At 46.1% G+C, this 71,938-nt stretch overlaps 5 non-coding genes across 5 annotated transcripts; 3 read left to right on the plus strand and 2 right to left on the minus strand.

Moving 5' to 3' along the window:
* Positions 1 to 10,202: 10,202 nt before the first annotated feature.
* On the minus strand, positions 10,203 to 10,276 carry TRNAN-GUU (transfer RNA asparagine (anticodon GUU)). The gene has a single exon. It is a non-coding gene; the product is annotated as a tRNA-Asn (tRNA).
* Positions 10,277 to 13,427: 3,151 nt separating this feature from the next.
* On the plus strand, positions 13,428 to 13,499 carry TRNAM-CAU (transfer RNA methionine (anticodon CAU)). Its single transcript has one exon. It is a non-coding gene; the product is annotated as a tRNA-Met (tRNA).
* A 17,153-nt stretch (positions 13,500 to 30,652) lies between these two features.
* Positions 30,653 to 30,734, minus strand: TRNAS-AGA (transfer RNA serine (anticodon AGA)). Its single transcript has one exon. It is a non-coding gene; the product is annotated as a tRNA-Ser (tRNA).
* A 659-nt stretch (positions 30,735 to 31,393) lies between these two features.
* Positions 31,394 to 31,467, plus strand: TRNAI-AAU (transfer RNA isoleucine (anticodon AAU)). Its single transcript has one exon. It is a non-coding gene; the product is annotated as a tRNA-Ile (tRNA).
* Positions 31,468 to 32,069: 602 nt separating this feature from the next.
* On the plus strand, positions 32,070 to 32,143 carry TRNAT-AGU (transfer RNA threonine (anticodon AGU)). The gene has a single exon. It is a non-coding gene; the product is annotated as a tRNA-Thr (tRNA).
* The last annotated feature ends 39,795 nt before the right edge of the window (positions 32,144 to 71,938 follow it).

Raw genomic sequence — 71,938 nt, forward strand, 5'->3', positions numbered from 1 at the left:
GAGCAAAATGACCAGCTGGAGTTGGAGTTCCCTTACCAGGATTATATTGCAAGCAAATCATACAATGTTTCACCACGTTCTCTGCACATTTTGGGATTCCAGCATTCTGCCAAACTGGAGCCAACAACTTACATATTCCTTTCGAACTTATGTGAGCCAATCCATGAGCCATTGTAACTACTGGGAGCACATACGATTCTGGCAATAACCATCGCTGGTGTTCTGACAACTCAATCCAACAACCTGTAGAATCCAACATACCCGTACTCTCTCTCCAAACATTAATTTCCTTTTCTATAGCGTCAGCCTGAATCATCTTCACACTTTCTATAGTGTCTTCACACATTCCACCAACCATAACCCATCTCGCTGGGCCTGCAACATACACACGGCTCATCATGTCTTTCGCTGTTTCCTTCGCAACTTCATCCGCAAACGCATTCCCTCGACCAACATCATCAACAACTTTTTATGCGCACTACATTTCACAATTGCAATCTGCTTTGGGAGAGTGAGAGATTCCAAAAGTTCATTCACTAACTGCCCATGCTGAATTTTAGTTCCATGGGAAGTAAAGAACCCACGCTCTCTCCACAAACGCCCAAAACTGTGCGCAACACCAAACGCATACTGACTATCGGTATAAACATTCACTCGCTTTCCTTCCGACAACACACACGCTCTAGTCAGTGCAATCAACTCTGCTGCTTGCGCAGAATTCTGTGGTATGCGTGCTTTATCAACAATTGTATTTAAAGATGTGATAGCATACGCTGCGGTCGTTTCACCATTCGGAAGCTTAAAACACGAACCATCAACCCACAGCGTACCATCAACATTCTCAAAAGGAGTGTCCCTAAGATCCACTCTAGCTTTTGTTTCTTCCTCTGTACGAAGAAAACAATCAGGCTGTTCTTGAGCATCCGTCTCTGTAGAGATCGGAAACAACGTAGCTGGATTCAACACATTACACCTTTTAATGTGAACATGGCTAGCCAACAGTGTCAACTCGTAGCCTGAAAGACGTGCACTAGTAAGGTGCTGTGTCTTAGTCCTGTTTAACAAAGTATCCACTGCATGCGGAACCATCACAATCAGCGTATTATCCAATACCAAACCAGCAGACTGTCGAATAGAAACGGCAGCTGCGGCTGTAGCTCTCAAACAACTCGGCAATGCTTTAGCAACTGGGTCTAACGTTGCTGAGAAATACGCGCATGGACGCTGCTTGTCCCCAAAAGATTGTGTCAACACTGACAACGCACATCCTTCTCTCTCGTGCACATATAACGTAAAAGGCTTGCTATAGTCTGGAGTACCCAACACAGGAGCCGAACACAATGCATCACGTAATTCAGAAAAACTTTTCTGGCATTCATCAGACCAAGGAAGAGGATACGGAGTATCTTTCAGATTCAATGCTAACAGAGGTTTTGCTAACAATGAGAAATTAGGGATCCATTGTCTACAATACGACGTAATACCCAAAAAAGCACAAACTTCTCTCTGTGTCGATTGCACACTCATTTGCGCAATCGCTTGAATTCTTTCTGGGGTCAATTTCCTTCCCTCCTTCGACAAGAGATGACCTAAGTACGTTACCTCTTGGCGGCAATATTGCAACTTCGAAGGCGACACTTTATGATGAAGGTCAGACAAATATTGCAACAACGAAAGAGTAGCCTCTTTACAAATCTCTTCGTCATCAGCAGTAATCAACAAATCATCGACATACTGAATAAGAGTAGAACCAACTGGTAACACAAACCCGTCAAGCTGAGTTTTCAAAGCCTGACTATAGATAGAAGGACTTTCACAATAGCCTTGAGGAGCTCTCTTAAACCGGAAGCTTCGTCCTCCTAATGAGAAGCCAAAAATATCCCTACTCTCCTCAGCAATAGGAATACTGAAGAAAGCATTCTTCAAGTCGATGACAGAAAACCAAGCTGCCGAAGCAGGAATCAGAGTCAACAATGCAGTGATATCAGGTACCACAGGGGACTGTGGCACGACAATCTTGTTGACCTCTCTAAGGTCGATCACAAACCGGTACACAGGTGGTTGAGAAGCATCAGTACGCTTAAGAACAGGCAAAAACGGGCTATTGCACACGTTACCTCTCGTTTCCTCAACCACACCCTTCTCAACCAAATCATAAACAATCGCTAAAAGAGCTCTCTCACCATCACTCAAAATCTTGTATTGTGGTATACGAGGCAACTTAACATTCGATTTTAGCGTAACAACATATGGTGGAATCTGCAAAAGACCAACATCATTTGGACCTGTAGCCCAAAGTGTCTTAGGAAGGGAACTCAATTCCAGTGGCAAACAATCTTTAGACAAATACATTGGAGAAATCACTTTCTTATCGAGAGTAAGTTGTACTCCCGAAGGACAACAATACAATGTCGCATACAATCTTTTCAGCAAGTCCAAACCCAACAGATTCTCACCACAACCAGTCGTTAGGATAAGTGGAGCTTCCAATTCACAAGGGCCAATAGAAAGGGACAAAGGACTAGAAACCGGATTACGAACTGGTGCGCCTGAAAATCCTACGGAAACATTGGTCAAGCCAGACAAAGGTGCGCCAGGGAGTTTAGAATGCATAATAGAACTCTTTGTCGCACCAGTATCCAAAAGAAAAGGTTCTACTACACCTGATGTAATCACTTCAACATACGGTCCACTCTGGTCTACTGGAACTGACACTACTCCCTTACTTTGTCCATGGCTGTCCTAGTTGTCATTATAACCAATGCTCTCACCTTCAACATAATAATCCTCAACATAGTACTGAGGAGACTGACCATTTGGAATATTCTGTCTGTCAAAATAATACGCAGAATCCTGTAGGGAAGAGGAACGCTCATTTTGGGGAATCACACCATGACCTCTTCCTCTAGGCGCTTGCTGAAAACCACCACGACCTCTCTGACCTGGAGCACCATTCGCACGCTGTAACAAAGTCAGACAATTATTCTTGAAATGACCTTCCTCTCTACAGTAAGCACACTGATTAAGTCCTGGAAAGAATCGCTGAACATAAGGCTCAGGCTTCTGTAACAATCTCTGAAATTGCAGGGGTTGCTGAAACTGAGGCTGATTCTGACGAGGCGGATAAGCTTGCTGCAAAAGAACTTTTGTCTTTAAATCTTTCGTTTTCTTCTCTACTTTATCCTTCTCATCTTTATCCCTGTTCTCGTAATATTGGGCAGTAGCCAATATCTGGGCCGACGAAGAAACAGCCAATGAACTCTCAGAGTCCTTCAACTTATTAGAAAGTTCGGGAAGCAAATTAAAGACAAATTTATCCACAAACAACCTTTGACCACCTTCCGTACTCATATCCTGACCACTGTGATCGATAAACGTCTCTTCAAACCTAGTGAAGAAGTCGGACACACTCTCGTCTTTCTTCTGCTTGCATGCTGCTAACTTGTCACAATTTACTCGTAACGCTGGCATCATTGTTTTCATAAGATTTATAATTCTACCTGGCAATTCCGTAACCAAAGGTTCAGGTTTAGCACCTCCCTGTTGTCTACCATCTGCAGCAACAATATTCGCCTAAGTATCTCCTAACTCTGCTGCATGGTTCTCATGACGAATCTTCGCCCACAAAGTTGCGGAACTACATTACCCATCAACATGTCAACGTCAGCTAAATTCATTATACACGCATCTACTGTCTGAGACAACTCTTTGTAGTAACCAGCAGGATTCTTACGAGGATCAGGTAAGGTCTGCTTAAGAGCCAAGACCTCTGCTCTCTTCCAAGGGACATGTACCCATACTCGTTGAAAATGAGCCGGTGCGGCAACAATACCCTGATTTACATTAGCCTGAACAGCTTCCTTCCATACAGGAGGAACTTCTCTCATCGGATACTGTCTCGCTTTTCTACTAACAGAGGAATCAGGTTCGTACAATGTCTGAGGCGGAAGGCTAGATCTAAAAGCCAGTATTGTCTCTACGGCATCCGTAACATCAGTGTACACTATCATCCCTTTAGCAAAATCTGACTGAACATCGAGCACATCCTGCGGAATCGGACCCAACTCATTATCTTCCCATTCCTGACGCAGGAACATACACATCACATTAAAAACATACCTTTGCTTAGGCGGTTCCCACTGAAAGAAAACATCCATAATCGCTGGCAAACTATACCTTGAGGCATTTATAATCCATTTACAAGCCAACAAATCCAACACTGTCCGTTCCTTCGGAACTAGGAAGCTGACTACGACTCTGCTTATGTTCCGAAACAGGGGTCATATTCAGTGACCCAAACAATGGAGACAATAAATTAGCAACAGTCTCAGTCATTCGTTTTCGAGCAGAAGGAGAAGACGTAGACATAAGAACAGGAGAACAAGTATTCTGAGGCAAAGAAGGTGTAGGCATAAGAACAGTCGAAGTCGGAGAAGCAGAAGTAGAAGGCAAAGGAGTTTGAGGCAAAGCTGGTAGCAAAGATGGCAACCCTAGAGCGGGTTGCACAGGAGGAGGCAAAACCATCTGTGGAGCACCAGGTGGCTGAACAACAGCAGGAGGTTGAACAACAAAGGGTGGAACAACCAGTGGTAATGGAGGCGCAGTAGCACCCTGTACATAAGGAGGTGGCAATCTCAGCAAATGAGAGATCAAAGAATCTTTTTCAAGATCCTCAGACACTTTCGGAGGAGAAGACGGCAAGGCCGGATAACATTTATCCATGGCCATGCAATGCTGTCTATCTAAAATTTCATTAGCTCGCTCCTCTCCATCATCCCTATACTGTCTAGCAGCTTGTAATACTGACATATTCTTCTCTTTTCTATCTCTTTTAGCTAGCTTAATTTCTCTCTGTTTGGCTTCCTTTCGCCAAAGGCGGAAAGAGTCAAACATTGCCGGCCGGGCTTTCTTCTTAAATAGCGCTACTTCCAGATTATCTAAAATATTTAATTCGAAACTACCATATTGGGGCCATCTTAAGACACCATCCTTCCTAGTGTAGTGGATCCATACTTCATTATAAGTAATAGGACCCACTCCGTGTTTTGAATAGAGCTCATAAGTTGGAGTTCCAACAGGAGGTATCGGACACGAGTCCTCCAATCGGGAATCCCTGTTGCAACTACAACTAAACCATTTCCTAATTTTGCTAAGACCAGGCATCTTCGCTCACTAATCTAGCTTCAACTTCAAGGGGTTATCGACTAACGATATACTCGCAAATATATGAGCCCCTCGGCTTCGATTGCTGCAGCAGCCGAATTAACCAAGAACCAAGAACCAAACAAAGAACCAAACCAAGAACCAAACCTAGAACCAAACAAATTTGTGGGAGCGACCCACTTATACTTAACCAAATATCTGTCACGCCACCAGAAGACCGTCTATCGTCTCGCTCTACAAATCATCTATCGAGGGTCCAAGACAGGGCGACAGTCAGGGCAGCAGTCCTTCGTAGCCGTTGGGAAGCGGAAAGCCTCGCAGAAAACACCTTTGGTCCACGTCGATATACAGGGGTCGATGAAGTGGCGGCCTTCCTCCAGAATTTCCTCTCGTGGCTCCTCACGAACCTCAGGCTTGGACCGGTACCGCTGAAGTCGCCCCATGTTGGGCACCAACTGAAGAACCGGGTTATTTAATACCCAGCGGCGACAGGGGCACGCCCAAAGTCTTCGGGTTCCACCTGTCTTAGAATACAGAGACACGGAAACTTCTTGGTGGCGTCAAAGATCAAATTTATTGGCTGCAGCCAGTAACAGAAGTCCTAGAAATCATCACGGTATGAGTTCTCAGGAGACTGCTCAATTTTACAAAGCAAGTCATCTCTTTTTATGCCAAAAATCACATTCCAGACAAATACCTAACATTTACAAACTGTCCAATCACATGTATCCACACCAGAGGTATCGCATGACGGTAAAACCCACTTTTCAGTTGCCCAGCCCATGATCAATCATCGGTCAAACCCAACATTCTTCTTTAGACAGGTCGAACGAACCCATAATAAAAAAGACCACAACCCAATCATAAATAGACCATAAAGAAAGGAGCAGAAACAGGTGAGAGTAGGATAAGGCATATTTGTGTGCAGTAAAACTTTACGATATCCTGTGCTCTGATCCTTAATCTTGATCAGCTAAAGGGCAGGAACTGGTTTAACAAGGTCAGCTTCAGGCAACAGGGTCAGTTCACTGGTCAAACAGAAGTCAGCACGAACTGGAGCCAAGGTGTACATGTACTAAGGACTTGCTCGGCCATCGTCGACGGCCTATGTGAGGGCAACCACAAAATGGCTGCCATACACAAAATGGAACCCAAGGGTTCAGAACGAAATCCCTAAATACGTAGTGAATCCATCGGTCTAACATGACGAAAACGCTCATACTTGCCGCACTAACTAGTTACGGTTCGCTAATATCAAATTCGTAACGAAACCATGATCTTTATGGAACGGGTTCAGAATTCACAGAACCACACTGTCCATTTAGAGTTAATGTCACCATCTGCTGTGTTTAGTTGGAGAAGACCATTCTTTAGAAAACATAGCCAAAACCTGTCTTCAATAGGGTGCAGAAACGAGCAATCCACCCTGTCAAACACCTTTTCAGCATCCAAAGACAAAAGAGCTGCCAGGATTCAGTTTAAGTAGGCTTTTCCAGCCAGGTGGACTGTGCCAGGGATATTACCTTGAGTATGGCACACCCAAACTAAGCCAATATGACCAGGATGTACCAAGGGTGAGAGCATATCTATGAGGTGAGTAGCTAGAAGTTTTAGAATACAATTTAGCATCTATATTAAGGGATGTGATGTGGCAATAAGATGGGCATAGCTTAGGGTCTTTCCCCCCGTCTACAGGAGGACTACAATAAGGGCTTCACTCATAGTAGGTGTAATTGCGCCAGCTCCAACACAATGATTGAAAAGGGAGACTAATTTTGGGGGCAACTGAGAGGCAATATTTTATAAAAATGGAGATGTGAGCCTGTCTACTCCAGGGGCGTTTCCCAACTTCAAAGATTGTATGGCCTGTTTTAGTTCTTTAAGTTGGATTGGCTGTTCCAGAGAATCACACTGGGAACACATCATCTTGGGTAGCCTAAACATTTCTAAAAGCTCCCCTGCCCTTCCAAAGAGGTCAACCCTCCTGCATAGAGTGCGGAGTAGAAGCATCAAAATTCTTCATATTTGTCAAATCATTAGTAATTGCCACAAGAGATGGCTTTAATATATTCCTTCTTGTGTCTGTCCATTAATATTATAGTGAGCTGAGTAACTACTTTGTCCCCATGGATACTGGAAAAAATGTTAGGCTGGGGAAGAGCAAGCTCTGCCATGTTCATGTAGTGTATACGAAGTTGTCCCCTGGCAATGATGAGTTTTCATGTGAGCTGACAGTAGGGATTATGTGGTCTGTCGCATTCCAAATCTTTAATCCCCTGTTCTAGTTTGTCTTCCTCCAACTTGTAAAGGTGTTGCATTTCCACAGCAGTAGCTATTAAATGATCCGTGACCACTGCCTTGAAGGCTTCCAAAACACCATTGAACGGAAACTCCCCACTCCCCCATTAATTTCAATGTTTTCATCAATCTGTTGATCAATTTCTTGCTGAAGGAGATGGCCACATACTTGTGACGGAAGAAGATACCAAACACCCTCTGCCGTGCTGAGCCCTAGTCTACCTGGACCATAACCGGTGCATGATTAGCAGCTGCAATCATTCCGACCTCCATCTCCCTAGTTTTGGCCTTGACCGCACTGATCAAAAAAACATAATGAATGCAATTGTGTGAGTGCCGAAAATGGAAGTAGAAAGTATTGCCTGGATTGGAGTAGGGCCATTAGCACTATGTATCGCTAAGGCCAAGATTCAGTAGAGATGACTTCAGATGCTTAGAAAGGGCCCTCAATCTTGAACACCCCCTTCTCTATCCTGACATAGTTCCCAAATGGCATCGAAGTCTCCCACTAAGATTATATCACAATGTGAGATGTTCTGCAGAACTTCTCGAAGTTGCAGTAGAAGGGAATCCTGGGCCACATTAGGAGCATAGACTGTAGCCAAGGTGACAAGGCATCCCTGCAGTGTTCCCACCAGAGTTAGAGACCTGCCATCTTTATCAGTCCTATGTGTGCCAGTGAAGGGTGTGTTTTGCCTGATAGAAATCGCAATGCCTCACTGTTTAGTAAGTGTGGATGGGTGGTGTATAGTTGGGCATGCGTTGTTTTTTAGTTTCCCCTGGACCTTCAGCAAAAGATGTGTTTCATGGAATCATATTATGTCTGGGCCCATATCTCTAATGCATTTCGAAATAGCCCCTTGTACATTATGAACTTTTATATTGACAGTAACTGTCAAACCAGCTTGTCCGTTTGAGATAAAGTGCAGACATGTTGGTATAGAGATATGGAGCTGAAATCTGTAGGACCCATTGGTTCCCTAAAACCTCTGAGTAGCAAAGCCCACGCTAATTCATAAGAAAATCAAAGAAAGTTGACAACAAACCAAAACAATAAAGGTGAGAAGGGGAGATTCAGGACCTCCACCCCAGTTCCCCCCGCCAATCCCTGTATCCGGAGACGAAGAGAGGTCTAAGACGTCTCTAAAAATGGGGTAAAAATACCCCCCTCGCTAACCCCAGCGATTACTGGATGGGAACCATTTCCTTTCGGCATCACCAGCTCATACAGTGTTACCACTAAGGTCCCTATACCGCCTTCAAAAGTGTAAAATGCAATTGAAGTGCTTCATTTCGTCTTTGATAACCTTCTAACTTTGTCCCTTCCAAAAATCCCACAAAGTGAGCAAGGCAAAAAGAGAAGAGAGGTTCATCAAGCAGGAGCTGTTCAATGTACAGATAAGCAGCATCTCTTTACAGATTCAGGAAGCATGCCAAATCAAGGAGAGAGCAGGAATTGATCCTCTTGGCACCGTGACGAAACATTGCTCTGATTTGGGTGGTTCCAACCCACCGAATCAACCCCCACAGATCTTGATCTACTGTTCTGTTCGCACTTTTAAGATTCAGCATAAGCTTCCGGGACGGGCAGGCTCAGCAGGTGATCCGCCTTTGTGACCTCAGTGACCACATGCCATTTGACACCCAATTCAAAGGAGATGCTGAAAGGGTAAGTTGGTCTGTGTCTGTATCTGACCCCACCCTCATGGAGCTTTTCCCAAATTATTTTTACAGAAAGGTAGGTGGCCGTTTCAGCATGTTTGCCTCTTCCCAAGATGGCAGGGAGCTACAAATGTTGTTCACCTCATGAAGATGTACAAGGTTTTATAAAGTATTGTGATAGAAGGGAGGATGTGGCGCTATGGCTAGAGCTGACAACTTTGGAACTGAGGAATCCATCTCAATGTCAGCTCAACATCATGCGATTCTGGGCAAATAATTTAATCTCGTCATGCTGAAAAGAATTTGTGTGCCCTTGTGTATAAGCAGTCCATCACCACCCCCTTTTGTACCGCCGTGTGTATAAGCAGGCCATTGGAATTATGCGGCAGGAGAACGTCGAATTATGCGGCAGGGTTGAGTAAATTCTGCAGCAAGAAAATGCTAATTATGTGGAATAATGCAGCACATTTTTTAATAGTATTACTTCTTTTTTTGTCATTTTAAAACTTAGTAACATTGTCTGGGCATTGGTTACACCCTTTTAGTGCCAATTTAGCACCCAAATTTAGCAATAAGCTGCAGCAAGTTGACCATTCCAGCTTTGCAAAGGTCTTCCAATATGCAGCAACACGACCGGCAGATCTACAAGGATTATTACATAATCCTATGCACTATACTGTAACTGGTCTCATAACGAGCTCTAATATCTTCAGGTCGAGTTTGCTCTATACAAAACAGCTTAAAAGCTTGACTGTGGTCGCCACCCAGACTCTCACCGATTGGAACGGGCTGGTCACATCTCGTTGTTATGGCGCATGCTCCTTCCTTTGATCGTGCAGTGCTTCAGCTTCAGTAGTATGGCATGACGCGTCTTTTTGCAGCTGTGTGCTGGGCTCGCTGCCAGCAGCATCTGGGACAGGCTCGCTGATCTCAAACCTGAGCACAGAAACACTGCAAGGGTTTCCCGTGACTAAAAATGTTCACAAAGCTGGCAGTTAAAATGAGTGAGAAACTTCCCGTGCAACCATTTCTTATGCTAACTGGTAATTTTAGCAGATCAGTCAATAAATACAACTGTGCGTCCCTGGGTGGGCTCGAACCACCAACCTTTCGGTTAACAGCCCAACGCGCTAACCGATTGCGCCACAAAGACGGATGCGTCGGGTGCTTGTACATATTCAATATGTAGACTGTGAGTCACTGAATGGTGGAAGCTATATCAGATGAGATTTGAGGGCCGTATTTGTAATACAATGTAAGATGAGCGCAGATGTCACATTTTCCATCCTATTTCGGCCCCTCCCCATTGACCTCCCCTCACCTCTGCTGCCTCCTTGCTGTGTTGCTCATTGGCTTCCTCTCGTGCCGCTCGGATCACCTTTCACTCGCTCTCTTTATAGCAACGCAGCGTTTTAAATATCTTCCGGATAAAGTCTATTGGTTCGTCGAAGAGCAAGACTTGGACAAGGGAAACGTGTAGCAGTGACAAACTTAAGAGAACACTTCAACAACGAGTCTGGGCGGAAGAAACCGCAACAGCATCTCAGACAACAGGAAAATGTAAGATATACTCACACAACAGGAAACTGCAACAAAGTGTCGGAGATTTAAAAGCTGCAACACTGTTTCAGCTAAAGGGAACTGTAACACGTGGGCGCACAAGAAACTGTATCAAAATTTAAGATGAGAGGAAACTGTATCAAAAGCTCGCGATGCCAGGGCACTAATAGCCTTACTTATTTTCAATAAACAATATGACCATTAAAAGTCCATGCCTAGGAAAACTGACGACTCAATGAGGCGATCTTGAGTGTCACTGTTTTATCTCTCTTATCCCATTTTCCTTCACCAGGTCAACTTCCAGCTAAAATATTGTCGCTGTGTCGGGTTGGGAGTGGATATGGTGTGTAACCATACATTGATTTTGTTACTGAATACAACTGGCATAACATGTGCACACAAATGAACTAAAATATGAATGCTACGAGGGGCACATAGGAAAAACACCCAGTGCACATCGCCCCCTGGCTGAGGGCCAACAGTTCTAGTGAATATATATGTAGATACATCTATGTGCATTTATAAAGGACAAATTTAAGCAAAAGCCTTAAGCAAAATCCTACCATGCCGCATAGTTAAAAAATGATTTTACAAATCCAAATGAGATTATAAAGTAAAAATGATGGCATCAGATAACTGCACATGGACCAATCACTGATCTCCCTACTCAATGTTTACTCATTTTATTTAATTCTGAAACCGACATGTTTAGGCAATGTAAAGGTAACATAAAACAATATAAACATGTAAAGGTGAATGTCCCCATGTCAGCAAGGCATCAAGATAGGATTCAAAAGTGGGGGCAAAGATTCAGCCGCCCTATCAATATTGACATGTGAAGTGACACTCAACACAAGAATGGGGAGTACTGATGCCTACACCATAGGTTGTGCCACATGTCAGTACCACTGGTGACTCAAACCAGTCATCTTAGATGATGGGCAATTTCATTGCATTGCAGCATACCTGATGTTTGAATGGTTGAATAAAGTTTCAACTAGCTACATTGAGCACAGGGTGATGTTCCAATGGAAAATGACAAGATCACAGTTTGAAAACAGTTCAAGCATTGAAACGCAGGCCTCACTTAAAGAGGTTGAAGTTTAAGAAAGTTGGAAAGCAGGGCTTTTCCCAAATAGAAGTGATAGCTTGTCGACAGTGCTGATGGGTTGGATATGTTATGTTATTCATGTTTATTGTCTTTGAAGGACGATTACGCTGACAAAACCCACAATAAACAGTTCTTGATTTATCACCAAACCACCTCGAAAATAAAGCACTGAAAAAAGGCAGGAATAGCTCCAAAAACAGTGTTGAAATAGATTGGCCAATAAAATTGGGGGGAGTGTGAGCTTCAGATTTTCTGACAATCATGCATGGCTTATAATGTCAAAATATATTATAGGACACGCTTTACACATGAGAGATGATAAACTGGCAGTGGAAGAGGAGACAAATGCGGATTGGCAGGGGTAGCAAATGAGAGACAACACACTATTTGGCAAAATAAGCAACATTTTTTAAGACTTTCAAAGTAGAGAGGGAGAAAGTGTGTGTGCTTTTTTGTCTGCGTTTATGTAAAAATTCCTTGTGGAATCCAAAATACACCACAACATACCTGACTGAAAGAACCTGTACCTTACGGTTTGTCTTAAAATATATATTTATTGGGGGTATAACACCCGAAACACCGCCTCTGAAGCTATGCCCCTGGTTGAAGCAAGTTAACAAGCCTGAGGTAGCATTTTTAAAAACATGCACCATACATGTGGTGTTTGAGGTATAGTGATTACATGTCAATCTCGTCCACTTCTATCACTCCCCACTCGCATGCCCCGAAATTCAGAATTTGGCTCCTCTGGACTTAGATTTTGTGATGTAAGTTACATCTATAATAACTCGTAACTGTGGTCAAGCAATTCATGTTGTCATTAGAAGGGGAGTACGAGCTTTAGTCCAGGAAGTCTGTCTGAAGAAATCACATGAACTGAGTTTCAAAGTCAGGTCAGCGTAGCTCTTTAAAAAATAGACACAATGTAATTGCAATGTTAAAGGGAGAACTGCATTATGAAACAAGATGCAAGCAAACTAGCCCTACAGTCTGAATGGTTCTTTGGGTCAGACAACTCAATGGGTTCAGGCTCCTGCCACCAAACACAAGTTAACAATATTCCAGTTAGGTTGGTTGGCTGGGAAATTCACTAGAAGTATGTGGACTGCCTGTGCGTTTTTCTTTTATAATAATGTGGGTTGAAGAAAATCATTTTTCTGTACCTTTTCTCAGTGCCACAGAGCTTCATGTGGCTCTTGCCAATGATCGTGGGCTATCAGGACATATTCAAGGGCCAGCATCTCTGATCTCTGGGTGATCAGAAAAGGAAGGGGAGGGAGTGGGGGGGCGTTGTATTTTTGAACTTGGCAACGGTCTGGCGAGTGATGGCTGGAGTCGGCAGAACATTTCTCAAAAGTGTAAAATGGAAGTAAGCGAGGGAATACGCCTTCCCCCTCCTATTTCTCATACTCATGGGTTCTCCCTGTTGACAACAAAGATAAATTGATCTCCTACGAGAATGAAGGGAGCCGATAAGTCAGTCTGGCAGTTGGAGCTGTAATGAGAACTCCGCCCACGCACCCGTTCAACGTGATTGCAATACTCTCTCCTCATTGGCCCATTTCTCAAAAGCTATTGACGTCAGCTCTGCAGAACACAATCCTATAGCAGTCATGGGCGATTATTAAACACCAGCAGAGTGGCGCAGCGGAAGCGTGCTGGGCCCATAACCCAGAGGTCGATGGATCGAAACCATCCTCTGCTATATTATTTTTACAATATGTTTTGTCATTTTAATTAATCAGTGTTCATATTTAAATATTTGCCCCTTCAGTTGTATTTTTTCTGCGTGTATATTTTCAAGTTGCTTTTATTTTGCCCATAAAAACATTTCTTTTTTTTTTTTTTATTTAGAATTTTTTTTATTGATATACAAAGAAGGTCGTACAAAAACAAAGAAGGTCGTACAAAAATATATATATACAGTACAGATAGAGGTACACAGGCGTCGATCATATATATCCATTGTCTATTGTTCTCCCTCCACTGGAGAAGAAAAAAAGAGAAAAGAGAGGGGGGGGGGGGGGGGTTGATTGTCCTTTATTGGGTCGTCCTCAGGAGCTCATCAAGCGGGTCCCACATGTGCAGCTTGGCTTTGTGTTCTTTCGAGAACGTGCCTGTGATGTTGTCAGCCCCCCTCAGGAAGGTAATCCAGTTGATCCATGTTTTAAAGTTTGCTTTGGCTGTGTTTTTCCAGTTCGTTAGGATCATTTTGAGGGCTGCTGTGAGGAGTAGGTCTAAGAGTTCTCTCTCTTCTTTACTTTTTAGGTCCGCTGTTAGGTGCTCAGTCGCCAGGCTGACGAAGCTGATCTCCAGATTTGTTTTGAGCATATCGTTCAGGAAGGTGTTGATTTGTGCCCAGAACTTCTTAACTTTCACGCAGGTGAAGACAAGGTGTGCGAGGGTCCCTTCCTCTTTCAGACAGTTCCAGCATTTGTCTGAGTCTGCTATGCCGACCTTGTGGAGTCTGGATGGTGTCCAGTATGCGTTGTGGAGCAGCCAGTATTTTGTTTGCGCTAGTTGTGGGGTGATTTTGTTTGTTGTCGCTGAACTCCACATTATTGCTCGCTCCTTTTCATTTAATTGCCTGCCCAGGCGCATCTCCCAAGTGTTGGTTGCTTTTTTGTTCTGCGCCAACTTAGATGGGCTGAGTAGTTTATAGATTTTTGCCGTTTGATGACCTGCTGAGTCGATGAGCTGCATATACTTGATGATCCCCGGCTCTCCTCCGCACAGGTTAGCCTTTGTTATCGCTGTTTTAATTTTTAAGAAGTTATAGAACTCTTGGTTCGGGAGGTCATGTAGCTGCTGCACGTTTTGGAACGTCAGCGGTTTTTTCTTTGTTTCCAATTGGCTGGGCGTGCTGATGCCTTCGCCAATCCACGTGTCATTGTGCAGTATCGCCCCTTGGTAGGTCACTTTAGAGTTAAACCAGATGGATTCCCAAGCCGTGCCCTTCAGCTTCTGCGCCATGAGCCTGTCAACTTTCAGCAGGGCATCTCTGGTGTGTTTTAGTATGGCGCTTGTTTTCAGTGGGTGCCGGTTCGCTGTTAGGAGTGCTATTGGCTTGAGTCCTCCTAGGATGTCTTGTTCGACCTCCAGCCATACCGGCCTGTACGTTTGTGTGGCGTCTACCCAGGCGATACCCTGCCTTGCCAGACAAGCCGTCTGGTATGTCTTGAAGTTCGCCAGGTTAAGGCCTCCGAGGTCTCTTGACAGTCTTAGCTTTTGTAGGCTTATCCTTGGCTTCTTGTTTTTTCACAGGAAGATGTTTATCAGCTGGTCCAATTTTTTGTGAAATGTCTCTGTCATTGGGAGGGGTAGCATTGATAGCGTGTAGTTTATTACCGGTGTAATCATCATTTTGATCGTTTCAATGCGTCCCCACCAGCTGATGAACTTTGGTGACCATAACTCCAGTCTCTCCTTAATCTTCTTCAGCGTGAGATCCTCGTTGTGTTGGAGAGTTGACGTGAGATCTCTCCCAAAGTGGAGCCCTAGGTACTTCAGAGGTTTCGTTTGCCATGCTAGGCCGGAATCGCCTAGGACTTCTCTTGTGGTGTGGACATTCATCGGTTTACACTCCGATTTCTCCTTATTGAGTTTGTAGCCCGAGGCTTCTGCGTATTCACCTATTGTGGCCATCAGAGCTTTTATCGACGTGGAGGGGTTCGCTGTTGTGATTAGGATGTCGTCGGCGTATGCCGCTAGTTTGACGGTCTTTCTCTTGAGCTTTACGCCTGTTATCTCGGTGTTGTCCCTGATTCGGGCTAGCAGGGGCTCTAGTGCGAGCAGGAATAGTCCGGGGGAGAGGGGGCATCCTTGTCTGGTTCCTCTGCCCAGCGTGAGTGTTTCGGATGCGCTCCCGTTCACCACTATTTTCGCCTTCGGTTTGTTGTAGAGGGCCATGACCATCGCCGTGTACTTCCTGCCTAGGCCAAACGCTCCCAGACAGTTACCCAGGAAGGGCCACGAGACTCTGTCAAACGCCTTCTCCGCATCCAGCGCTATCATGACTGCCTGCTCGTTGCTGCTTGCTGTGTGGTTGATCAGGTGGCACAGTAACCTTGTGTTGTCCTGCGACAGTCTGTTCTTTATATATCCCACTTGTGAGGGGTGGATGATGTTCGGCAGGATCCTGTTTAGTCTGTTGGCTAAGACTTTTGCGTAGATCTTGCAGTCGACGTTTATTAGCGATATTGGTCTGTAGTTCTGGGGGTATTGTGGGTCTTTCCCCTCCTTGGGGATTATGGTGATGTTGGCCTCGCACATGGACTCCGTCATCCTCCCTTTCTGGATGCAGGTCGAGTATGTTTGTGCCATCAGTGTTTTGATGTGTTCGCTGAAGGTTTTATAGAATGTCGCCGAGTACCCATCTGGTCCTGGCGCCTTGTTCCGTTTCAACTGGCTAATGGCGCTTCCAATCTCTTCCTCCGAGATATCAGCTTCGAGCGATTCCCTCTCCGCCTCGTCTAGCTTCGGCAGATTGGTCTTACTGAGTAGGTCACGTCCTGCATCTTTGCTCAAGTTTTGATCCTCGGTGTACAGCTCTTGGTAAAATTGTCTGAAAACCTCTAGTATTCCTTTGTTCGTTGTTTGGGATTTGTTCGTGCGGTCTGTTATCGCTGCTATCGTGTGTTGCCTTTGTTTTGCCTTCAGATAGGACGCTAGCTGTTTCCCCGCTTTGTTTGCGGCACATAGGTTGACCGACTTGAACTTCGTCAGCCAGGAGCCCGCTCTTTCACTTAGGATCTTGTTCAGCTCGTATTTCTTTTTCGTGAGCAAAGTGAGCGTGTTTCTGTCCGTTATGTTGGCGCAGTGACCTCTCTCCAGTGCTGTTATTTCCTCCTCGAGCTCCCGGAGTTTTTTGTTCCGCCCTCTGTTCATCTTGGCCTTGATGTTTATCAAAGTTCCCCTTATTGTCGCTTTGAGGGCATCCCATACAGTGTCTTTCCCTACTTCGCCATTGTCGTTGTGCTCGAGGTACTCTTTGATTGTGGCTTCAATTTCTCTGACGTTCTCTCTGTTCTGGAGGATGTCATTGTTCAGTCTCCACCTCCTCGTTGGGTTCTCATTGTGTTTCCCACTTAGAGTGAGTGTTATGTGAGCGTGGTCTGAGACGGTGATTGTGGCTATCTCCGTATCTTCTATGAGGTGGGTATGTGTGTTGGACATGAGTATGTAGTCGATCCTGCTGTAAGAGTTGTGTGGGTGTGAGTAGAAGGTATATTCTCGCGCTGTCGGGTGTTGGAGCCTCCACGGGTCTGCCAGTTGATGTTTGGTGCATAGGTCTTTGAGGGTGTTGTTGTTGTTGTTGGAGTTATGACTCGGTCTGCTCGGGTGCCTGTCTGTTGCCTGGTCCATCGTCTTGTTCATGTCCCCCGCTGTGATCAGGAGGTCCTCTTGGGGGAGATCTGCTAGCTTGCTGTCCACTCCCAGCCAGAATTGCTTGTCTTCCGAGTTCGGACCGTAGATATTGACCATGTGGATTGTGTCGCTTCCTCTCTGGACGCTTGCTATGAGCATGCGGCCATCATCATCAGTGTCTACTGCTAGTGTTGTCATGGTGGCCTTTTTGCTCAGGATGGTTATTACTCCTCTTTTTTTCCCTTTTGCCGGCGAGCAGAGTACCTCCCCTATCCATCTCGCTTTGAGTGAGTTCGCCTCCTCTTTGGAGAGCTTGGTTTCTTGGAGCATGTACACATCTCCCTTTAGTTTGGACAAGTAGTCTAGGATTTTCCTGCGTTTGACTGGGTGGTTCAGTCCTTTAACATTCATGGACACTACCTTCAGGTCAGTGGCCAGGCCCGCTCTAGTTGGGTTTGTCATGGTGGTTTTGCTTCGTCGCTTGTGCTTTGCGTTCTGCGGCCCCCCCCGGGGTGGTGGATGGGAAAAAAGAGATAGGAAAAGTATAGAATGCCTGTGGAGAAAGGCAAGATTCTAGGTCCTTTGTTCATGATGCGACTGGCGGCTCTGCCGTGTACCGTCATATTCGCCGACTTCACTCCCCCCCCTGGCCCGACCCCCTCCCTCCCTCCCCCCTCCCCCCCGTCAGTAGTAAAACGGGTGTGCGGCAGCAAGGGTCCTCCCACTCCCCCCCCCCAAGTTCTTCCTAAGTCTTTTTGTCCTTAGCATGCTGGCCAAAACCAAAACGAGAAGAAAAACAGTTAGAAAGACTCTGCCCCTCCTGGTCGATTTCAACAGAAAAGGATATGGTAGGTGCATTGCCCGTTCTTTCCCTGGCCGCCGTGGCCATGCAGCGGTAGGTTCGGATTGTTCTTGCAGTTTGGTAGCTTACGTCTTGTGGCCTTCTGAGGTAGTGTTTTGATATCGTATGAGGTATATTCTCTTTTCCTTGAGGTAGATTGTTGTTACTGTCATAGTCTACTTGCATGGTTGCTCATGCTTGGTCCTCCGGGCCCTTGTTCGTAGCAGTCAAGAGTCTCGATGGCTGCTATTGCTCCTGTGTCTGGTTGACTGCGATACACGTGTTCCTTCAAAAGCACTCCTTCTTATTCACCTCCTTCCTGTGTTTCATCAGAGGATGCCCTTCTCTTTGCCCCTGGGCTCGGCAGCTCCATCTCCTCTGGTTCCGGGTCCCGTAGGTATCGGTGCAGGTCGTTGGGGTCATCGAAAATTCTGCTTCCGTGTCTGTCTGTCACTCTCATCCTGGACGGCCCCGCAAATGTAAAGGCAATGTTCTTTTTCCGCAAATGTTCCCTTTGGGCTAGGAAACCCTTCCTCACTTCGACTGTTAGTTTGGAGAAGTCTTGGGTGATGGTTACTTTGCTCCCGTTTATCACCATCGGGCGGCCTTTCCTAGCTACCGCAAATATCGCCTCTGTTTGGTTCTCTCTTAGGGGTTTGCATATAATGGGCCTCGGGGCATTACTGTTCATCTGCTTCCTGGCCGGTATGCGGTAGGCTTTGGTAATCTCCAGCGGTTTGTCGAAACTGAGTCCCGTTATTTTAGGTATTAAGGCCTCCAGCATCAGGGCGCATGCCCCCGGTGTGTCTTCTTCCTCCTCGGGAACCCCTAGGAGTCTTATGTTCCCCTTGCGGGTCCTGTCCTCCTGCTCTGCCATGGCCTTTTGTAGCGCCGTTGTTCTCTTTATCACGAGGCCCATGTCCTTATGCGTTATGTTTGCGCTGTCCTCCAGCGTGCCTACTCTCTTCTCTACTTCGTCTATTCTGCCATTGGCTCTGCTCTGCTCAGCTCTGATTGCTATTAGCTCCATTTGGATGCTGTCTACTGTCTTTTTCGTGGCTTTCGCCAGCTCATTCCCTTCGGTTACCTTCTTTAGGAGCGTATCCAGCGTGATTGTGCCTTCCCCGTGGTTGTTTCGCTCCTTTCCTGGGGACGGTGGGATTTCATTCTTACTCTTCTTCGGGTCGTTTGTGCCTTGTTTCCCATCTCTGCCCGCCATGGCCTCGGTCCCTCTTTTGACCTGGTTGTTCTTGGGCTTCCCTTCTGTTGGTTGGCGTCCTCTTGCGGCTCTGTCTCCCCCTCTACCCTCTCTGAGCCTCAGGGCGTTTATCAGCGTTGTGGTGTCGTCTCTAAACCTGGGTGGCCACTTGACCACTCTGGTTTTCGTTCTGTACTCCGCCAGCCTCCTGCACCGTGGTCTCTGGTCCTTTTTCCCTTTTCCGGTGGTTTGTGAGGGCACGTTGTTTTCTGCGCCCCTTGCTTGACTGGTGCTGCTTGCCTGGCGCTGCTTGAGTAGCGCTCGATTGACTGCCCCTTAGGACCCGGCCTTAGTTCTGAGTGGCGCTCATCTGTTTGCGCTGTTTGTTGGGTTGTGGTGCGCCGCTCTGGCGCTTTTTGGTGGGGTCGCTCCCTTCTGCTTCCCCCCTCTCCCAAGATGACCACTTTGTTTTGGCTTCACCGCTGCCTTGGTTCCTCTTTGGTTCCGCTTTGTAAATGTCAGTCTTAGATCTGAGTTGCAGGTTGCAGGTTGAGGGGTGTACCGCTGTGTGTTTCTCCTCACCAAGGATGGCTGCCTGGCGCTGCTTGGGCTGTACTTGGTGATTGCCCCTTCCCAGCCTTAGTTCTGAGCTGTGGGTTATAGGAAATACCAAGGTCTTTTGCCTTATTTCCGAGTGTCGGGTTGTGAGAGATATGGCCAGCGTGCTTGTCGGTCTATTTCGTGCTGGCTGCTGTGGGCTGTGCTTTTTTTGAAGTTTACACCTCCTGAGCTTTGCTCGCTGGTTGGGAGAGTGCAGCCAGTGCGTTCTCTGCGGAGATACTTCCGCGTGTTTCTTGCGCTGGTTACTTTTGCGCTATCGCTATTCTTTGCCTTGTGTTTGCGCTGTTCGTTGGGCGCGCGCGGGGCGTGTTACTGTAGGGAGCTTTAGCAAGATGGCCGCCTCCGTGCTTCTTTCGCACTTCCCCAAGATGGCCGCCTTGTTGTTGTCGGCTTCCGCTGCTTGGCTTTGCTTGAAATGACTGTCCCCCCTCTTTTTTTAAGTTTTAAATTCCCAGCCTTAGTTTTCTGGGTTGCGGGTTATAGTCAGCAAGGGGGCGACTAGCTCACTTGTTGCACTGTCCTGCTCGCGCTATCTCGCTTTGTTGGGGCTTGCCTGCTTACTTGGTTGACCCTCCGGCTGTTGCTTCCGCTGCGCCGCTCGCCTCTACTGCCTCTCTCTTCCGCCGGGGCGGTGTTTGCGCTGTTCGTTGGGTGCGCGGGACATATTACTGTACGGAGCTTTAGGAAGATGGCCGCCCCCGTGCTTCTTTGCACCTCATCAAGATGGCCGTCCTGTTGTTGTTGGCTTCCGTTGCCTTGATGGCCGCCTTGTTGTTGTCGGCTTGTGCGTTCTCTGCGGAGATGCTTCCGCGTGTTTCTTGCGCTGGTTACTTTTGCGCTATCGTTATTCTTTGCCTTGTGTTTGCGCTGTTAGTTGGGCGCGCGCGGGGCGTGTTACTGTAGGGAGCTTTAGCAAGATGGCCGCCTCCGTGCTTCTTTCGCACCTCCCCAAAATGGCTGCCTTGTTGTTGTCGGCTTCCGCTGCTTGGCTTTGCCTGAAATGACTGTCCCCCCTCTTTTTTTAAAAAGTTTTAAAATCCCAGCCCTAGTTTCTGGGTTGCGGGTTATAGTCAGCAAGGGGGTGACTAGCTCACTTGTTGCGCTGTTCTGCTCGCGCTGTCTCGCTCTGTTGGCGTTAGCCTGCTTACTTGGTTAACCCTCCAGCTGTTGCTTCCGCTGCACCGCTCGCCTCTACTGCCTCTCTCTTCTGCCGGGGCGGTAGGATTGGGGCAGTCGTTTGTTGTGTCTCTGGGCTAGCTTGTTATCTTTCCCCCGGATCTGCTTGGTTAAGCCGCCATCTTGGGGTCGCTCCTCTTTTCCCCCTGGCAGCTCGTCTTCTCCTCCGTCCTCGCCTCGTTCCTGGACTTTCCCTCTCGCTGAGCCTCGCGCTGGGTACCTGACCGGTTCCCACACACTTCCCTGGCTTTTGGGACCGTTTCTCACGGGTTGAACAATGATGCGCGCCGCTCGTTGGACTTGGGGGTCGGGAGCTCCGGACTTAGGTCTCTAGCCTCCTTGCCATCCAAGCCACGCCCCCCCATAAAAACATTTCTAACCACAGAGATGGCTGCGGGAGCCTCTGTGCTCACAGACTACCACTGTATGGGGCAAGAGTAGCGACTTTTCTTTACAATGCTTAGAAACACTAGTAGGATGTCGTAAACGAAATGTAAAGCATGTTACATTTACAGAAGAGGTAGTGTAATGTGCTCTAGCGGTTCTGTCAATAGCTGAACGACTGTTGGACGTCAGTTCTTAGGTAATGTAGGGTTATAAGACACCCTACAGTTCTTTTAAGCAAGGAGCCCCCCAATGTTACCAGTGCAAGAATGTGAAGTCCAAAGAAGGGTACTTTACCATACATTACCAGGTGTGGAAAAAAATAAAACGAGCCGCCAGTAATGTCTGACTAGTTGAGTGTAAGGGTCGCTTGGGGCTGTAAGGGGTCAACAGATACTTTGGTCAGGTTGTTTTTGGCTGTAGAATGTCCTTTGTGCAAACACGGGGCTTAAGCCTCTCCCATTGTTCTATTGAGAGACTATGTCGTGAGAGGCGATAGTTGGAAACATGTAACATGCACACAGCCCGAACTGCAACAACTGGAATGAGTTGAAGTTTGTTCAGTAGGAAGATCGGAAGCCCACATACATGCTGACACCGGAATGGAGTCGTCACAAGATTAAGGCACACACTACAATCAGTGGTACCCAATATTTTAGCTTTAGTGAGTCTGTGGGTGAAGCCCTTGTTCCAAGGGACAAAGAATGTTTGCCTGAAATAAGTTTTATCAAGTTGAAATTCATTAAATAGCCTTCATTGTTTCAGCTATTAAATCCATACAATAAATAAAACAATTTTACTGTTAAAATCGGAAATAAAAGAGAAATTTAGAATATGGACATAGTAAGAGCAATTCAATAGCTTCTTGTGTAATAGAGCAATCACGGCTTCTGTGAGCAAGCAACACCCAGGACAATAATAGCACGCATTGGTAATGCATGCTTTCTCCTTATATAATGAATACAGAGCTGTTTTCATCAATCATCGCCCGGGAAAAGGAAAGAGCTCCCTGACAGAGACCACTGTAGTGAAGAGAATGTGGTACAGCGGCCAGAGCTGCTGACTCAAGAGCTGGGGATCCCAAGTCTTTTGCTGCACAGCGCAATATCCTGTGATTTCATGCAAATCACTTAGGGGCAGATTTACAACAAACACCCGTGGAATACTTTTACACCACTGTTGCGCCACTTTTGTGAAGCAGTGGCAGCCACAAACAATGCAGCCAATTTACAATGTGACGCATCAAGGGAGATGCGTCATGTTGTAAAGCCCTGCGTCACATTATACCTGCGTCAGGTATAATGTATGCAGGGCGGCATTCCCATGCAGGAAAGCCTTTCAGAAGTGACACAATGAAATCTATAAGATTTCAGTGTGCCAGCTTCTAGGAATCCACTGCATCACAAGCCTACTCCTGCTTGAAGTAGGTGTAAGGAGTGACGCAATGTATTGAGAATAGGCCTATCCGTGCTTTGCTGGAGATGTGTCATGCTTCCCACATGGCTCCAGCAAAGCATGACTTTTGCGCCAATAGTTGCGTCAGAATTTCGGACACATCTGTCAATCCTTGCGCCATGGTGCGCCGTATTGTACATAGGGCCCATCCATGGTGGCATAAGGGTTTTGTATGCTGGTGCAGGGAAACTGATGCATCCCTACAGATGCGTCAGTTTCTTGTCAATCTGCCCCATTATCTTTTCGGGTGATAAATTGTTATATATATATGTTGCAATAGTAAAAGGCAAAACTTTATGGCAATATAGTTCTACCAATGGGAATGTAAACAGTATTTCGGCAGCGGAAAACTGACAAGAGAAGCAGAGGAGGAACAAACTTTGGTCAATGCAAGAAAATATACTGTAGCCAATAGAAATGGAGGAAAGGTAAGCGGCACGCACAGGAACCAATGAGAAAACGGGAAAAAGAGGAGGCAGGATGTAAATCCTTCTTAACTTTATATTAAAAACAGGAGATTTCTCAAGCACAGCACAAGCACTGTGCAGGCTAAACCTAAAAATTTCAGCAAGACTAATTAAGTATGGCTATTGTGACATTGTTGGCTCTAGCCATATGCAAATATTTACTCAAATGAAAATGAATATTAGAAACAACTGATCAACTTCTTTTATCAGAAAGGAATTTTAAGCATTTAAAAACATGCGGTGCCCCAGCATAAATAACAGTATTGTGACAAATTTCATCAGTCATGTGCATTTGGTCTTTACATAAGGTATATTAATTGGCAGGGCCGGCTCTAGTGCGGTGCGGTCAGTGCCACCGCACTGGGCGCTGACTTAGGGTGGGGGCGTCATTGTTTTAAAAGCACCTAATGTCACATCCATTGTCCCAGCAATTTTCAGGCATCAATAAAAATGACAATTCTGGTGATTAATGTTCTTCCCGGAGAGAGACCGAAGAGTTGTCTAGTGAAGGTTCTGACTCATCATGGCGCAGAGGGTTAATATGCCTGCTGCAAAAAACGTGTCCCATTTACAATGTTTTGGGGGCAGCTGTTGTTCCTGCGCACTCATAAGTAGGAGTGTGTGGGGGGGGAGGGGGGATCAAGCTTTCGTGTGCTGAAGTGTGCCATCATTTTTGTTGCTTTATTTTTTGTGAATAATAAATAATAACATAATTTTTACATGATTCAATATGTATCAATTGGTAGCCCTGACATGATACAAAACAATGCCCTTTCCGCACAGAATGTGTTGAGGGGCCCTGAGAGAATTCGACGTCACAAATAATCATAGCTTTCGGGCTGAATGGGGGCCCTGGGAAGGGTGGGCGCATTATTGCACCACAGGGGATGCAGGGGTCTGCATTGCACCCCTGCTTTGTAGTTGCACTACGCATAGGTCCGTTTTTTAGGGCCACTACACTTAGGTCCTATCAGCTTGCGGACATTTGAAAACTTGTATAGTGCCACAAAGACAAGCAAGTACCATTTAACTGGCTTAACAAATTAGGTTCAGTGAATGCAAAAGTTGGGTAAATTAACATAATTAACAATCATATTGAGTAATTAATATCCTCGTCTGATTTTACCACTCAAAAATTAAACGTTTGAAATGTAGGCATAACTTGGCATTCAGTCACGTCATTACATGCCATTAGGACTACCATCAAAGAGCTGCATGCAAACTTCAAGAAACATATTAGAGCTATATATTTTTTGCCCAGTCTTTCGTTGTCCTAATATTGCAAAAGGGGTACATTTGGGTAGAAATCACCTATTATTATTATTAAAGAAAACCCCTAACAGAAGCTTTAAGTTGACGTTAGTCGTGCTAACAAAATAGAGAACTGACATTTTGCCCTCTATGAAATGCTGCAGAACTATGTGCAATGATTACTTGCAGTTTATAAGTTAAAATCTTAATATAGAGGAGTGAGCCATTGACTACCATCAAAGAGCTGCATGCAAACTACAAGGAACATATTAGAGCTATATATTTTTTGCCCTGTCTTGTGTTGTTCTAATATTGCAAAAGGGGTTCATTTGGGTAGAAATCAATTCTTATTATTATTAAAGATAACCCCTAACAATGGTGTCACATTTGAATTTCTGAATTTATGATTTTCCAATCCAAGGACTCTTAAACTGTATTGCCTACCACTATGAATAAAATGTGACTCCTACACCATGTAGGCCTCTGTCTTATGTAACATCTCCTGTATACTGATTTACACAAGTATGATTGTCTCTGTGCAATGCGCATGTGATGTAGTGTTCTGACATTTTAAACTGGTATGAGTGGCACTATAAAACTAAATGAATCTAAGAGACAGTGGTTATGGAGACTTGAGGGACACTGTCAAATGGTGGTAGTGAGCGAATCTGTGGCAAAGGTGGTATTGGGGAGGAGGGTGCCAACAAACATTGTCACACAGGGTGCCACCAGTGCTAAAGCCGGCCTGTCAATTGGCATTTAAGAAAGAGGGCCTGGGTTATACATTTCACCATGTACCAAAACAGCTGGGTCCTCATGGACATGTGGAGAGTAAAGTCTCATGAGAGTAAGGTCTTGCTGCATTTCAGGTTTCATAAATACAGTTAAACAATCATTGTGAATACATCAGGATTCACTCACAGATTTAATGACAAACTACTTTGCATTGTCTGACATTAAATCTGATAAAAAAGGGTCATAGATACTGTCACATTGTATTCAGGGACAAAGCACAAAGAAGCATTAAATGCAATAAAGTTTCCTCACCATCTTGATTGCAAGTGCATGATGGTGAGTCCTAGGTTTTTTTGTGCCAGTTTTTAGTGAAATGTTCACTGATAACGAGCCCCGCCTAAATCTTACATGATGTGACCTTTTTAGGTTAGGATAGAGCTGATGTGTGTACTGTTCCAACTTACTGGATGGTTTATATTCCAAAATGGCATCAAAAGTTCTCCTCCCTGCTTTACTTTCAAATTGGACCAGTATGTATCTCTGATGTAGGGTGGGCTTGAAGGTGTCATTTCCTTGGGGTTTGTCCAGAAAGGCTCGCACCCAGGGCCAATAAGGTGCTTGCAACATGGCTATACAGGGCCGTTCCCTGAACAGGAACACAAGCAACCCAGGACCGGTTTCACCCTCATTTTGTGTGTTTCATGTACCGCAGTGAGTGGCATGGGTATGCTGAGTTTTGTATCCCATGCTCACTGTGTCACTGGAACCAAGCTGTACCTGGCTGATGAGACCATAACTTGGGTAAAACTGGTCCTGGGTTGCTTATGTTCTCGTTTAGGGAGGACCTGGCTTGGAATTTCGAACTGGACTGTTCCCATGAGGAGTAGAATCAAGACTTATTTATTTATGGCTGGGTTCAAATTCAGGTGGCATGGTGAGCAAAAGATAGATCGATGAGTTGGGATGCAACCCGAGCGAAAGAACAATGGACTGAGATGCAATCCTGAGCAATTATTAGTGGTTAAACAAATTAGAAGCATTCCTCCCATCACCTTTTTTTGTGTGTTTCAGCGTTTTGAAACCCACAGGTGCCACCCATATGAGCAGGCTACCAATGCTTTCATTTGGTTAGCTTGGAGAACTGGGTTGAATAATATGTTACAAAGTTTCCCTGAAAATCTCCCTATGGCGTTAGCATACTGGGAAAAGATGGCTTTAGTTTTTGTGAGCTGCTTAGCTCTGAGCAACTTATCGTCAAACTTCCTTCCAAAATAGAAGGGGTGAGCGGTAATAGCAGAGCTTTACTCTATGGAGTTACATAAAAACTTTTCGAAATTCCACAGTTCCATCCACCCATTTTGTACGTCAAGGATAGACTACCTGATACACTTGTACGTGGGTCCGCAAGAGACTTACAAGTTACGCGAGTTTGGAACTGTATGTCTTTTGTGTGTCTCTAATGAGAGACATGTGTCTTATTAGCACAAGGTCTTTACATGTACAGTGCCTGTGTTTATCAGCAAGGTCAACTGTTTGTGTACAGTGCACATGTTCATCAGTGAGGCATTTGTGAACAGTATACACTAGTGTACGAACGAGGGTCTGTCTTACTGTACATGTGTCATTGATGAACTTAAAGCTGTGAGTGTCTGCAGAAGTGTTTGTCCTGCACGCATATTTATTGTACCATCTCTCTGTGCACTCCACAACCTTAGAGTATAAAATGCTGTATTTACAGCTCCCTCCACTCTCATTTGAACCTGAGCTTTGCCCATGATCCATTTGCCCTTGCACTTCATTGCATTCCCTCCCTGCATCTGCATAGTAACCTCTGCTTGGCTGCTTCACCTCACTCATGTGCATGTACAAGACTGCAGACTCCTGTTGCTTCCACACCAGCCTCTACTTCTCATTCCCATCCATGCTTTTCGCCCACCCTACCATGCCGATGCGCCTCTTGGAATCTTGGCGGAGAGCAGGGCACTTCCCCAAGCATCCACTCCACATCTCAGGGACATGGGAAGAAGGGTGCAGAGAAAACCCCCAAGATATATGAAGGCAGCTTTTCATTGCTCATACCAAGTTTAAAGAAAGCTCAACAGTCTTTAGAAAGAAGCCATAGAAATCTATTTACACCTAATGACAACAACTGCTTTAAAAAGAATACCAATTTGAAAACAAAAACTGCTCAACAACTCATGCCGCCCACTTGTATGTATCTGGTGCTTTCCTTATTATTGTAGCCACCTTGGATATCGACAACTACTATAAATGCTGCTCAAACTGTCATATCATCCAACAGCACCATTGTTTTACAAAGCTTGAAATTCATTGGGGTCTAAGGGTCTAAATGCTGTATTAAAAATGATAAATATTTATATTTCTTGGAAGTGGGACCTCTGTTAGCGAGGGTAAAACAGGGCAAGGGTGAACTTAAGGCCAGCAGTAAAAGTTACATATCAATAGTCTACTTTATGAGCAGTCGGCCACTTCATAGTTGTGTACTCAACCTATTAGTATGTGAAAAAACACGACATTACATGGGAGGAGCTGTCCAACCCACTCTGGTTCAAGACAAGAGCATTAATGTCCCTCTGCCACACATGGTGAACTTGTGTAATTAACAGTTGCAATACTGACAGGCCTAGGATTCACAAAACTGTTGGATCAGGGATAGGGACTGGGGTGTGGTAAAAAGGTGTGCTAATTTGCCTAAGTGCTTAGTCATTTTCTTCTGGCTCGAAGGCTTCTGAGTTAAGTTTTATGTATGCCACCGGGTGGGCGGGAAAGCTCAAGAACAATGTTGGGGTTTGCAGAGCGAGAGAATTTACTGATTGCATCAGAAATGCAGGGCATGCAGAGAGAGCTAGATGGCATTTTTTTATGGTCATTAGTTACAGGGACAGGTAAACTCCACCATGCAGCAGTTGGTGGAGTTTTTGCCAAACTACGCACTCCAAGCGGAGTGTTGAGTGGTAAAACTCCATGAACTCCACTGGCAGAGCAGAGTTTATGACCCACCCCAGCAAAAATAGTCTAAACAGCTCACCCTGCTTATGGTTTTGTCATGGATCTTAAAAGTTCTTTTTGGATTACTCCATTTGCTATTTGACTTCATTCATTTTTACATTGTGATTACACATCTTTCAGTCTGATTGATGAATTTGAGGCAATCTGGTCTAGTCTAGTATTTATTTGATTATCTCCAGTATATTACCAACTTTTAACACTAATAGATCTGATCCAGTGTGATTGATGGCAGACCTAGTTATTAAAACAGGATAGAGACAGCAAAGACCCCTGGAGAGCTTGCTGCTAAGAGGGGCTTTCTCTGAGAGATATGCTCTAAGTGATAAAGGTTGAGCATGGTTAGATGGAAAGCATTGAAATAAAACAAGGATTAGGTGTGTGCAAAATGTGCTTAGTTTGCTTTTTTATAATTATGAGAACATTTTTGGAAAATGATGCAAAATTATACGTAGTTACACAAAATGAAAAACTGCAATGAAGGGCTATATGAGGTAGAAGCCCATCTAGTAAAAAAAAATGTGTTGCCTTTTGGAACTTGTGGTCCTGATTTTATGTTTGATGTTAACAAAACTGCGGACATCAGAATGTAAACAAAAAGCCTTCAATGTGTGGGGTACAGACCCACCCTGAAGTGGGAAATCTGAGAGCTCTGTTTATGCCCCAAGTCGAAAGCATAGAGGCAAAGACAGAGCTGGAGCAGATTGTGGAAATACAGCATAGGTAACCAGCAGACCTTTAAAGGTTCATCCTGATCAGAACCACATATATTGGCCACAACCTGAGCCAGATCCTCACACCAATAGTTACACCCTTCTCCTAATGCCCGGCAACATTTAAGGCAGCACAGAAATCATTGAATGCATTCAGGCAGCCACTCTTCAGGTGATGGAACTCATCATCAGTGGTCCAAACCTTATCAGATAGTTCCTGCAGATATCAGCCAGTATTTTTTGTCTTGACATTGTTCCCGCCGTGTTCCCATTGTAAAAACTGCTTTCAATGTTATTGATATGAAATAAATTTGTCTCTCCATATTTCCAGACTCACAAACTGCCTCCATCAGACTCATTCTCCCAAGGAGGCTATAACCTTTCATTCCGCCCTCAGCTTTTAGAACAGTTGTTCACGCTAAGATTCTTTCCATCTCGATAGGACAACTTGGACCAATCGAATCACCCACAGCGCTTCTTAATCCATCATCTGCTGCATAATCTGCAGATTTTAGCAAAAATAATTGGTCCTAGGTCACATGGATACAAATTTTCCAAAAATACAGCAATATGTTGCTGCTCAGTAGTAGGCCCTTGGGAGAGGTTTACAGGTCAACTTTCTGTTGTGTGTTGCTGTATCTGAGAGTTAAATTGATACTAAAGAGGTGAACTATTTGTCCAAGCAGTGTTAGCATATTTAAACATAACAATATAAATAAGAAATACCATTGCTAAAAATGAAGCATTAGGCTGCATAATTTGCCTTTACTTGCTGTATAGTTTAGTCATAATTTGGTCCTCCCTGTTACTTAATTGCAATGGCTCTGAACATTGAAAATCGAACAATTCCTGTGGCTCTGAATATCGACAAGTCCTTCGAGCTAGCCCAGAACTGGAATTATGGGGTGAAAGTGAGCCAAATTGTGCAGCAAGAAATAGCAAATGATACCTTAAAATGCAGCTTATTCTGTGGGAGTAGCATTTAATTTTTAAGACATTTTACTATACTATGTGGGAAAAAGGTTCACCTCATTAGTACCAGGTTAGTAATGCACCACACAATGTGACCAGTTAACCTTTCTCAAAGGATCTACCACATGCAGCACTTTCCAAGGTATCTTTGAGCCTTTGGAGCTAGATTGTCGTTTTTTTTAATTATGCAGTTATGCCCCAGAGGGTGGATTATATGGCAAGAGTTGTCAAGCCACAATTATGCAGAAAATGCATCAGCTTCTGAAACACATAATTCCATTGTCTTTGACCTTGATCTCCTAACCAATTTGAATGATAAATTACAATTAAAGGGAGTTCAACCCAGCATAGTCCTGGAAAATTCCAAAAAGAAGTCTGAGACAATTAATTAATCAATGAATCAGCCCTTAATCCATGATGAAAATGAAAGCAACCTATTTTTGGTTGAACCTGTTCTGCTTTAAACCCCCACAGAAATATTGTCACTGACTCCTTCACCCTGTGATATGATAAACATTTGGGTCACATGGGGACCCAGGAACCATATAATTCGTGGCCACAAAATGGGGGAGAGCAAAAAATCTATTTAGGTGTGAGAGAGTACTGGAGCTCACTCACCAATGATCAAAAGTGTTAAGTGTAAAAATAACTCGTAGTCGGCAGGATTTGAACCTGCGCGGGGAGACCCCAATGGATTTCTAGTCCATCGCCTTAACCACTCGGCCACGACTACTTCCTGTAAGCTCAATAGTTCTTTACTACTCTAGAGGTTATATGATCGTGTACTCACATGTTTGGAAAAATTCGACAATCTATGAAGGGGTACAGAATAAAATAATGGGTTAACAGCCCTCTCTCTATCCGTTTGGAAAGTACAAGCTGTGTACTCGAGGGGATCATAGAAAAAACTATATGAAGTGAGCGAGATATTTGAAAGTGTGAGGGGCGGGGAGGGATTGGGAAAGTGGTACCGAAAAAAGGGTACAGAAAGTGAAGGGTTAGGGACGTAGAGGCCAGTTTGTGGTAGTGTGTGGTATGTTTTCGGTGGGAGGAGGACTCGAAGAACATTGAGCATGCGCGGTGCTGCTGAGCAGAGACCAGTCCTTTTCTAAAGTACGTGGGAGGGGGCGGGGAGCTGTGGAGTGATGCTGCTCTTCGGTCTATCTTTCCCTGGAGTTGCTCATCGTGTCAGTCTTATTAATGAAGCGCCTTCAGTACCATTCGTGATTTAATGTACGTGCTCTTTGCTGATCTTTCCTTGTATGCGCAAATGAGTCAACCCAGGATTGTAGGAGCGGCTCAATGTGTTAGTCATGAACCTATCATGACATGGCAATCCTCTATGTGTGCACTTCTCTATCACAAAAACATTCCATTATTATTCATCAAGATGGCCGGTTAGCTCAGTTGGTTAGAGCGTGGTGCTAATAACGCCAAGGTCGCGGGTTCGATCCCCGTACTGGCCACTATATATTTTTTTCTTCTTCTAAAGAGAAAACATGCATTAAAGATATACAAGGTTGTCTATTAAGGTACTTTACTATTTGTACCAGGGTGTGTGTTGCTACTGCTATGTAACTCCTCCCCCCTTCGCAATACCAACCTCCTCCATGTTTTCAAGGGTCTCTGAAACTTCACTTTATGAAGCACTATTTGAACCGGGTACGCCTCTGAAGAGCACACTTTCTCTCTGAGAGGAGCGGTTTCTCGCGTTCTCGGTGGGAATTATAGAAGTCAAGAGAGATGAAGGGAAAAGCACATGGGTTATGTAGCCATCATTAAATCATATTGCATAATATATTGGTGCCCTTTATAATTGTTGCAGTCTCGTATTGTGTGGTTTACTGCATGTTTTGAGCACTTTGTCAACCAATTCTATGGTGTGGTGTACATACTTGAAAACATTACAAAATAAAAACAAATAATTACTTATAGTGATATGCAGTTCTTTATTACCTATTTTTTCAATGTTTCTATTCATATTGCAAGTGTTATCCACCTACAAAATGTGTGTCACTGGCCAGTTATCGGTGGACAGTAGGCGAAGGGCATACGCTTGAGCACATCTGGCGCTGTGGCTTAGTTGGTTAAAGCGCCTGTCTAGTAAACAGGAGATCCTGAGTTCGAATCTCAGCAGTGCCTTGGTGTTTTTTTAAAGCTTATTTCCGACAGACTAAAGAAGACTTGCTGTTTTGTAAATTAACAACGATATACTGCCTGCAAAGCCCGTTTCTGTTGTTATTATAATTTTCAAGAGTGAACGCTAATACGCCTCAAAAGCTATGACATGGTTTTGGTGTTTAAAATGCCAACGTAATTTGTGCCACCAACTCCGAGTATCTTTGATTTTCAACGCCCCGCATGTTGGCTTTGGGAAGTAAAAACATTTCTCCTGTCTTCGCTGGCATCAATGTACAGTATGGGAAGCAGTAATGCCCGCTTCAAACAACTGGAACAACACATGCAGCATATGTGTCAGCTTCCATTACTGACCCTGTTACAATACATGCAGAATCATTGCAGGTTATGCATCTCAAGATATTTAAAAGCCGAGGCAGCAGTGCAAGTTTAGCTTTAGAAAACAGCAGTGCTTAATTTGTAAAAAAAAAAATAAGTGCTGCTGCCCAAAGTTTGAGGCCTCTGCATTGCAATTAAAGGCTGGTGCGCCAAATTCCATGGCTGCCTAGTTTTTGACTCGACTCTATGCCTCTTTCTTTCACTACAGACTCTCTTTTCCCCTTTTTCTAACTGATCCAGGTTCCTGCTTTCTCCCTTTGTGACATATTTTTCTGTTTATATCTTCACCCGTCCTACTGCTTTATGTGTTTATCCCGTCTTGCTCTCGCTAAATGTCTTGTTGCAGAAACACACAATAAGGTCCACAGAAATGAGGGTGGTGGCCCCCATCGGTTCAAATTAAGCAGTAGCACAGAAAGGTCTACAGCATAGGTAGCGGCTTTTCAACTTTACCCTATATGATAAGACTGAGCATGACACAACTGATGTTGGAATGCAGAGGGAGCGGTAATAAAACCAGCAGAAAACAGAGGTACTTTTACAACTGGACAATGTACACATCACAAGCAAGGCCTTGCGTTGAGTGTTTTGTAAATTTCTGAAGGGTTCTTTTGGAATAATATGTCTAGACCTAGCTGGGCCCCTGGGCAGATGATATCCACTTTACAGGCCAGTATAGCAGATTGTGGCCCAAACCTGGAGTCACACCTGAAGTGTTGTGTTTAGTTCTGAAGAGTCTACTTAGGGTATTGTGCCAAGTACACACAGATCCATCTGGAGGCCATGTAATGATACAAAACAATCAGTTTAGGAATGATTTAAATGATAATGATACATATTGTGCTTAGGATGATGCCACTAGCTAACCCAAAAACTGAAAGTGGCTTATAAAGTGCAATCAGTAGTTCTGATGTGGAAGGTAACCCCATATATGACCCGGGTTTGTTACATAATTTAGATCTTTGGATATTTTGACAATGCATTTCTCTCCAGTGGGGATCAATTTTATCATTACAAGGCTTACGAAGATTTATTTTACCTCTATAGAGTTTCCTTCATTCTCCGTGAATCCTGAGTTTTGCATGGAGAGGTGCATTAAGCATTATGTGAAGGTGAGTGAGGCCCTTAGAACCTCTGCATACGCACCCGCACTTTAACCTTAATGAAAAGTGATTAATGAACAGTATTATGTTTTTAGCTGGTCTTATTATCTGTGATCTAGGTACAATGACTTTGTACTTTTAGCCGTAAAATTCTTTTTAAAAACATGAATTCGCCAGCATTTTGTATTTAATGTGTATTTTAATTGTTGTAACTTAGTATAGTATTTATTCATGTTTAGATTAGGGTGAAAATGCTTTTATGACAATGCTGTCGAATAAAGCTTTGAAACTTGACTTGAACTTGAACCTCTGCTCCCAGTTATTGATGATGGCAATACATGCAGATATGGTACACCAACCCTATCTTGCACAGTTGGGAGTATTGTGACAACATTAGCGATAGGGCCAAGAAACTAAACAACTGTACCAATGGCTATTTTATCAATGACATTGCTTTCCAGTTCTATGTTTTCTTTCAGCAACCTACTGTGTTGTGGGAGATGCAGTCCAATATCGCTTTCGTTGACTAAAATTAACAAATTGGCTTATGAAACTTGCATTTCAGCGCAAACTTTGCTGAGCTCTAGTTCCAGATTCAGCCAAGCTGTCTAGTTTTCCATGTTGCTGTTGTTTCAACTCCACAGAATTTCACCAGACTTGGTCTTTTTAAACTGTCAGTGTGAGTTGCACGGTTAATCTTACTTTCAAATATTGTAAACCTTTTTTAACCTCTGATTTTACTTTTAACCAGGATGGGTTTTTAATCATCCCTTTGCACTTTCTTTCACCTGCTTTCCATCCTGAATCTTCATATTTGCACTTTCCATTTACCTCTTTTTCTGAGCTACGGCAGATGTATTTCTTTGCTCGCTTTGTTACCCTGATTGCTGGGCAGTTGAGGCTTTTCCTGAGCCTTTAGGGAGGTAAGCTACAGTTTTTGCTACATTTATTACAGTGAGCCCCATTTTGAGTGGGCGGGATACCTTTTTGGGTAATTTAGTGTTGGTGCTTTTTAGCTTTAAAAGGGCAGATTAATGAATCGCGGCTATGTGTTAGTCTTTAAAGATGAGGACCCTAATGATTAAGTATGGGCGGTGAACTCTGCTCAGCTCGCCGAGTTTGCAGAGTTTTCCGCACTCGGCTTTACGCGGAGCTTGCGAAGTTCCGGAAAACTCTGCTCAGCTTTTTTTCCTTGCTCGTGCTCGTCAACATCACGTTGGTAAGCACAAGCGAGGAAAATCCACCTCCTGGCAAGATTTTTCCTCATTCGCGATCGTCAATGTCAAGTTGGCAAGTGCGAACATGGAAAATCAAACTCCCAACAAGATTTTTCAATGCAGGCGGTCAAATTCCTCAGTGCGAGTGGCTACGTAAGCTTGCGACTGCTCGCATTGAGAAACCTTCAGTTTGCATTGAGAAAGCTGCTGCTCAAGTAAAAAGTCTACTCGAGCGGCAAAAAGGAAGGAGCACCCGCTTGCACTGTGCATGGTGCCATTCATGATGATTTAACAGTTTGGGCAAACACCCAGTGGTAAAAATAACCACAAAGGGCCTTTATCTAACGCACTCTGCCATTTGTGGAGCTCCACATAGCGCAGCGGAGTGTTTTTTGCACTACGCGGAGTTCCACGGGGGGACCCAGGGAGAGCCAGGCGCGAGCCGGTCTCTCCCTGGGTAGGTTCGCGCGAGAAGCAGGAAAGCAGGTGTGGGCTGAGTAGGGAAGTGATATAAGGGGGTTAGGCTGGCAGTGGCGTAACTGCGTAGCGGGAGGCTAGTAGGGAGGTTTGTTTTGTGGCGCTCGTGTTTTTACCTTGTGTCCTGGGGCATGGAGGAAGCGGCGGAGGTCCGGAGGGCTGTGAGGATCCTTTGTGAGGCGGGGCGCGAAGACCTGCTACGGTCGGGTGTTCCGGCGGAGGCGTGGGTCGGGTTGTCCCGCCCCCCTCGCAGGGCGTCTGAGGGCGTCTCCAGGGCGGTTGAGGCCTGCCTCTCGCAGGGCCTGGAGGAGGAGCAAGACGGAGACGCGGCTATGCCGGAAGACGGGCCTGGGCCGGTGTCGCCCGCCGTCGATGTGGAGCCCCCACTGGATGCCCCGGGTGCCCCTCAGCAGATATGTGCTCTGCCATTTATTCTTGCTGACACGCGCGGGGCGCCCGGGGGGAGGAGGGGTCGCTCGGTGGGCCGGCAGGCACCGAGCCCCAGCGGGCTGGTGCGGGGGAAGTCGGGGAAGCCTCCGGCGGGCCCAAAGCCCAAGCGTGGGAGGAGCCTGGATGTGCCTGGGCATGTGCAACCCCCCCCCCTTGCAGCGGTGCCCCCTGCCCCCCCCCCTGCGGTTCCTCTAATGCCGGCCGGGGCCTCGCCTTACCTGTGGCTGAACGGGCAATGTTTCCTGCTCTCCCCCGCTGTGCCGGGGCCTGGTACGGCCCCTCACCTCTCTTTTGGTTCCCCACCCCAAGGTGGGGCTGATGTACGGCCCTTGCCGGACGCGTTACCTGTCTGCCCCCCCCCTGAAGCCCCGCCACCTGCTGCTGTTCTTCCCTCTGCGGGTGCTGCACCCAGTGGGCTGCCACCCCCGCCTGCACAGTCTACGGACGCTGGTGTGCCTGGCCTGGGAACTGCCACCCCCCCTCATTTGGCTACGGGTGGGAGGGGTTTGCTCCATGGGGGGACGCACGTGGGCCCTGGTCCTTCCCTGTTCCCGGTCCCCAGGGGTCGGCCGGGTGGCCGTTTTGGGTGTCCTGAGCCTGGGGCGGTGGGTGGCCATGGTTTGGCGTCGGCGACCAGTTCCTTGGGGGGTGATGGCGTTTTCGTTTCCAGGGAGCCTGTTCTGGGGTCCTCTTCCTTTTCTGGCTCGAGCGGCCGCAGTTTTCGTCCGGCGCCTTCGGCTGGGCGGCTGCCGGCTGTTTCTACGGGCCCGGGAACTGTCCACACGGCTGTTTCCAGTGGTGGGCTTCACGGGGGGCTATCTGGAGCGGATAGCTCGTCTACAGCTTTCAATGTACACAGTTTTCAGCCTATTGATTGGCAGTTTTATGATGGGGGTATTGGTGATGGGGCTATGCCCAGTGGCAGTGACCAAGTTTTATTTTCTGATGAAGCTTTCTGTGGTAATTTTCGTGAGGAGGATTTGGAGGAAGGGGAATTGAGAGACACCAATGTTGGGCTTTTGGCTGCACGGGCCCAGGGGGGTGGGTTGGGGCAACCCCCTGTCTCTCGTGTTTCGCAGGAGTCTCGAGCGGACCATGCCGGTGTACGAGGGGCAGTGAGTTCTGGACCTTCGCAGAAGGAGCGTGGGGCTGTCACACTGCAGTCGGAGCAGTTGCCCAGAGGTAAGGATGGGTGGTGGTCTGTGTGGCAACCTAGGGAGAGTCTCCCTGTGAAGAGTACAAGGTCTATTGGTACGGGTGATGGGGTTGTGGTTGAGCGAGTCGCTCTGGCACCAAGGCTTGAGCGGCCTGTACTTTCGAATGTTTCTACGGGGGATGGGGTTGTGGTTGAGCGAGTCGCTCTGGCACCGAGGCTTGAGCGGCCTGTACTTTCGCATGTTTCTACGAGGGATGGGGTTGTGGTTGAGCGAGTCGCTCTGGGACCGAGGCTTGAGCGGCCGGTATTTTCGAATGTTTCTACGGGGCAAGTTGCCAAAGAGGTTTCTACTGCTGGGAATGGTGGAATGGTTGCCCCACAGGTGGCGGAGGATAGTATCCTGCCGAAAAAGTTGCCTTATTCCGGGGTGGGAATGCCTTTGGGGTCTCATTTGTCCGAGAAAACGAAGAATCTGATATGGTCTGGGGCATTTGTGGATGTTTTTCGACTTCTTCATAGAGATATTCAGGCAAAGGAGGGGTCGAAGGAGGAGGAACTAGAACTGGCGCGGCGGCCCCGTGTTCCGAAGTCTATAGAGAATTGGACTTCGGCCTTTCTGATTTATGCCAGTGTTTATTGTCAACGTCATCCTGAGAAGGCAATTGCTATGTTTAAATATGCAGATATCGTCCGCAAGGCTCACAGTTATTTTGGTGGCTTTGCATGGTTGTCATATGATGACGAATTTCGGGCCCGCATGAGCGCTTTCCCCGAGCGTTCGTGGGGTGAGGTTGACTCCGAATTATGGTTACAGTGGATGGCATCGGCAAATCCGCCTGCTACGACCCACACGGCTAGTGGTCAGCCGGTGCATTATCGGCCCTTTTCAGCTCGCCCCGCTCAGTCTGGGGCGGGGGTTTGGGGCAGAGGTCAAGCAGCCGCCACTGGCACTTGCTGGCACTTTAACCGGGGTTCCTGTAACAGGCCAGCTTGTAGGTACAAGCATGAGTGTTCCCAGTGTGGGGGAAAGCACTCCCTCACCCACTGTTTTCCTGGACAACGTTTGGGCGATCAGGGACGAGGTTCCGGGGGTAGGGGACAGCACCAACAGCCTGTTTACAAGGGCTCCTACTCCTATTAGGCAGACGGTTCTCGATCTCTGGCTGGTGGATTATCCAGATTTTGATGCCGCTAAGATTTTGTCTTGGGGTTTCAAAATTGGTTTTCGGATTGGATATCAGGGACCCAGGGTGGGCAGGTGGTCGGACAATTTGAAGTCGGCGAAGGAGAGTCCCCATGTGGTGCGGAAAAAACTGGATGCCGAGCTGGCGGCTGGTAGGATTGCTGGTCCTTTTGTATCTTGTCCTCTGCCTGACTTGATTGTTTCACCCCTGGGCGTGGTGCCCAAGAAGGCGGCAGGAGAGTTTCGTCTTATCCATCACCTGTCCTGGCCCGAGGGTACCTCCATTAATGACTTCATCGATCCGGCCGACTCGAGTGTTGCTTATGCCTCGGTGGACGATGCCTTACGGCTCGTGCGCCTGGCAGGTGTTGGGGCATTGCTGGCGAAGAGCGATATTCAGTCGGCTTTCCGGCTTTTGCCCATCCATCCTTGGGATTTCAGTCTGTTAGGAATGCAGTTTGATGGTTGTTTCTATGTGGATCGTGTGTTGCCTATGGGCTGTTCAGTGTCCTGCTCCCTGTTTGAAACTTTCAGTACCTTCCTGCAGTGGAGATTCACTTTTGTTACTGGCCACGTCCTGGTCTGTCATTACCTTGATGATTTTCTTTTCATTGGGGAAGGTCGCTCCGGGCAGTGTCAGTCGGCTTTGAACAGCTTTCAGGCCCTGGCGGAGGAATTGGGTGTTCCTTTAGCGCCGGACAAGACTGAGGGCCCATGTACGTCCCTGACTTTCTTGGGGATTGAAATTGACACGCTGTCTATGGTGGCGCGATTGCCTGCAGCTAAAGTGACGGAAATGTCTGACTTCATCCAACTGGTTTTGAGGGAGCGGAAAGTAGTTTTGAGAACTGTCCAGAAGCTGTTGGGGTACCTCAATTTTGCTTGTCGGGTTGTTCGGGCGGGCAGGACGTTCTGTAGACGTCTGGGTCTGTCCATGTCCGGTGCGAGCCTTCCCCATCATCGGGTACGAATTACCACCGCTGTCCGTGCTGATCTGACAGTCTGGCTTAGTTTTCTGCAGGAGTTCAATGGCGTGTCCTTGTTTTTTGCGGATGAGGACATGGTGTGGCAAGTACAGTTGTTCACTGATGCTTCTGGGGCTCATGGCTTCGGAATCTTTTGGGACGGTCGGTGGTGCGCGGCCGGCTGGCCGGCGCTCTGGCGGGACCAAGGTCGTAGCATAGCATTTCTGGAGCTCTTCCCACTGCTGGTTGCTTTGTATCTGTGGGGGGATGAGTTTCGGAATCGATCAATTTTGTTTCATGTGGACAATTTGGCAGTTGTACATCTTGTCAATCACCAGAAGGCTCGTGATTTGCGGGTGTTGCGACTCCTGCGCGCATTCATGCTGCGGTGTCTGCAATTAAATATTGTCTTTAAAGCACGGCATGTTCCTGGCACTTCTAACTGCATCGCTGACTCTTTGTCTCGATTTCAGTGGGCCGAGTTCCGCAAGTTAGCTCCTGGGGCGGACCTGGAACCAACAGCGATCCCACAGTACGTATGGGCCATGGGGGATTGAGGGTTCACCAATTAGTCGAACATTCGGTGGCCGCCTCAACGAGGCGGGGGTATGTGAAGGCTTGGAGCGAGTTTCTGCAGTTCGGTAAGGAGTTGGTGGGCCCGGCTGGGGCTGGTTGGTCTGATGAACGTGTTATCTTACAGTTTGTGTTGCATTTGGCAGATAAAGGTCTATCGCCCACTACCATTTCGGGCAAGTTGGCTGGGATTTCTTTTTATGGGCTACTTTGGTGGGGGAGGGATCCGGTTGGGGGGGTGTTGGTTCGTAAAATGTTGAAAGGTTTGGCTAGGCTTCGGGCTGGTGGTCCGCAGCTACGGCAGCCAGTGACTTTTGAGTTGCTTCAGTTGTTGTTACCAGAGTTGGAGTTGTGTTGTCATGATGCTTTTGAGTGTGCCAAGTTTCGTTTGTGTTTCATTTGGTTGTTCTTTGGGGCATTTCGGGCTTCGGAATTGTTGGGGTTACGGGGTAGGGTAGGCATGACTAGCAGTGAGGTAGTGTTGGAGAGTGACAGGGTGCGGATGTGGCTGCGGGCATCCAAAACCGACCAGTTGGGGAGGGGTAAGTGGGTGTTCCTTGGCAGGAGTGGTGTTTCTGCTTGTTGTCCGGTTGGGGAATGGGAAGTGTTTGTATCATCTCCACATTTTCTCCAGGGGTCTATATTTTGTCATGTGGATGGTAGTCCCATTGTGGCTTCCCAATTGCTGGCTGTCTTGCGCAAAGTTTTGTTGCGCTTGGGGAAGGATCCGGTTCAGTTTGGTACCCATTCCTTCAGAATTGGTGCGGCGACGGAGGCCGCTCGTTTGGGGTGGGACTGGTCCCAGATCAGACGCATTGGTCGTTGGCGTTCCAAGTGCTGTGAGAAATATGTGAGGAAATAGTGAATTGTTTGGATTGTCTAACATTTCTTTCTCTCCTAGGTCCTTGGCCGTCGGCCCCCGGAGGCAAACGGAGGGTTTGGATACTAGGGCACTCTTTTATTAAACGTGCAGCTTGCGCCGCTGCCACTCAGCTCTGTGGGAGATCGCTGGGTCTCAACAGCGCGGAACATGAAGTCTCCTGGCATGGAACAGGGGGCATGCGGTGGGGTGGGCTTTTTCCCGCCTTAGCTGCCTTGGTTTCCCAGTGTTTGGGGGGCCCTCCGGATCTCTTGGTGCTCCATCTTGGCGAGAATGACTTGGTTTCTCTCTCTGGGTTATCTTTGTTGAAACTCATGAAGCAAGATCTGGAAATTATCAAAACCACATGGGTGAGCACCATGCTGATATGGACTGAGTTTGTGCCTCGTCTGCAGTGGCGTGGAGCAAGGAACCATTCCGCCCTTGAAAAGGCCAGGAGAAAAGTGAACAGGACAATGCGACCTTTTTGTCATAATTTGGGTATCTACTGTTTGAATCATTATCATTTACAGGTCTCGGAACATCATTTATTTTGTGAGGACGGTGTGCATCTCTCGGCTTTGGGTATTTCTTTTTACCTTTTAGAACTCAGGGATTTGATTAGTAAGGTTCTTCAGGTACAGTTATGGTGTGCTCCTTCCTGTCCTTTTGGTGGGGCAGGAAAACACTAAAGGTTTTCCTGGGTGGCGGGTTTTTGGTAGTGGGGGTGGGCAGCCTGGAGCGGGTTGGCCATCCTGAAGGGTAGCGTGGGTAGGTTAGGGGTAGTAGATAGGAGTTTCGTTCTGGGTTTTGGGATTCAGGTTTTCTAAGATCATTGTAGAGTTGGTTTTTGTAAATAAATAAATAATGAAATGTGTTTCGTGAAAATTATGATGCACCTGTCCTAAAATAAAGTGGCCTTTTTTGCTCCTAAAAGAGAGATGTGGACAATGATTTCTTGCGCGAGGGGGGACCCAGGGAGAGCCAGGCGCGAGCCGGTCTCTCCCTGGGTAGGTTCGCGCGAGAAGCAGGAAAGCAGGTGTGGGCTGATTAGGGAAGTGATATAAGGGGGTTAGGCTGGCAGTGGCGTAACTGCGTAGCGGGTGGCTAGTAGGGAGGTTTGTTTTGCCCCACCCACCCTCCCTCTTTTTCTTTTCCATTTGGGTGGGGGGTGTGTTTTTTCTTCTGTGGTACCCTAGGTGCTGCTCCTTTCTTGGCCTGCCACGGTTAGGATGGGTGCCTTTGTTCTACTTATAGGCGGGTTTTTGGTAGTGGGGGTGGGCAGCCTGGAGCGGGTTGGCCATCCTGAAGGGTAGCGTGGGTAGGTTAGGGGTAGTAGATAGGAGTTTCGTTCTGGGTTTTGGGATTCAGGTTTTCTAAGATCATTGTAGAGTTGGTTTTTGTAAATAAATAAATAATGAAATGTGTTTCGTGAAAATTATGATGCACCTGTCCTAAAATAAAGTGGCCTTTTTTGCTCCTAAAAGAGAGATGTGGACAATGATTTCTTGCGCGAAGAGCGGAACTCTGCAAACTCTGCCTAGGCTTACTAATGATCTAAGTAAGACCAGAGAATTCACATTAGAAAATGTACCCAACAAAATGTTCAAAATGCAAACCATAAAGGTTTATATAGAAGAATCATTACAGAAGGCAAAAAAATAATGGTTGGTCAATCAATTCAAAATATTCAAAATGTAAATAAATTGTAAATCTGTAATGGTAGTGGAAGCTGAGCCCTAATCTAGTCAGTAGCCAAAACAAAATACCATTTAACACAAAAGAAATAATTAATCAACAAGCTTCCTGTCATAAGGACTGCTCAGTTTAGCAGCAGATGAGAAACATTAAAAATATTCTAAGTACAGATCAATACAAGTCATGATTGATGTCTGTTTCTTAGGAGAGCAAGAGAACATCCTTTACATGGTTTCAGACGGAGAAATTGTACAGTAATGTGGCATGATGAAAATGGTGTATTGAGTAGTCTCGCGCAGTAAACTTTGCTCTGCCTCGGAGTTGGCAGAATTCGGGCACTCCGTGCTCCGTGGAGGAGCTCGGAGTCGCTAAATTACGCCTTTCAGGTGTGAAGCAGAGGTTTTTTTCAGTTCACACCCTCAAGTTTTGTTTTGGCACTCGACCTCAACTGCCAAGAGTCTCGAGCCGTTGCAAGCGACCCTCGACCCTGCTCCAGGGCCGGGTCGCTCCCCTGCCGCCTCAGCAACACCTGTGAGTGCTCTCCCCTGCGACTGCCGTCATGACTGGGGTTCGAGCCTGTGCCCAGATCAGCCGTAGTCTGTGTCACGTTTTTGGTATTATTGTTTTGACTGTTGCTATTTCTGCTTTTTCCTTTCCCCTTACTCCGCTCCATAGCTGCACCCTCGACCCCCCCACCCCCCAACTTTTGCCTTCTATGGCCAGCTGTTCCCGCCATTCCCATACAGCCACGCCCCCCTCGCCACCCTGGTCCCGCCTCCCAGCTGCTCCTCCCTCCCTCCTCGCCTCTTATGGCGACCACCGCCAGCACGCGCAGTGGACGCATGCAGCGGGCGCGCCGATTGCGCGTCGAAGGTGCGCCAAAGGCAAGCCCCTCTGTGCCTGTCTGCGCCTGGACCGCGCCCAGCGCCAGAACTACTGGACCCCGGGGTCTCCAAAACACTGGACTGCACTACGACGCCAGCCTGAAGCATACCCAAGGATCCTTCACCTACCGGAATTGCAGCTTCACCAGCATCCGGCCCACCAATCCATCATCCAGAGAACGCAATCAACTCTGATGCATCCTCCTCAACACCCGCTCTGCTCGCAAGCACGCCATCGAACTCTGGGACCTCCTCGACTCAACCGCCCCCGACATCGCCTTCCTGACGGAGACCTGGCAGAACACTACCTCGGCACTAGACATCACCATAGCCATCCCAGAAGGCTACAAGATTTCCCGCAGAGACAGCACTAATGGAGTGGGAGGGGGAATCGCCATCATCCACAAGAACACCCTCAGAGTCTCGACCAACACCGACGACACCCTCACCACTGCTGAGTACATGCACTTCCAGATCCACATCGACCCCAAACCAATCCTCAGAGGAACACTCATCTACAGACCACCCGGACCCCGACCACAGTTCGGCGACACCATCGCCGACCTCATCAACACCCCGCCCTCGATTCCGTGGACTACATCCTCCTGGGGGACCTGAATTTCCACCTCGAGAACAACAACAACACCAACTCCATCGCCCTGATCGACAACCTCGCCAACCTCGGACTCCAACAGCTCGTGACGACTCCCACCCACGCTGCTGGACACACACTGGACCCCATCTTCTCCTCAAGTCCCCACATCTCCTTCAACCACACCACCGAACCCCACTGGGCCAACCACAGATGCATCCACTTCACCTTTAGGAAACCCACCACACACCACCGCACCCAACAGATGCCACGCCGCTGCTGGGGCAAGGTCACCAAGGACCAACTGACCACCACCCTTGCCTTGGGACCACCCGCCGACCTCACCGACGTCAACCCCTCCGCCATCAACCTCAAACAGTGGATCAACGACTCCGCCGACACCCTCGCCCCACTCAGGACACCCGCTGCCAGCCACATCAACAAGAAAGCCAAATGGTTCACAAATGACCTCCGGACATCCAAGCACGCCTTCCGGAAGCTGGAGAAGAGCTGGCTCCACGACCGAACACCAGACAGCTACACAGCCCACAAGAGCGCCACCCGCAGACATCACCAACTCATCAGGACCGCCAAGAAGACTGCCTTCAAGGACCGCCTAGACAGCAATGCACACAACAGCAAAGAGCTCTTCAACGTCCTGAAAGAACTCTCCAACCCCAGCTCCAACACCAACGACATTCCCCCATCGCAAGACCTGTGCGACTCACCAGCCACCTTCTTTCACTACAGGATCACCAACATCCACAACAGCTTCAACACTGCCACCACCTCCCCCGCCGCAGAGTCCAACACCCCTGCAACCACTACCCGCACCAGCCGCCTGACCGTCTGGTCCAACGTCAGCGACAAAGATACCACCATGACCATGAACTCCATCCACTCCGTATACCCTTCTGACCCATGCCCACACCACGTTTTCAACAAAGCCAGCACAGCCATCGCACCCCTTCTCCGGAAAACAATCAACATCTCCTTCGAGACAGCAACCTTCCCGGAGAGCTGGAAGCACGCAGAGATCAACGCACTACTGAAGAACCCAAGGCGGACCCCCAAGGACCTCAAGAACTTCTGACCCATCTCCCTGCTCCCTTTCCCAGCGAAAGTCACAGAGAAGATCGTTAACAGCCAGCTGACCCGCTACCTCGAAGATAACAACATACTGGACCCTTCCCAATCTGGCCTCCGCAGCAACCACAGCACTGAGACCACCCTCATCGCCGCCACTGACGACATCAGGATCCTCATGGACAAAGGAGAAATAGCCGCCCTCATCCTTCTGGGCTTATCAGCCGCCTTCGACACAGTCTGCCACCGCACCCTAACAGCACGCCTCGACAACACCGGAATCCAAGAGAAGGCCCTGGCCTGGACCACATCCTTCCTCTCCGGCAGAACCCAGAGAGTCCGCCTCCCACCCTTCCGCTCCAAGACCACAAGATCATCTGCGGCGTTCCACAGGGATTATCCCTCAGCCCGACACTGTTCAATATCTACATGGCACCACTTGCCCACGTCGTCCGACAGCACAGCCTCAACATCATCTCCTACGCCGACGACACACAGCTGATCATCTCCCTCACCGAAGTCCCCCGCACCGCCAAAACCAACCTCCACAGAGGAATGAAGGCTGTCACCGAATGGAGACCGCTTAGTGTGTCTCCTCCGCAGCCTGTCCTGTGGTCCGACCATTTTTTTAAATAACTTTGCGCTGCTTTCCACTGCTACAACACGGACGAGGCCTCTAAGAGACACCACGAGGGCCTCTCGGCCTTTTCACCTGATCTCTGTTGACATGTTATCCGAAGCCCTCCATAGTTTCCCTTGTCAACTTTCTGGCAACCTAGAGGAGAATCTTACTCTCTTCCAGAAATGGCTTACGGCCAGACTGGAGGTGTTGGCTCCTGAGAGGAGGGCTAAATCGACTGACAGGCGTAGCTCCGCCCCATGGTTTACTCCACATCTGAGGGCCTTACGTCAGGAGTGCAAGAAGGTGGAAAGGGCCTGGCGACGAGCCTATGATCCAGCTGAGAGACTGCAATATAGAGTGGTGACGAGATCATACCACAGGCAGATCTGGGTTGGGAAAAAAGCTTATCTGGAGCTCAGAATAGATGAGGCCGAAAACGCCAGTAAAGAGATTTTTAGAATTGTAAAGGATTTTATCTCCCCTCCCTAAATACTCCTTCTCACATGCACTCTGAGATCTGGATAAATCAACTAGCTGAGTTTTTTGTTCATAAAATCAAATCCATTCAGGATTCCTTTCCTCCTACCTGCTCCTTGCCGGACGTCAGCTGTCTGTCTTCCCTGCCTTCTCTGGATGGGAATGGTCCCTTTCTTTGCGAATTTCCCCCTATGTCCCCTACCATCTCTTTAGACCTCTTGTCTCGTTTGAAGTCTGGCTCGCCGCTGGATCCTTGTCCGGCGAAGTGTCTGGGGAGAGTGGCGCCAGTTCTTAACACCTTACTGAACCCACTTCTTAATTCCTCTTTGTCCATTGGTGTGGTCCCTCAGGCCTGGAAATGTGCCTTGATTTTACCGCTGATTAAAAAGCCTAACCATGATCCCCTCATTCATGCGAACTACAGGCCGATCTCTCTCCTCCCTGCGCTGGCGAAAGTGACCGAGAAGCATGTGCATCGGTCGATCTCCAATTTCATCGAGGAGAACGACCTCCTACACATGTCTCAATCTGGCTTCCGTGCTAATTTTAGCACGGAGACTACCCTTCTCGAGGTCACCGACGCCATCAGGGAGGTTTTAGATTCTGGAGGTAAGGCCATGTTGGTTATGCTTGATTTGTCGGCTGCGTTCGACACCGTTCCCCACGAAGGCCTCCTTTTAAGACTCTGGGAAATTGGCTTACGTGGGACGGTGTTGAGCTGGTTTAAATCTTTTCTTACCGGCCGCCGGCAAATGATCTAGGCGCCCCCTTATTCTGACGATATGTCGCCGCTAGAAGTGGGGGTGCCTCAGGGTTCCATTCTTAGCCCCATGCTTTTTAACATCTTTATGGCCCCTCTGGCGGTGGTGGCGGAATCCTTTGGCGCCCAGATCATATCCTATGCTGACGATACCCAGCTTCTGTTCACGTGTGACAGGGGCGGGGTTTTCGACGGCACACGGATTAGGGACTGTCTAGGCGCTGTCTTCGAGTGGTTCCGGCGGCATGGCCTAAAATGCAACTCCGACAAATCGGAGCTGCTTTTTTTTTGCTGTACCCCTGATCCCAGTTGGAAGGCCTGGTGGCCACAGGATATGTTTCCCCCGGACGGTGCTGTTGGAGGTGTTTGAAGCCATTAAAGAGGCACTGGACTCGGGAGGTAAAGCCATGCTTGTCATGCTGGATTTGTCGGCGGCCTTTGACATCGTCCCCCATGAGGGTCTCCTCGCCAGACTCTATGACATCGGTCTGAGGGGGACGGTGTACAACTGGTTTGGGTCATTTCTGGCTGGCCGCCGGCAAACGGTCTGGGCCTCACCAGCTTGGCCGTGATGCCGCCATTGGGAGTCGGAGTTCCGCAGGGTTCTGTGTTGAGCCCGACTCTTTTTAACATCTTTATGACCCCTTTGGCGGCATTGGCTGAGTCTTTTGGGGCCCAGATCGTATCCTATGCCGATGACACCCAGCTTCTCTTTTCGTGTAGGAAAGGAGAAGATATTGATGGAGAGAGTATCTGCGAGTGCCTTGGGGCTGTTTTTAAATGGTTCCAGCTGAACAGCCTCAAGTGCAGCTCAGATAAATCTGAGGTACTCTTCTTCGGTTGTCCTTTTGATCCAGATTGGCAGGCATGGTGGCCTGAAAACATGTTCCCTCTGTCTTGTTCTTCCCAGCTGGTCAAGAACTTGGGGGTCAAGATGGATAAGGGTCTGACATTAAGATCTCAGATCCTTGGTCTGACGGGAACATGCTTCGGTCTCCTCAAGATGCTCCGGAAGTTTCTGCCTCTACTTTCAGAGGAGCGCAGGAAGACGCCAGTACAGGCACTGATCGGTTCAAGACTGGACTATTCCAATGTCCTCTATCTGGGCCTGCCGGAATATCTTTCGCAGTGGCTGCAAGTCGTCCAGAACTCGGCTGCGAGGGCGATTTATGGCCTAAACAGGCGAGTCAGTGCTGCTAGCCTTTTGCAGTCGCTTCATTGGCTGCCTATCCGGAAGCGGATAGTTTTTAAGGCCTTGACCTTGGCCCATAAGGCTCTTCATGCTGTGGGAGCACAGTATCTCCAAAGGAGACTTGCCTTTTACCACCCGGCCCGATCTTTAAGATCTGAATCTTTACTTCTTGCGGTGGTCCCGCGAGTAAAAAGGGCTCGCATTGGAGGCCGCTCCTTTGGGTTGCTAGCACCACAGCTTTGGAACACTTTGCCTCTCGCTCTTCGTGGTGCTACTAATCTGTTTACCTTTAGGAAGGGCCTCAAAACTTGGCTTTTTGCCCTTTAGGGTATTTTAATTAGTTTTATTATTCTGTGATCTGTGTTTCTTTTATGGCTGTGTTGTGTTACCTTTATACAGGTTTTCAATAAACCGCCGGGACACTCTTTTTGAGTAGCCGTGCGCTATAAAAGTCAATATATAACGTAACATAACATAACATAACAATGTCTCCCTCAAGGCGAAAAACCTTGGAATTCTGATTGATTGTGACTTATCTTTCAGACCCCATATCATCAGGCTTTCAGGAAAATGCTTTGGCATTCTCAGGATGCTTAGGAAGTTTCTTCCTTTGCTGTCACTCCACCACAAAAAAACCATCATGCAGGCCCTGATAGGGTCACGTTTGGATTATGCGAACGCCCTCTACTTGGGTCTACCTAAATATCTTTTGACCCGCCTGCAAGTGGTGCAGAACTCCGCGGCTCGAGCCATCTTTGGGCTCCCGAGACGGGCCAGCGCTGCTGAGTTACTCAAAGCATTACATTGGCTGCCCATCTCCAAGAGAATTTTATTTAAAAGTCTGACCTTGGTCTTTAAAGCCCTGCATGGTGTAGGTCCTAAGTATATTGGGAAACGCCTATCTTTCTACCTGCCTAGTAGGGCTTTGCGGTCAGCTTCTTTGGCTAAAGTGGTTGTGCCTGCCATCAAGCGTTCCAGAATAGGAGGCTGGTCATTCCGGTATCTGGCCCCGCGGGGCTGGAACGAGCTACCTTTGTCCTTAAGAAAGGCTAACAGCCTTCTAGCTTTCAGGAAAGAACTGAAAACTTGGCTTTTTGCTTAATAGTAGTTTTGGTTTTTCCTCAGTTTTTTAGCTGTTGTGTTGTCACTCTGCACTGAGTTCTCTTCGCCAAAGCGCCGGGATGCTCTTTTGAGTAGCCGTGCGCTATAGAAGAAAATAAATAACATAACATAACATAACATAACTGAAACTGAATTCAGACAAGACGGAGGTCCTTATCCTCGGCTCCACCCCCACAGCCTGGGACGACTCCTGGTGGCCAACATCGCTAGGAACACCTCCAGAATCCACCGACCACGCACGCAATCTGGGGGTCATCCTCGACTCTGCCCTCTCCATGTCCAAGCAGGTCACGCCGTCTCTGCTTCCTGCTTCAACACCCTCCGTATGCTCCTGCATTTTTATGAACAATACTGATGTAAAATGAATTTCAAGAAAACGAGTATAATGAATTGAAGAAAGTACATGAGAAAAAATAGTGGATAAATATTGGACAAAATGGTTGAAGAAATTGAGTGTTGATTATGAGTTTAATTCATTGGATTCGTTAAAAAGCTGTGCAGCTGGACGGGGATCAAAATGTGGTGCTCGAATTTTCTGTTTTTTTAATTAAAACATCATTAAGGCAATGGATGGCATTGGATTAAAATACCAAAATATGTTTTTTTTGGTGATGTTTCATCCCCCCCTGCAAACAGTGTTCAGGTGGGGTAATGCCTTTGGAGCATGTGTGTTTTTTTAAACATTTTTAACCGTGTTAAATTTCATTTTTGGCATTGCTGAATTAATGCTGTGTTCTCTGTTGTACCATGCCTCCTGTGTCTGGCCAGTGTGTGAGGGTGTTTGCCATAGACCACCATTTGTGTTTGTTCCTCATGCCATGTGGCCAGGGGCCATATTGTATAATCAGTGTCCATAGGCCTGCATGTGTTCTTAGTTTTCCAGGCCTACTGCTTATTGTTGGGCCTATGTGGCTGGAGGCCATTTTGTATAGCCAGCTAGTGTTCTTTTGCCATAGGCCTGCATGTCTTCTCTTTATTCCACATGCCTTTTTGCTTGTTGTTGTGAGAATGTGGCTGCAGGCCATTTTGTGTAGGCAGGCAGTGTGCTTTTTCCATAGGCCTGCATGTCTTTTTTGTTGTGCCCATGCGTTTTTGAAGGTTGTTGATGTTGTGACCATGTGGCTGGCGGCCACTTTGCGTAGGCACTGGCAGCCAGTATGATTTTGTCATAGGCCTGCATGTGTTGTTTGCTTTGGCGATGCCTCCTTGCTGGTTGTTGGTATTTTGCATGTCATTTTTCTTCTTTTATGAAGGAAAAATAAAGTTCAAGTTCAAGTTCAGGCATTTATAAAGCGCACTACTCACCCAGAGGGTCTCAAGGCGCTAGAGGGAGGGGTTCATTGTTTGTCGAATAGCCATGTTTTCAGTTCTTTTCTGAAGGAGATGTGATTCTGAGTAAGGCGGAGGTGGGTGGGGAGTGAGTTCCAGGTCTTGGCAGCCAGGAAGGAGAAGGATCTGCCACCCATGGTGGTTTTTCGGATGCGCGGGACTGCGGCGAGGGCTTGATTGGATGATCTTAGTTGGCGGGTGGGATAGTAGAAGGACAGTCGAGTGTTGAGGCATTCGGGTCCTAGCTTATAAAGGGCCTTGTGTGCGTGGGTAAGAAGGCGGAAAGTAATTCTTTTGTTGACGGGAAGCCAGTGGAGGTTTTTTAGGTGACCGGTGATGTGCTCTTGGCGCGGGAGGTCTAATATGAGTCTCGCTGATGCGTTTTGGATGCGCTGGAGCTTTTTCTGCAATTTTGTTGTAATTCCGGCGTAGAGTGTGTTGCCATAGTCAAGTCGACTCGTGACCAGTGCATGAATGACAGTTTTCCTTGTTTCGAGGGGGATCCAGCGGAAGATCTTTTTGAGAATGCGAAGGACGTTGAAGCAGGAGGACGATACGGCGTTGACTTGTCTGGACATTGATAGAGAGGAGTCTAGAATGAAGCCAAGGTTACGTGCATGGTTTGTGGGTGTGGGCGCTGATCCCAAAGCGGAAGGCCACCAGGAGTCATCCCAAGCTGAGGGGGAGGATCCTAGGATGAGCACCTCTGTTTTGTCTGAGTTGAGTTTTAAGCGGCTCTGTTTCATCCATTCGGCTACTTCTTTCATACCTTCGTGAAGGTTGTTTTTGGCGGTGTTGGGGTCTTTGGTGAGGGAAAGGATTAGCTGGGTGTCGTCGGCGTAGGAGATGATGTTGAGGTTGTGTTGACGTGCGATGGAGGCGAGGGGACTCATGTAGACGTTGAAGAGGGTGGGACTGAGTGAGGAGCCTTGAGGTACGCCGCAGATGACTTCGGTGGGCTCTGAGTAGAAAGGGGGGAGTCGGACTCTCTGGGTTCTTCCGGCTAGGAACGAGATGATCCAGTCCAAGGCTTTACCTTGAATGCAGATGTTGTTGAGGCGTTGTATGAGGGTGTTATGACAGACAGTGTCGAAGGTGGCGGAGAGGTCGAGTAGAATGAGGGCCACTGTTTCACGGTTGTCTAGGAGTGCTCGGATGTCGTCGGTCGCCGCAATGAGGGCGGTTTCGGTGCTGTGTTTGGTTCGAAAGCCGTGCTGTGAGGGATCCAGGGAGTTGTTGGATTCAAGGAAGGCTGCGAGTTGGCTATTGACGGCTTTCTCGATGACTTTGGCCGGGAAAGGGAGGAGGGAAATGGGTCGGTAGTTTTTCAGTTCTGAGGGGTCTGCTGTTGGTTTTTTCAGAAGGGCGCTGCGTTTGGCGTGTTTCCATATTTCTGGAAAGGTGGCGGAGTTGAAGGAGCAGTTGATGACGTCGCGGAGTTGGGGGGCGATGATGGAGTCAGCTTTGTTGAAGATGTAGTGGGGTCAGGGGTCAGAAGGTGAGCCAGAGTGGATTGAGTTCATGAGGCGAATGGTGTCTTCAATGGTTACTGGGTTCCAGGAGTTAAGGTAGTTAGTTGGAGGGGTGGGATCTGAAGGGGGTGGGGTGAGTTGTTCATTGGGAGTATTCTTGAAGCTGTTGTGGATGTCGGCAATTTTGTTGTAGAAGAAGGAGGATAACGCATCGCAGAGGTCTTGGAAGTTAGTGATGTCGTTGGATGCTGCGGGAGGGTTGGTGAATTCTTTGACGATATTGAAGAGTTCCTTGCTGTTATGGGAGTTGTTGTCGAGACGGTCCTTAAATGCTGATTTCTTGGCGGATCGAATCAGTTGGTGGTGTTTGTGGGTGGCTGTCTTGAGGGAGGTCATGTTGTCTGAGGTTGGTTCTTTTCTCCAATTCTTCTCCAGGGTGCGGCATGTCTTCTTGGATTTTTTAAGGTCATCATTGAACCAGGGAGCCTTTTTGCTGGATGATTTCAACTGGTGTTTTTTCAGGGGTGCTAGTTCGTCTGCACTGTGGGTAATCCATTGCCTGAGGTTGGTGGCCGCTTGGTCTGGGTCCGTTGCTAGGGTGGGAGTATTTTGGCTGAGTGATGTGAGGAGTTGGTCAGTGGTGATTTTGTTCCATTTTCTTCGGGGAATGGGTTGTGGATGGTTGTGGGTCAGGGTTGTTTTGTAGCTGAAGTGGACACAGCTGTGATCCGTCCAGTGGAGAGCTGTAGTGAGATCGAAGGAGATGTGTTTGCTGGAGGTGAAAATAGGGTCGAGCGTGTGTCCGGCTGTGTGAGTGGGGGTGTTAACAAGTTGTTTGAGTCCGAGATTGGCCATGTTGTCCAGGAGGGTGGTGGTGTTGTTGTCGAGAATGTTGTCAAGGTGGTAGTTGAGGTCTCCTAGAAGAATGTAGTTCTCTGAGGCGAGGGCGTGCGGGGTGATGAAGTCAGTGATGATGTCGCTGAATTGAGATCGGGAGCCTGGGGTCTGTAAATGAGGGTTCCTCTAAGTGTGGTCCTGGGGTCGGTGTGGATCTGAAAGTGGAGGTGTTCGGCGGATGCAAGATTGTCGTCAGAGCAGGTTGTAATTTTGATGGTGTTTCTATGGACGATGGCGATGCCTCCTCCAGTTTGATCGGTGCGGTCTTTCCGAATGATCTTGTAAGAGTCCGGTATGGCTATAGCGATGTCAGGGGCAGAGGATGCATTCATCCATGTTTCAGTGAGGAAAGCGATGTCAGGTGACGCGGTGTCCATTAGGTCCCAGAGTTCGGTTGCATGTCTGTGGACCGAGCGGGTGTTCAGTAGGATGCATTTCAAGTCGTTGGGTTCGGAGCTGAGTGTGGAGGAAGTGTGTTTGGTGAGGGTCCTGAAGCAGTTGAACTTACAGGAGAGGCAAGCGAATGGGCCGTGGGTACGTCCTGGGGTTGCTGCGCAGCAAAGTGGGGTGCGTCCGGGGTCGAGGGCGAGGAGAGTAGCGGCATCATAAGTTACTCTGGGGGGTTGGGAGCGGCATAGAGCAGGGGGACGGGCGCTGGGTGTGGTCCAGGCACGGACGGGCGTAGACGGGCTTACCTTTGGCGCACCTTCGGCGCAACTGGGGCGTGTCCGCTGCGCGTGAACGCTGCGCGTATTGGCATCGGTCATATATGGATAGTGGAGGGGGAGGGGCGGGGGCGGAGCAGCTGGGAGGCGGGAGGCGGGGTGGATATCCGGGGAGGGAAGGCTTCACAACAACAACAACAAGAGACTAAACAAGATGGCAGTCGGCCAAAAACCAATGCAGAGATGTGGGCACACAGTATAAATGACACGCACAGACTGATCAACAAAATCGGGCACAGACAGTCAAATAAATGGAAGGCAAGGCAAGCAGACAGAGCTCAGCGTTACAGCACGTTATGGAGGCTAGCGCTGTGTGATTATGCTAATTGGTGCAAGTGGCAAAAAGCGCTACGCTGCGAGACAGACAGTGCAACTATGGAGGACTTGGAGCGCTATGGGGATGAGTAGTTAACTATTGAAACCAGGCGCTATGGGAGTAAGTGGTTGAGGTCCGGTGCAGCTTAGCTCTAATCAAGGCAGGGAATGAAAATATTTAGTATCGGCCGTTATGCAATTCTAGAGTTACGGTCGGGCGCTGGGGGAGTGGATAATTCAGACGAGTGAAGCTCAGGTCAGGTAACAATACCGCACTTGGGTCGGGCCGGCAGCTTCAGGTGGAGCGGCCGCATCTGACGAGTCAAAGTTCACTGCATTTTCTCCATATTTTTATAAATGTGCAATATTGATTTAATTCACTATGTGGCCTAGTGTGCCAATGGGCCTTTCAGCCAGTAGGCCCAGTACTAGTCATGTGTACATGAAACAACTGTTTCTGTGGTGTCTGTTAAATTGAAACATCATTTAGGCCATGGATGGCACTGAATTAAAATACAAAATGTGTTTTCTGGTGGTATTTCAAGTTTTTTTCCCTTTACATAGCATACAGGTAAGGTTATTCTTTTGAAGGATGCGTGTTGTTGTAAATATTTGTAGCTCTGTTAGTTTTCATTTTTTGGCATTGCTGAATTAATACTTTCTCTCTGTTATCATGCCTCATTTGTCTGGCCAGTTTGTTTGACATAGGCCACCATTTGTTTTTGTTCCCATGCCATGTGGCCAGGGAACATTTTGTATAGTCAGTCTCCATACACCTGCATGCGTTCTTTGTTTTCCAGGCCCCCTGCTTGTTATTATGACTGTGTGGCTGGCGGCCATTTTGTGTAGCAAGCCAGTGTGCTTTTGTCATGGGCCTAGATGCCTTTGTTATTGTTACCATGTCTTCTTGCTGGTTTTTATTGTGAACATGTGGCTGGGGGACAGTTTGTATAAGCAGCCAGTGTGCTTTTTACATAGGCCTGCATGTGTTCTTTGGTGTGGCCATGACTCCTTGCTTGCTGTTTAACCATGTGGTCGGTGGATATTTTGTGTAGGCAGCCTATGTGATTTTGCCATAGGCCTGCATGTGTTCTTTGTTTTCCAGGCCTCCTGCTTGTTTTTGTGACCATGTGACTGGTGGCCATTTTGCGTAGGCAGCCAGTGTGCTTCTGCATAGGACTGCATGTCTTTTTTGTTATAGCCATGCATCCTTTCTCAGTGTTGTTGTTGTTGTTGATGCCCATGTGGCACTGGCTGGCAGCCATTTTGTATATCCAGCCAGTGTGGCCCTTGGCCACAGACATGCACAGATGGTTGACAAAGCAGTTTAATAAATGATATGCTTGAGGATAATTTCACTTATTAAATATTTTGATTTTATTCTTTTAATTTTCTTATTCTTTTTAGTATTTCAATTTGTTTATTTTTCCCTTTAAATTTTAAAAAGTACATTTAATTTTTTGAATTTTTTTCTTTGAATTTTTTTAAATTATTTTATGAATTTTGATTTTGAAAATATTTCTGCTATAGGTGCACTGCACAACAACTTTAATTGTCTAAGGATTATTCCATTGTCACCTGCACTTCCTTGAGTGCCAAATCCCAACGTGATGCACATAAAGCAAACAATTACATCTGTATGTTGTTGTTGTTGCTCTTTCTATTTCTTCTTGAGTGCACTGTACACCATGAACGTTTATGTTGTTGTGGTTTTATGAATGAATACTTAGACTGTATTGCTAATTATTTAAAATAACTTATGTGACCACACTAAATGATATTGTTTGTTTGTAGTACTAATTGACCTGCAAATATGATGTTCTTCTTGCTTGTTTGCTTTAAGGTGCACAAGAGAAGAGACATCACCAACAGTACTTCCAGACAGAAGGCCTGTGCATGACTTGATGCATGACTGACTAGGCAACACGGACATTCTCTTCAGCTTGAGAAGCTCAGTGCCACTGCGAACTGACAGCTTCAAGATGGCCCCAAAGAAAGGTGCTGCCAAGAAAGTGGCCAGTGGAGAGGAGAAGAAGCAGATTTATACCACTAACGTGTCGGCCAAACCTTTTTCAGCACGGTTGTGCCTGCCCAACCGGTCTCTGATGAGTAAGCTGAGAGCAGCACTCCCACATCAACAGCTCCACCACCTAACCTAAGCCCAGGACCATGTCTGTCAGTGAGGCAGCCAGTGCAATCATTTTGACGCTGATGAGTAGTGACGGTGAATTCGATTTGTCCAATTCTCATAGTAGTACACAATCATTTCAGGAAACAGAGCAAAGTGGACAGCAGCCACAGCCAGCAATAGTACATTTTCCTAATGTTGAACCAGAACAGAAGGTTGGGCTTCCTTCCGAGCAAGAAGTTGAACCTCCTCTTTTAGAATCATTGGCTCCCCCGAATCCAGCAAGAAAAAAGGAAGGGTACTAGTGCACCCTCTTCTCCAAGCACCAGTTCTGATGATGATGATAGGTACATGGAGTGGACCCCGGCAGAGTCCAGTAGATAACAGGAGAGGCAAGGGAAAATAAAAGTTCCCCAAAGACATAGACTTATGGAAGGGGATGATGAGGAAGATGATGAGGAAGGTGATACAAAGAAGTCTAACATTGCTTTTCAACATGCTTCAAGGGATGTGGCACACGTAGCACCGCCACCAGCTCCCATATTTTCAAAGCCCCAGCTGAGACCGGCACCAACCCCTACCTCATGAGAAGCAAACAGGCAATTGACGACATGCCCACCAACCTCCAGTTCTTCTTCAGGCATTGTCAGTGGCACAGTAAAAAACTACTCCTCCCCAGTTTGGGACTTTTTTAATGGTTAGCAGAGAGGGGGAGCACATTGCAGTATGCAGCTTTGCAACACAAGTGTTTGTCGAGGTACATAATATGTTACTGGAGGCCAAATGACCCATATGAAAAAAGACTACACAATCCAATGGGAGGAGAACCATAAACAACTGCTTAACATGGTCATAGTGGTGAGGAGAGAAGGCAAACACCAAATACAAGTAAATAAATAATAATAATAAGCCATTTCTAGAGCGCCTGGCTACACAGAAAACAGTGTGTCCCCGCACTAGATGCTTCTAATACTCGGGAGGCAGAAGTTAAGGGGAGAGGCCAGGGTCGGCGAAAGCAAGAAGATTAAATAAGAGGAAACAGAAACGTTTAAAGTTTTCCACGGAATCTAGTTTCTGAGGGTTCCATTCGGAGGTTAAGTGGGAGTTCATTCCAATGTTTCGGAGCCAGATACCTAAAAGAACAACCACCCATCCTGGCTCTGGTGATACGAGGGGGTTTGAACAGCATCGCTCAGGACGATCTCAGATTCCGGGTGGGACGGTGAACAGTGAGGAGATTTTGCAGATAGCCTGGGCCTTTGCCCTGGGCGATACGGTGCGTGAAGCAAAGGGCTTTAAATGTAATTCGTTCCTTGACTGGGAGCCAGTAAAGCTTAGCTAAAGCAGTCTTCCTGGATGCTTTGCGAGGTAGGTTAAGTACTAGGCGTACAGCAGCGTTCTTAACGCACTGAAGTTGGTGTAGGCCTTTTTTACTCAAACCTAAAAGCAGAGCATTCCCATAGTCAAGGTGGGGTGTGACTAGGGCATAAACCAATTGTCTTTCTGGCGCTAATAGGGAGGAGATCTAAAACCTTTCGGAGAATTTTCAGTATGCTGAAACACCTACCTGTCACTTTGCTGACATGAGACTTATAAGAGAGATCAGAGTCAAGCATTACTCCAAGATTTCTTACAGAATCCGCGGGAAGGGGAGGACTGCCCAGTTCAGTGGGCCACCACATGTGCGACCATGCTGAGGATGATTTCCCAACAACCAGCAGTTCTGTTTTTTCGCCATTTAGGCGCAAACAGTTATTGTTTATCCGTGTTGCCACTGATGACAGGCAGTTGGAAAAGTTAGTGGCATCTTCTCTGTGGTCGGGCGTAAGCTTGAACATCAGTTGGGTGTCATCGGCATAGCTGACAATACCCAACCCAAACGATTCCACTATGTGAGCCAGGGGTTCCATATAGAGATTGAACAAGGTAGGGCTCAGGCTCGAGCCCTGAGGAACCCATGGCTTAGCTTCCTAGGGGAAGATTTGAAAGGGGGACAGTGCATCTGAAAGCTCCTATTGGCCAGGAAGGATTTTATCCAGGCATGGGCCGATCCCTCCACTCCCATATCCGAGAGTCCAATCATGGTGGAAGGTGATGTTGAAGAAGAAGAGGGTGACATCTTCCCCCAAAGCAGCCCTGTTCCCAGCAGTGTGCCAGCATATTCACCCACCTCTGTGACTCCACAATGGCACAAGATTCGGAGTGAGATGGAGACACCATGGCATAGAGTGACTTCCCCACCATAATGCACATTGAGTCTACCACTACCATCTACTTCTCAAATGACGCCTGTGTTAGTGCCTCAAAAAAAGAAGAAAATCCAGTCTACAATTATGGGCATGTTTAGGCAGAAGTGTCCCTACAAGTGGAACCACCCAACCACATGTTTGTACAATTGGAAGCTGGCAAAATTGTTAGAGCTGAACCTCCTCCCTTTTTCTTTTGTGGAAGGAATGGGATTCTTAGAATTTGTGGCAGCCATGTGACCGAAAGGGAAGGTACTCAGTCAGACCTATTTTGCCATGGTTGCTGTTCCAGTGCTGCATCACAATGTGCTGCAGTTGGTTGGAGAATCTTTGCAGCAAAGTGTTGCTCACACCTGCTACCTGACTACAGACACGGTGACCAGTTGTCAGGCGACTGATTACATGTGCATCATTGCACACTGGATCTCTTTTGCGGGGGGTAAAGCAAAAGATATCTTCAGATCTTGGCCCTGAAGAATGTTTTTAGAGCGTTCGGTGGCATACAACAGGGGCCATGTTCACCATGGAGAAATCACATATCTGTAATTATCTTGGCGGGATTTAATAGCACAGTGTACGAATGGCTTCAACCCAGAGTTGTATCTCACAGTAGGGGGTCTAGAGGGAGTAATTATTACCATCAACAGTACCATTCCATACAATCTATCTCACAAAATGGTACCCGAATTGTATATTGGGAAGGACACAACCAAAAGAGGGGACAAGGGGAAAGAAGAAATTGTGTTAAGACGAGAGTCCTCACTCACCCTTGGGTGACATGCTTCGTCATTGGGTCCCTTCTTCACACCGGGACCGCAAGATACCCAGTGCGGACTACATCTCACCCGTAGAAGAGGAGTGTGAGGTGTTTTATGTAATCCAATCCAGAGTTTGAGTAAGGGGCAGAGTGCAAAACAAAATATAAATGGGTGTGAGTTAAAACTATCTCCTGGTGGGTGAGAATAATCTTTATTTGTACCCCCAATGGATAGATTAAAACAAGCTAAGTGAAAATAAGGTTATCGATGTTCCCCTAATGGAATCCGGTCAACATGTTTCTCCTCCTCAGACCAAAAGGTTCTTGGCATTCATCAGGACCATGCTCTATGTCACTCTGCTCAACATGTGTGCAAAATAATGAATACCATACTTTTACTGGTATGGAGATTGTCAGTGGTACCAGCTTCTAATCAGGTCTCAGAATTGGATTTGTTGTCATGGACAATGGCAGTAACATAGTTTAGGCCATTTCAGATTGAGGATATTTCAGGGTCCTGTGTTTGTCCCCCTGCATCAACCTCGTGGTGTAAGACTTTCTCCAAAAGGAAGACATAGACAGCAACATACTGTCTACCTGCAAAATAATCTGCACTCATTTCAGCCATTCTTTTAAAGCCCGCAAGCAATTGCTGATTATGCAGTGTAACAATAAAGCACCAGTTAAAGCCGTGATACAAGAGGTGTCAACATATTGGAACTTGACCTTTTACATGTTGCATGTCATTCAAAGAGGGGGGGATTCAGGTGGGAAAGTTATTACCATGGATGCAGACAAATGGGGCCTAGTCAAATGCCTGACACAGATGCTACTCTCTGTTGAGATTTTAACACATGAAGTTAGCGGACAGTACAATGGGCCAAGCTATCCCGATGTTGCATCTCCTACAGGACCAGATAAAGAAGGTGTCTGAAAGGTTAGCACCCGTAGGTGTGAATGAAAACACAGAAGTGCATGCCTTGGTTGATACCTTAATCCTTCGCTTGGCTTGTAATACAAGGCTGCAACATGATATCATTGAGTCCAAAGAGTATATCAGTGCAAACTACTTGTTCCACGGTACAAAAAAATTCTGCCCACTTTCATTCCTTTTTCTGAAGGGGATGTTTTAAAATACAAGAGGCGGAGAGCAAGCTGGAGACTTGGAAGAATAACGGCTGGAACTTTGAGTCCCACTCTACAGTTCTGGGCTGCCACCTTCAACTAACAGAGAGGGCAGTCTTGTCACACAGCAGCCAACAACACCATCAACTAGAGCACCGGCAACAACAGAAACAGAATGACCGGTCCTAACCTCTGCATTGTATTGGTTTCAATTGGCTGGGCTCAAGTCTAAGTGCAGAGGCGAGGGCAAAACAAGTTGAGCAAGTGGCAGCACCAATGACCATCCACAGGATGTTCCAGGAGTATCTGGATGATCGAAAAGAGGTCTATGTGGATGAAAATCCTTAGATGTATTGGTATGGGAAGATGTGCCAATGCCCAGAGCTCAGCAGGCTGGCAATAACGTATCTGGCTTGTCCTGTCACTAGTGTGTCTGCTGAATGAGTAATTACAGCAGCTTGTGTGGTAGTTACAGTGAGAAGGACTAGACACTATCCTCAAAACCTAGAGAGATTGACTATGAATACAATGAACCAGTTTTTTATACCACACAATTACACCATTCCTGAAACAGCAGCACAGGAGGAGGAGGAGGGTGATTGGTCCAACATTGAATCAAATGTGTAAGCTGACAAACTTCTGGGTGAAAGGCCTGAGTTTGAAGACAAACTCTCCTACACTGACTAAGTATGCTGGTGCCCCTGTATAAACTTTAATGATTTCTCATTGAACTTAGTTATATCTTTACAAAGAAATTAGCTAGTGTAATATTATTATTTTTGCGTCAGATTTATGCTGCCCCTCATTTTGTATTTGCCAAATATATTGCCGGATTGCAGTTGGACCAGTGTGCATTGAAGAAGAGTCCATAATTCCGCCAAAACGCCTCCGGGCAATCATTGTGCTCTATAAATCTAAAAATCAAAACAAATCAAATTCCTTCATGACAATGGGGACAATGCCTGCCCCCTACCATGCAAATTGCCTTATTGCCTATCCATTTTTGCATCACTTAGCACAGGAAGGTCTGTCCCAGAAGATCATTTATTATCTACAAGACTGCTTGCCAATACCAAATTCCAATGTGTGGTCTGCATCAAAAATTATCGAATGACTGATTTTATTTATTTATATAAAGTTCTGTATAGCACAAACAAGGTGGGTATCAGAGTGCTTTACACACGTTGTAGGTAGACAATGGAAAAACAGCAAGGGGAGAAAAATCAGGGTAACATTGGAACAATATACAACAGGGTCAAGGTTTAATTAAGGTGAACACTCAGACGGGCAATATACATCAAGATCAAACAAACAATATGACATGCGACAATCGGTCGCCACCAACGATATGTATACAGTAAGTAAAAGGCAAGAGGAGCACAGTATCTAGATCAACCCCTTGTCCATTAGTAGCGCTTTAACTTCCCTTTTGAAGGCGAGTGTAGAGGCAATCAGTCTTGTTTCCACTGGAAGGGAGTTCCAGATTCTCGGGGGCGATGCCAGAGAATGTTCTATTGTAGGTTTTAAGCTTATTAAATTTCTTGGGCTTAAGCAGCAGTGTACCGGTGCTCCTTGTGGACCTGGAGCCACCAGAGACTTCCAGCTTCTTTGTCAAAAAATGTCATCACAGTGGGGGTTTGCCTAACGGGAGCAATGAGGAGGAATTCCGTCTTGAGTGCATTTAACTTGAGATGGTTGGAGGTTAGCCAGTTGGGGGTTTTGACCAGGGTACCGTTGAGAGATTTGATGTCTTCGGCGGAGGAGATTTTCATGTAGAGTTGGGTGTCTTCAGCATACATGTGATATTGGATGTTGGAGGATTTAAGAATTACAGTGAATGGGTCCAGAAAAAGGTTATATAGTGTGGGTGAAAGGAAGGATCCTTGGGGGACACCCAGTGTGCAGGAACTAGGGTTGAAGAGAGACTGGTTGGATTTAACTCTTTGTGTTCTGTTGTTGAGGAAAGAGGAAAACCATATTAGGACCGTGCCTGAGAGCCCCATCCTGCGTTCCAAGAGGTAGAGCAAATTGTCATGTTTGACAGTGTCAAAAGCAGGAAAGAGATCGAGCAGAATTAAAAGGCAGGCTTCATTTTGGTCCAGTAAAGTGAGAACGTCGTCCACTATGTGAGTGATGGCCATTTCGGTGCTGTTGCCAGGGGTCATTGAAGTGATTAGAGGGTTTAAGGGTTGAGAGAATTTTGAGGATGGTAATGTCATTGAGGGGAGTGAATTTACTCAAAGAGAACTGTTTTTGAGGGAGAGACCAAGACGCGATGGCAGGGGTGTGTAGGCCGAGGAGACAGGGGTGAGCGAGAGAATGAGTGCTGCAGATCTTAGATCAGATTCAATTTTGTTGGACTTTTTGAGGAAGAATTCAGCAACCGGATCGCAGTTTGGTTGCAGGCGAGAGAGGTGCTGACCTCGGTAGAGGATGTTTGGCTTTGTCAAGTTGGCGTTTAAAGAAGTTAAAAGAAGTTAGCTTTTGCTGTTCTAAGTTGAGCTTGGTGTAACGACTTCTTTTGAATCTTAAAGGTTTTAGCAGATCAGTGGAGGGACAGGCTCTCCACTTGCTTTCAGCTAGTCTCAGGCTGCATCTGTCTGCATTTAGTCTGTCATTGAACCAAGGTTTGGAGTCTTTTGAGGGGATTCTTTTTAGTTGAAGAGGGGCCGTATCATTCAAGGCAGATAGCATGGCGGTGTTATAGTGACAAGAAGTTAGCTTTTGCTGTTCTAAGTTGAGTTTGGTGTAATGACTTCTTTTGAATCTTAAAGGTTTTAGCAGATCAGTGGAGGGACAGGCTCTCCACTTGCTTTCAGCTAGTCTCAGGCTGCATCTGTCTGCATTTAGTCTGTCATTGAACCAAGGTTTGGAGTCTTTTTAGGGGATTCTTTTTAGTTGAAGAGGGGCCGTATCATTCAAGGCAGATAGCATGGCGGTGTTATAGTGATTGGTAAGGTCGTAAACATTGTTCATGTTTGCAGTGAAGAGCTGAAATCTTCATTCTCAGGGGTCTCACTAATACAAAAGAACTTGGCACAGAAGCTGAAATATTAAAAGACATCTTTATTAAATTTAATAAGTGAGGCCACGTCACACAGAAGCCGTAGCAATTGAATGAGGTAGTCTAAAGAATACAGAACACAGAGGTCTTTTATATGCTTAGGATTTACAAACTCAGCATAAAGAAAGGGGCAGTCCTAGCTTCTGCAAGCATACAAAATACCTAATAAGGACATACAAGATCTGCAAAATATTAGCCCATAGAAAAACATCATGTAACCAGAATGTCCCCCTTACGTCGTGTTTCTGCCCAACCCATAAGTTAATCAACTTCAGCACTTATAGGTCAATCAGTAATGGCAGAACGTGTCTGTATGCAGTTAGGCCAGCTAGTGTCTGAGATTGCTTTCAAAGCAAGGACAGAGGGGGGTTTTCCACACGTTGCAGTCCAAAGGGCAGAAACACTTCATGAATAGAGCAGTCTGTGTAAAGGCAAAACAAATTGATGACAAATGTAAGATGGAGTCAACATTAAAGAACCTCAGGCCTCCCTGTTGCCATTACACAGGCAAATCCTAAAATTATTTTGCAAACATTATGTATTTCAGTGACTATTGACAATGCCAATAACACAATAAGAATCAGTCTCCAAACACCAATTCTATACAATCGCACGGGAAATACCCAGAGTCCGTCAAAGCCTCTTCTGGCAGGCTTCTATTGTCCATCAAATCCTGTTTCTGTTGTTTACTTCCGCATGGGCCTCTTCATTCAAGCCTTTCATGAAAATGATGTTACTCAGTATCCATTGGAGTGCCTTCCTGGCAAACACTCACAGCTCACTTGAAAGTCTCAATGTCTCAATGCAGTGCACCAATATTTCCTGTGCTGCAGGCACTACAGATAGTGTGCTGTTCATTGATCAAGGGCACAGATCATCTCATGCAGACCCAAGTACTATTAATCGGGGAAGAGCAACAGACTGTCACTCTCAGCAACACTTTCAGGCTCCAACACTCTCTTATTCAGTGTCAGAGGATGCTCAGGCTGCTCTTTCATGGGCACCATAATGTAGTGCCTTTTGCCAATCTCAAATCCTCAGGTGCACTGCACTTCCGTTGGAGCAAAGGAAAAGGGGTTGTGTGGCCAAAACTCAGGCCAAGGGGCTCAAGGGACTGCACACTGACAGAGGTTAACCAGCACATGACAGGTGGGGGGAAAACTGAAGCCTCAAACACAACAAGAATCCTTCTCTTTCGCTCTTTGCACTGAAATTCTGGTTCTGTGGCAAAACCAGATCCTCCTTCTTTTCTGATGAAGCAAGTACAATAGTTGGAGATATCACTGATGGCACGCTGGCGATCGCTGTCTGTGTGCTGGGACTTTAGGGCCAAGGTATGTAGCCCTCATCTGTAGCTGACACTGATGGAATTGTGGGTGAGTTCCGCAGGTTATCATGATTTAATCCCGCAGAACCTAGTGACATAGGAAATGTGACACAGTTGTTTCCTTCAATTAAGTACAAAACAGTTCATTGTATAACAAGGGACTGCAAGCAAGTGGCCTGCAATCTTTAAAGGAGTGGCCATACGTCATGGGACATTTCTGGTCTAGAACACACTGTTATTCTGAAAGAATACAAAAACAAAGGTAATAAGCAAAACAGTGCCTCTGATTTCTTCAATTGGGTTTCCATATGAGAGCATATCCTCTACCATCTAAGGGTAGATAGCTACATGGGAATTCTATCTGAATGGATGTTCTCACACATAGTGGCATTGTCTAATGGGGCAAACACATTTTTTTTCTCAATGATTACATATAGGTGTTCCTAAATTCCTTATCTAGAGCACCTCAAAAGAGAGATCACATCATACATATTATCAGGGACATGTAGATACCTCCCTTTAATAATTGTGCATCAGGTGGACCATATAATACAAAAGCTAATGCTCAAAATGTGGAAACAAAAGACAAGGACTAGAGAGTCCTGGTATTTCCATTATTTAAAAAAATACATCTGGTCCATCAAAAATTAAAGCAGCAGAAAAAAGGAACTAAAAACCAAATTAGAATAGGCATTGAATTTGTCATATTAAAAAAACGTAAGGTGTCTCCTATTGAGGTAGAAAACCAGTCTGGTCATACAAAAGGGAATTATACATAATATGGGGTCTCTGGTACATTACTGCAGTCTGGAAGTGTGAACCTGAGCAATACACCAACTGGTGAAAGGGATTTGGAAAAGGGAAATGAGACTAGGTAAAAATGAAGCCTTGTTTCCTTTATTATACAAAGCCATACACTATTTAGGAAGCAGAACAAAACCGACTAAGGTAATATAGAAATTAGGTCACCATGTACAAGAGTCACAAATCTATAATTTATTCCTTACATCCAATCAAGGATACATAATTTTAGGGCTGCCTGTTCCTTAAAGGATGAGGACAGTATTGTGACTAATTGCAGATGACACACTTTGATTCTGTATATCTCTTTTTTATTTTCCTTCAAATACCATTAAAGCCAAATTTGACATACACTGGTGAAGTGTTGTCTTTTTTCGTTCACAGCATGAAAAATCATATCTGTGAAATTTAGTATCAGTGCAAAAAAACAACAAAAAACACACATATGCCAAGCCATCAGATATACTTGCTGTATATCAAGCACGAAAAGCATAGACAAGACAATAGCATATGTAAATAAGTGGTAACTCACAACACTATTGCATGCACTTTTATGCACTGTGAACCTGCAGCTCAAAACAGAATATTCAGGCCTGCTTAATTTGTCAGGCTTAAAATCCTCACCAGGAACAATTCATAAAAGGGTAAAATGCAAAAATATGTAAAACGCACGAACATTTCTGCACATAACACACAAAATATCAACTGTAACAACCATCTTTTGAAAACATGCTAAACCCTTTTAACTTTCCAAAAACTTTTTCACAGACACTCTGTGTGTCCCCTGCGCCAACACCCTTTGAGGCCCTGCTTTTCCAAGCAATAATTTCTCCATCTGTTTACACTTACTCCTAACTCCCACCTCACTCTAAGGCTGAAAAAGACAAAAAAACCTTCCCAAATCTTTCTAACCTGCAATAACCAACCCTATTTAAAAACACATGATATATATATTACTCCTGCTAGGGGCTACAATTTATTTCTATACTTAGATTATTAAAACAGTTACTGCGACTAATTCGCAGAACATAACACACATACCAGTTTATAGAACAAATGCTTGTTTGCAATGGTACTCATTTCATCTACCTTAAATGGATGAAAGCTCAGTTAGGTCCAGCAAAAGTTAAAACCTTCCACCCTGATATTAAACTCAAACCTCTGCACCAGGCACATTGACTCACTGACCTATTTAAAAGGAAACCCAAATGGGAATAACCTTCAAATTTGTATTATACCTAAATGTATGCATTTACTGAAGCCTAAAGCACTTTTAAAGCTATTGTAAATGGCAAAAATGCCCACATTTTACCCAAATTCAATTTTAACATTTGGGGCACTTAAAATAAATATCCTATAATAATGTTACATATTAATCATCCTCAGAATTTTCTTTACAAATTGCAGAGATAGAACATTAAACATATCTCTTGCAAATCCTGAGAAAAATGAGTTTTTCACGCCTGCGTCAAGTGAAATTCTATATGCTAATTTCCTCATTATGCAGTATACCATAACTTAAATTAAATTATAATGCTAGGAGGTCACAGTATAAGTATTAAGCTTCATGAATAGTAAAAAACTAATTTTGTAGCACTTATTTTTATTAACCCTATCATTTTTGATGATTCCACATATTAAGGCTCTGTAATTCCTTGAATCTGACTTCATTTTCTTTTCTTTTTTTTTGTGGCACTTAGGATGACGAACAAAGTGGCCTGGCCTCCCCAGGTCATGTACACATTAACCAGATTAAACTGTAAGAAACTAACTTTCATCACCCGAAACTGACCTGCAAAGCCAATTTCCCTGATTGATCTTTATCTGAGATTGCCAATCAATGTTCAAGACATCGTTAACTTTTTAGTTTCCCTGGACTTGCTCTATCTTGTTTCAGCATGTTTTACGGTTTCTTTCTTTTTAAATGTTTCTTCATTACATGGGTTAAATATTACTTAGCAACTGAGCCAAGAATTTGCTTAGAAAAATGCTTAAAGAGAGGAAAATCCTTAATTAAAATGTCTTCCTATAATACAAAATAATGAACCTTAGTTTTGAAACCTTTTTAAAACAACATTCTGAAATGCAACGTTTTCACCTGTGCAACTGAGGGGAAAATCCTGGCTAAATAAAAATTACTGTTTATTCAGCTTGTCTCTAAGTGCTTGTAACAAGCTGGCAGTCTTTTTCAAACTAAAACATATCAATGTGTGTTCTATATTATTTTGAGTTCAGCAGGAATTTACTTCAGCTGATCTGTTTGCCTGTTAATACCTAACACAATGTATCTAAGGAAAATGCTGTAAGTTTTTTTTTTTCTTTGCAAACACCCAATTTCGTTTTTGGGGCTTTTTATTCCTAGTGAATGTGAATTTACATTTTAGTTTTTAAACATTTAGACATCTTGCTTAATAGACTGAAAACATCAAGAAAAAACACAAACACACATTTGAGCTAATTTCAGACAAACAGAAAGGGTCAAACACTCAGGACACACAATACGGCGCGCTTTTAGCCATGCATTTTGTGAATAGCGCCAACGCTATGTACTTACAGAAATTGCACTAATGGGAAAACCACGTAGACATTTAAACACACATTTAACCCACATTTCAATACTCAGAACAGAAATAAAGGACAGCCCACAGACTGTACTTAAACCAAACCATTTGTAAATACTAGTTGTAAGTCGTATTTACAAGAAACGCTTCTCAATTGTGTTCCAAAAGACTGCAAAAACAGCCCAACAGACTGATGTATGTCCAAGAAGCAAAAACACACTCAATACACTAGCTTTGACTAGCAGAACACCAAAAATCGCTCTGCATATCTTCATTCATAAAATTACACAGAAGAAAGGATCCTTGAATGTATTATGTCCATATTTTAATTCCCTGGGGATACAAAATCACCAAGGAAGAAATATGTTTATATACCTAAACCTATTTAGATATTCCCTCTAGGGAAGCCGGCTAATTTACTTCACATCGCAACATGGTACCTTCCAAATGTAAAGCAACACATTCTCATGTGAGCTTTTAAACAGGCATGCCCAAATATATTGCAAAATATACAATATTATAATCAAAATAGTGCTTAATGTACTTTTCGTACGTGCACCGTTCAACTAAACCAAATAGAGAAAATTCTCCTCGTTACCTGTCTACACAAATTGCAATTCGCGTATACAAACCTATACAAATCCAAAAGTTGGCCAACACAAATTCCAAAGTTCCAAAGCTACAGTAAGCGTTACTAAACTACCTTACTCTTACCAATCAAAAAGGTTATCCAAATTCTAACTGTCAAGTTCTAAATGACCTAACGGTCTCTTTGTTTTTTTTAATACGCACGCCAAAAAGGTTCTCTGTCAGGAGTGACATCAAGTGGAGGATCAAAATCAGGAAGATCAGAAATACACTGAGCCGCAGAGACGAAGAATCCCCAGATTCCCTGTGCACACAGTACCTTCTTAGTAGAATCCTGTCTTGTCTTCCTCAGTAGCTTTCTGTCGCCTGACAAGATCACTCCCACAGAAAGTAACTTCTCTGATGAAGCCTGCGTTGGCCGCGCCATTTGAAGAACTGAAATCTTCATTCTCAGGGGTCTCACTAATACAAAAGAACTTGGCACAGAAGCTGAAATATTAAAAGACATCTTTATTAAATTTAATAAGTGAGGCCACGTCACACAGAAGCCGTAGCAATTGAATGAGGTAGTCTAAAGAATACAGAACACAGAGGTCTTTTATATGCGTGGGATTTACAAACACAGCATAAAGAAAGGGGCAGTCCTAGCTTCTGCAAGCATACAAAATACCTAATATGGACATACAAGATCTGCAAAATATTAGCCAATAGAAAAACATCATGTAACCAGAATGTCCCCCTTACGTCGTGTTTCTGCCCAACCCATAAGTTAATCAACTTCAGCACTTATAGGTCAATCAGTAATGGCAGAACGTGTCTGTATGCAATTAGGCCAGCTAGTGTCTGAGATTGCTTTCAAAGCAAGGACAGAGGGGGGTTTTCTACCCGTTGCAGTCTAAAGGGCAGAAACATTTCATGAATAGAGCAGTCTGTGTAAAGGCAACACAAATTGATGACAAATGTAAGATGGAGTCAAAATTAAAGAACCACAGCAGGCAGTGGAAGGGAATAATTACATCGCTCAATGAGCTCATTAAGCCCTTCTGTGCGGCCGCGATTTCCCCCGTGTGCTGCCGCCGAACGAACAGGGCGGGGCCATGACGAACCCCAGCCGTCATCAGCACACGAGCACCGTGGAGCGTGACGGCTGGGGTTCGTCACCAGCATGGAAGGGGTTAACACCTGTGTTGTGAAGTGGTCTTCTCCAGGGTTTTAGTTTCAGTGGTTGTGCACTTTTGTGGGTCCAACTTTCAAATATCAGGAATTTGATATAATGATGGTCAGACCAGTCACAGGGGAAGATGGATTCGAGCTGAATGGAGTTGGGGTTGGAGATGATGAGATCCAGTGTCGCACCTAAGTTGTGTGTGGGGCTGTTGCAGAATTGGGTCAGAGATAGGTCGGACAGGAAGTTTTGGAGGGTTGTAACTGCTTGATCATGCGGGTGATTCCAGTGTATATTGAAGTCCCCAAGGAAGATCTGGGGGCAGTGACGGCCCAGGTTGGAGGAGATGGTTTCCATCACTTGTTCAATTAGATAGAGGTTATCACCTGGGGATGGTAGAAGATGTGAACGCTGCATAAGGGTCTATGTGTGCTAGTGATATCTATGCATAGGTATTCACAGGAGTAGATATTAGCTGAAGGGGACTCTTTTGCTATGAGAGAGTTGCGAAAGATACACGCTATGCCACCACCCGTTTTCTTAACTCGGTCGAGTTTGATAATGTGGTGACTGGGAGTGACTAATAGGTCTAGGATAGGGCCAGGGGAGTCGATGAACAATGTTTCTGTAAGGATAAGGAGGTCCAGATCTAGGGCAAGGATGAGATCAGCTAGGTCAGTGGCATGTTTCACCGCTGATCTGCAGTTAAGTAGCAGGCTTTTCAGGTGTGATTTGTGCAAGGTGTCTCTGAGCGCATGTTGTGTAGTGGGGAACCGCAAGAGGTTATTGATGTTGATGGAGTTGGCGTTGAGTCTGGGTGTTTTATGGGGATTGGGTGTGATGCTTTGGATGAGTTCCATCTTACCATGAAGAGGGAAAGTCGAGTTAGGAACATTTAGAGGGGCAGTGTGTGAGGATCTAGCAGGGACTGAGATGGGCGAAAGAGGAAGGGGTGTACTCAAGGAGGAGGGAGAGAATATCAGGATCAGAATATGTTTTTTCTGGATTTGTGAGGTCTAGAAGGGGCATTAGGGTAGGGGGTGGTAATCAAATTCAGGTTATGGGGTTTCGGGAGAATCATATGAGGGATCCCATGTGATGTCACATTGGAAGAGAAGAGAGGGATCTCATGTGTGGACATGTTGGAAGAGAGATCAAGGGCTACCTCTTCAGTAGTCTTAATGAGTTTTTGGATGACAGTTTTGAGAGTTAGCAGTTCAAGGTTAATTTTCTTGAGTTTAGAAGCAGGATCAGAATGGGGAGTATGGGTCATGTGGAGTGGAGGAGAAGTATTGGTCAGTGGTAGGGGTGGAGGGGAGATCGGGGCAGGAGAAAGGGAGGGGCGAGGGGAATCTACTAATGGATAGTTCACTCTCCGATGTATGGATGTGCTCAGAAACTAGGCGATGTCAGGGAGGTAAGGGGGAGGAAGGTTGAGTGAATTCTTGTTGGAAAGTGAGAAAGCCTGCTGTCGAGTGAGGGAGTTATGTAGGCCTGGGCTAGAAGGAGAAGGGGTGGGGGAAGTATCGGCAAGGAGGTTGGAGCGAGGGATAGCAAATGAACCGTGATTATTATTTTATTTTTTTTGTCCTCCTTTGCCTCTATCACACCGTTTCACTTTTCTCTTTTCTTTACCTGCCAAAATGTACAAAACCTCATATGCTGACATGAGTTACTAGGGGTGGACTCACTTGGAAGGCGTCCTGGAGTAGTGACTCACACCATCTGAGACTCAATATACACCAATATCGGGTGGAGGGGAACCTACCACCCTGAAACCGGTGCTATAAGCCGAGGCAGAGATGGCTTAACCATAGGTTGTTTCCACTAGCTCAAAAGGGGTGCCCAAAATGCATGCCTTTGGTGTCCCTTGACTGACATATCTAAATTAGCCGCACTCTTCACAGATAATATCCAGTATTCATACCTTGGTGATATCTGGGATACCCAAAGTTTACAGATCTGTCTACGGGCCAACAGAATTGTATAAATTACCAAATTCACATTGGTTTTAGTTTTTTACTATTTGAGAGCCTAAGAGCCCAAAAATGACTAGTAAAGTGCTTACCTCGATTTGTATCTTCAAGGAATCAGATAGCGTTTTACTCACGGCATTCCAAAAGGATTGAATCTTAGGGCAAAGTAAGAACATATGAAGATCTTCTTCCTTCATACTGCCACACTTCGGACATGCCACATCTCCTCCTTTCCCAAACTTCGATAGCCTTTGAGGAGACCAATAGGCTCTATGGATGGTGAAAAGATGGTTCCTTTTTAGGTATGCAGGTTTTACTATTTTGTGTAAAGTAAACATAGATACTTGCCATAGATCTTTCAGCATAGCCATCGGCAAGAATCTTCCCCATAGATCAACTAGTAGAAGGAAGTTCCTGTCCTCCATTTCCACCATCCACCAGTACCAAAGTGCAATCTCCTTGTTTGGAATCCATCTGGAAATCATTTTCTCCTCAAATTCGTTGTACTTCCCAATTTTTGTAGTTGAA

This window comes from Lissotriton helveticus, chromosome 12 (assembly GCF_964261635.1).
Source record: "Lissotriton helveticus chromosome 12, aLisHel1.1, whole genome shotgun sequence".
Taxonomy (NCBI): domain Eukaryota; kingdom Metazoa; phylum Chordata; class Amphibia; order Caudata; family Salamandridae; genus Lissotriton; species Lissotriton helveticus.